Source organism: Camellia sinensis, chromosome 2 (assembly GCF_055761805.1).
Source record: "Camellia sinensis isolate YWXY chromosome 2, ASM5576180v1, whole genome shotgun sequence".
In the NCBI taxonomy this organism is placed as follows: domain Eukaryota; kingdom Viridiplantae; phylum Streptophyta; class Magnoliopsida; order Ericales; family Theaceae; genus Camellia; species Camellia sinensis.
In genome coordinates, this window is record NC_138962.1 from 98269479 (window position 1) to 98332159 (window position 62681).

Genomic DNA, 62681 nt, shown 5'->3' on the forward strand with positions numbered 1-62681 from the left:
AGATTATTAAATTCACATAAAATTTGAAAGGAATTTGTGATAGACTAAAGGGGGGAAAAAATATTGACAAAGTGATAGTACAATTGGATATGAGTCATGAGTCCAAAACATTCAAGTTATTTGATTGATAGTAGATTGTGATGTTTTAAGGTGTTTGGTTGTTTTAAGGTATTTGATATTTGAAGGTGTTTGAATTTCAAAAGATGTTTATGTTGTTTGTGGTTTTGTTGATATTTAATTTAATAAGTTTGAGGGGTTATTTTTGGAATACATAAAAAGTAGAAAACATGGCAATTCTTCACACTTTTATAATAGAAAAATTTTTAAAAAGAGAAGTTTATAATGTTTGGTTTGATTTGTTTTTTCAAACTTTTGTCTTGAATTTTTTGTTTTTCATATTTTTTGTCTTTGACATTTTTTTTAATAACCATTTTACTATCTTTTTAGATTCATTTAATTTACTACTTTTTTTATTTTTTAATTTTACTTTGAGATTTAGGTTCATTGAATCTAAATATACTTAGAAAATAATTTGTTGTGTATTCTTTTTAGAAAAGAATTATTAATATTAAATAATAATAACAAAAAAATATAATAATAAAAAAATCATTACATGTTTGAATTTATAAATTTTTTACTAATATTTTACTTTTTAATTCTATTAAAATTATTAGATATTATATTTTCATATAAAAGTATAATTTAAATATAAAAAATGAAGAAATTCTAATATCTTTAATCACCAAAAATGAGAAAATATGAAAAATCAAAAAGTGAAAAATAGATTTAAAAAATAAAACAAATAAAGTGGTTCTTGTTTAAAATTTTGACGTCATACATGGTTATTAAAGTACCATGTAAATATTATAATTCATAAAATATAATTTAAATAAAAAGAAAATGTATGAAGATAACCTACGAATTTTTAAATGCAACACAAATCTATATTTTAAAAACGTATGCACTTTTCTCTGTATAGATTCAAACGAATACATACAATTTTAAAATTCAACCAAAATTATTCACAATGATTTGTATTGTAAATATTATGTATATCAATATAGAAGCAAAAACAGGAAAATAAGAAGGGAACAATTAGTTTATATAGGATTATTCATAACTTTTAGAAAATTTAGTAGATTTGAAAGGGTAAAATTAAGATTTAGAAAAAGTAGAAAATATGGTACGGGAAAGAAATAAACCTTCTCGTGTAATCCTATTGATCAAGTCTGCGCTCCTTCGTACGTCGTCGTTTTATCACCTGAAAATACAAACGTGAGCTAGCCGACGGGTGTGTGCCGGAAACCTCTCCGATGCCTGAGTCAGTAAGCTTGACAAATAGACAAAAGTTCTGTGTATTCAGAAAACAAAGTTGTGTTACCTCTCCAAAGGTGATGTTTGTGAGCTTTTATAGGTTCCGTGTGGCACAATCCAAGTAGGACTCTTACTCCTCCACGTAGAGTCCTCCTAGGATTCATACTTCTGAAGGATAATGCTTATCATTCAACACCCCCCTCACTGCTTAAACCAAGTGAGATGGTTATACCGTGGCCGGGCTACCATACAACCGAAATAACATTGCCATGCTAGACTGACTGGCATAACCGATCTAACTGTTAGTTCGGCTATTCTTCTCTTTTCCCCTACCTCGGTTCCACATGTCAAAACCGAACTATCCAGTGAAGAACCTACGCCGAACTAACCCAAAACCAAATCCTGAAGAAGGCTTAGTGTACATCCTCACGTCCACCTCGGCTTTGCATGCCATGACCGAACTCAGAAATTTGGCCGTGGCGACAGAGATAACAACAAGGCCTTCTTGGACCGAGCTAATGGACAAAACCATTCTACTCCGCCTTTCTTAGTACGGCCCAAAGCGGCCCATCATCCAATCTCGGCCCACTTTATTCATACAAATTACCCTCTCAATTGCCCCTTAATTCCATCTACGCAGCATGACGGGATTACCTTGTCTTCCAGCCGAGCTAAAAAAAAATAAATTTTAACCTCACTACCGAGCTAAGCCTCTTAGCCTTTCCAGCTGAGCTAGGCTCACACCAGTCTGTACCTGTCCGGTTCAAACGTCTCTTCAATCACGACAACTGAATCGTTTACCCTTCCCATGACACGTGGCACGTCCTTATTAGCCTATTGCAGCTGTCACGCCGTCTTCGTACTTCGCATAATTTGAACAGTTCCCGCCTTTTGTCCCTTCTCTTTCCACAAAACAACCCTTTGTTTCTGAATCACTTACACCATTCACTCTTTCTTCTCTTCTTTTGCCTCCATTGTTCTCCATCCTTTGCAACTGTGAAGCTCGTGCCCGCTGCTATTTTCTACTTCCATTTCCTTCTCTTCGCCTGGTAAGTTTTTCAAACTTGTTTTGCTTTTGTGGTCTTTGCAATTGCTTTCTTTCATTCTTAGCACACTGTTTCTGTTTTTGTAAAACATATCTTCTTGCTCTACCTTGCGTTTTCTGGGAAAAACTTCATAAGAACCCCATGAACTTCATGAAGCTGCCTGTAGAATACCTAGTTTGATCCATAATTACCATATAACCGAACTAAAAAGTAGTTTGTAGTCGATGTCATTCTATCAGACTACTTAACCGAACTAGCACTCCATGTTGGTACCAGTAGTTTCAATAAGTCAAACCACTTCTTGAGAGACCTTAGCCGAGGCATCCAACCGAACTAAGTCTGCACTTAGCACATTGGGAAACCTTAATTTCGACCGATCTAGGTCTTTGGGGCTAAACCAGCATTCTTAGTTTTTAGACCGAAGTCAGAGAGCTGCCCCTAGGCGTTCAACCGGTCTAACATTACCTACTAATCCATCCGAGCTACAAAGCACCTTGTTGAAACCGAGATAGAACCTGTAGCATCCCACCTAGCCGTAGTAGGACTTCTTTTAACTTGCTTTATTTTGTAGCACGGTCCAATGATCTGTGCTTAACACCTTTGTTTTCCACTTTGCAGACTTAGGTTGCCCAGGCACTCCTTTGCGCGCTCAACCGTGCTACTGAGCACAATCCTTTGACCGAACTAATTTATTTTTAACTTATAAATTAAATGGGGAAGTATAGGTTTTTAGTAGAGACACCAGGTGGTCTAGCCGAATTCCGAAGGGACTACAACATCCCTGACGATGTCCACCTTACCTTAGCAAAAAAAGGTGTCACACCATGGGGGAATGAAGGCTTTGTACCCTTTACCCTCCTTTCAATAATAGAAACCGGACTAAGATTTCCAGTTCAATCCTTAATCTGTGAATTCCTAAGGCAAACCAGAATATGCCCAACCCAGCTCTCCACCAATTCTTACCGTATAATAATGGGAATAGCCGAACTAAACTGCCAAGCCGGTCTCAACCTCGGACTAGCCGAACTATTCCACCAATACTCCATAGGCTCGAAAGAAGACGGCTGGGTCTATTACTTAAGAATACGCCGTCGTCGAGAGAAAATAATAAAAGATACACCGGACAAGGACGTGAATGATGACGATTTTTTCTGGGTGTCTGGGAATTTTGAAGATCACCAAACCCAGATCCCTGGCCGAAGTATAAATTGGAATAAAGGAATCCCTGGTATAACTACTTCAGTTTCCTTTAATGCTTTTCTTTTATTTCGGCTTCCAATCTAAACCGAACTAACAGTTTATCTTCTTTGTGCAGATTTAGCTCATCTCCAATCACTTTACAGCTACCCCAACCTAGGTACTTTTCGTGCCGCACTACGGTATCCAGAAAGAAGTTGGGCCAAGTTGCTAAATTTTGAGCCGACATACCGATACAGCGGCTGTCGAAAAGCCAGAGTAACTAATTTTTTGTTGGAGGACGCCCCCAAACCAGACCCAACCTTGCCACAAATTAGACTAATCCCACTAACCCCTGAAGAAGAAATGGCCAAGAGAAGCTGTAACAACCCTCATACTGTTTACCGATTAATGACTGATTAACCGCTAATTACTGTTAACCGAGACTGATTTTGACTGATAATTGAACTACCTAAGGTACTGAACTGACTGACTGAAAACTGGAATCGAATTGACTGAGTATGTGTGTGTTAAATTGTGTTCTATCTGTTTGACTGTTTGACTATCTGTTCCTGTTTGTATGTTTAAACTGCTAATTGAAGGCCTTATCGGCGGCCGAATTAGAAATCGACTGATGTTCCGTGACCCTCACAATTAATGTGATTTTACGGTATATTTACCTGAAAACTGTTTAGGTATGATTAAATTAGATTAAAATAAGCTAATTGAAGAGTTGGACTTAATTACCGTTTTGCCATTGTTAGTGGGCCCTTATTATAACATGTTAGAGCCTTGGTATGCTTGAATCAAACATTTTGCTCAGCTCATTCTTGCTTTTGCCGACTAGAGGGAGAGAGTTAAGGGAGAGAGTTAGATTTCACCTCTTTTGGCTTGGTTTTGCTTGGAAATTGAAGAAATTGTTGAAGTGATTGCATATTTGAGCTCCCTTCTTGAAATACAAGACTAAAGGTAGCTCCATTGTCTTCTTATTCATGTTTTGAGTGGATTCTTGCATGATTCATGCTTCCTTGTAGAACTAAGTCATGTTTTGGTTCATTGTGGTTGAATTGAAGCTTAATTGTTGCATGCATGTTGCCATTCTTGAAGTTTTGAGGTTGTAGTTCATAATACCTCACATGCATGTCCATCTTTTGGTCATACTCCATGAGTTCATCTTGTTTTTGAAGGTTTGAGCTCTTTTGAAACAGCATTGAAGCTTTAAAAATGATTTAAGGTCATGCATGTCATGTTTGAGGATTGTTCTTGGAAAATGGTTGGAAATTGGGTTTGAATTAAACACCCTTGGGCTTTGATTTCCTAAATTGAGTTTTGAAATATGTTATTCTATGTGTTTAAAAGAGTTTTCCAGAAAATTGGCCCAAGAGGATCGAATTTTATGCATTTTAGCTTGGTTTTGAACCTGGAGCTCGAATCTGGAATTTCCAGATTTCAGTCGTCCGCTCGAGCGGGGGTAGTGCCGCTCGAGCGGTAAAATCGAGCTTCCAGCATCTTGCACTGTAGAACAGTCCGCTCGAGCGGAGTATTGGGCGCTCGAGCGGAGGACTGGATGACACGCTCGAGCGGGGAAACCTGCGCTCGAGCGGGACCCTGTTTCACTGAAATTTCCGAAAATGTTTTCTAAGTGTATTTTTGCATCCTCATCCCATCCTAGGCATTCTTAGGCCTAGTTTAAGACATCTTGATGAGGATATCGATGTAGAACACACCAAGGCAAATTAGGGATTAAGTTATGAGATTTCCCAACTATGTAGCTTAGTGTGTTCAATCTGTTAACTGTGTAGGGTTGGCGACTGGAGAGACACGCTCTAGCATACTGTAGCCCGAACTCTGTGAGTAACAATTGTGTAAAGATATGTTCAACTGATTATCTTTTGAATACTGAACTGAACTGTTTACTGAACTGGTATTATTTACTGAATGAATGTATGTCCTTTATTTCTGAACTGTACTGTGGCATCCTTAGTACCTACGGTTTACTGTTACTGTTACTGTTACAGAGATCTCTGTCGGTTTCCTTGTGGAACCACTACTGTTTACTGACTGATGGCCATCATTACTGTTCGGTCTTTTAAGACCTACTGTTACTGTTATGCTAATGGATGTACCACATATGATTGTTTACTGTACTGAGCAACTGAAATTCTGATTGAAATGAACTGTTTTCATTACTGTAAGGACATTCATTCTAAACCCCTTTACGCTTTATGTTATTCACTGGGCTTTAGCTCACTGCTCATATATATATGTAGGTGTACAGGCACCAGATCGGAGCTAGGAGCGTCAGGGTAACTCCAGTTTTGTCAAGCCAGCCTTTGTGCCTCACTGCGAGGTCCCGAGCCTATCTGCTAAGGCTTAGGGGTGTTTTAAGAATTCCCCCTTCTGTACTGTTTCACTGTGTTGTATAGACTGACTGTTCACTGTACTGCTATCTAGGGTAGAGTCCCTAGTTGGAATGAATGTAAATATTGTGCATACTGTTCTGTATTGTTTATGTATAAATGTATGAAAAATCTTTTGGCATACAGACTGTCACAGCTCAATGGACATTATTTATTTACTGTATTGGCTTCCGCCAGGCCCTGTACTCTGTTTTACTGTATTACTGTTAAGCAGGCCTTCGGTAATCTCGGATTACTGGCCGGTTACGGTGCTAAACCCATAGGGCCGGGTTTGGGTCGTGACAGAGTGGTATCAGAGCGATACTTAACCACGAGTTATACCGCACACACGTGTCCAAATGAGCTATAGGGTGTCCTAGAAAAGTGATTAGGGCATCGCATGAGCATGATAAGTGTGTGATTATGTTATGACTGAATACGTGCTAATGTGGTAAACTGTTAAACAAATGACTGCTTATGTTTAAAACTGTTATAACTGCTTATAGTGAAATGGACAATGCAAATGAACCTGAATCCTCGTCTACCGAGGCAAGAATGGAAAGAATGGAAAGAATGATAGAACTGATAACTGCTAGACTTGAACAACAACAGAACCAACCGCCCCCACCTCCTCCTCCTCCGGTACAGCCGGAACCTAATGTTAATGTGAATGATGGGGATATTATTGCTCTGACCCAGAAGTTCAGCAAAATGAAACCGCCATCCTTTCAGGGAGGCCTTGAACCGTTAAAAGCCGAAGCTTGGGTTCTAGAAACAGAGAAACTATTTGAAGTGTTTCCGTGCTCAGAAGCGAATAAAGTACTGTTAGCTACCTTCACCTTGCAAGAAGAGGCTAGAAGGTGGTGGATGTTAATCCGTGATACAAATACTGTTATGACTTGGGCTCAGTTCAAGGAGTCCTTCTTTGAAAAGTACTTCCCTCAGTGTGTTAGGGATAGAAAAGTGACTGAATTTGAACAGCTGAAGCAGGGCACAATGTCCGTTGTAGAGTATGAGACGAAATTTACTGAGCTTGCCCGTTATGCACCGCACATGGTGGATACTGAGTATAAGAAGGCCAAAAAATTTGAAGGTGGCCTTAATGTGGCAATACTTGACCGGATAAATGTTTTGAAATTACCGACTTTTGTGGGTGTTCTCGACCGGGCATTGATGGCCGAGTCGAACATTGCAGCGGTGAAACAATCTAAAACACCAACAACTGAATGGCATGGAAAAAGGCAGGGTTTCAAATTCAAGAAAGGCAAGCACAACCCAGCCAATAAGAAACAGAACACGGGATCAATGACTAGCCCCAGCCAAGGGAGTGGGTTCATTCCACCCTGCTCTGTATGTGGCAACAGGCACAAAGGGGTTTGTCACAAATTATCTGGAGCCTGTTACAGGTGTGGCAAGGTGGGCCACATGGTTAAAGACTGCCCCTCTGCTCCACAAGCCAGTGGTAAGGCTGCACCAAGCGCAGCAGCATCAAACGCTCCACCAAAGCCTAACCCTAAAGCTACCGGGAAAGAGCCTGTGAGGCAAGGCCGAGTGTTCGCACTAGTACCGGGAGATGTGCAGAATACCGAGACCGTTGTGTCAGGTATTCTCTCTATTTGTGCACAAAATGCATATGTACTGATTGATTCGGGGTCTACGCATTCATATGTGTCGCATGCCTTTTCACGAAAATTGAATAGACCCTTAGAACCTATGAACTATCTGCTAGCCGTATCATCACCTGTAGGGGGATCCATGACATGTGCTTATATGTACCCCGCATGTGAAATTATTGTTGGGGATATGCATCTGTTTATTGATTTACTGCCATTGAACATCGATCATTTTGACATAATATTGGGAATGGATTGGTTACAAAAATATCATGCCACTATTGACTGTGTGACCAAGCAAGTTGTTTTCCGTCCACCTGGTCTGCCTGAATTCGTGTTTAATGGGGTTGGAGTAGTACCTCCCCCGTATCTGATTTCATCTGTGAAAGCTGTAAAATTGATTAGAAAGGGCTGTAAGGGATATTTGTGTTCTGTACTGACTGTATCTACTGATGATAATGCTAATGTGAACTGTATTCCTATAGTCAGAGAATTCCCAGATGTTTTTCCAGACAATTTGCCAGGGGATTTGATTGACAGGGAGATTGAATTCACCGGGGACGTGATTCCCGGAACACAGCCAGTTTCTAAAGCTCCCTACCGAATGGCTCCAACTGAACTGAAAGAATTGAAGGCGCAATTGCAAGAACTGTTAGACAAGAAGTTTATTAGACCCAGTACCTCACCATGGGGTGCACCGGTTTTGTTTGTAAAGAAGAAAGACGGCTCACTGAGACTGTGCATTGACTACCGTGAATTGAACAAGGTAACTGTAAAGAATAAATACCCGTTACCGCGTATTGATGACCTGTTTGATCAGTTACAGGGTGCTAAAGTATTTTCCAAGATTGATCTTAGATCCGGATATCATCAACTGAAGGTTAAGCCGGAAGACATTGATAAAACTGCTTTTAGAACGAGGTATGGACATTACGAATTTTTAGTTATGCCTTTTGGAGTCACGAATGCACCAGCTGCATTTATGGACCTCATTAACAGAATCTTTAAACCATACCTTGACAACTTTATTGTTGTATTTATTGATGACATATTGATTTACTCCAAGAGTATAGAAGAACATGAACATCATCTGAGACTTGCCCTACAAACTTTAAGAGAACAGAAACTGTATGCTAAACTGTCTAAATGTGAATTTTGGCTTGACCATGTTATGTTTTTGGGGCATGTTGTTAGCAAAGATGGAATTTCTGTTGATCCGCAGAAAATTGAAGCTGTAGTGAACTGGCCTAGACCGACAAATGTGACTGAAGTCCGAAGCTTTTTGGGATTGGCTGGATATTACAGAAGATTTGTCAAAGATTTCTCCAAAATTGCTCTACCATTGACTCAGTTAACTCAGAAGGGGACATCATTTGACTGGACTGACCAAAGAGAATCCGCTTTCCAGGAGTTGAAAACTCGATTAGTGACTGCACCTGTTCTGACCTTACCTTCAGGTACGGATGGTTATACTGTGTTTAGTGATGCTTCTCATAAGGGTTTGGGATGTGTTTTAATGCAGAATGGGAGAGTTATTGCTTATGCTTCCCGACAACTGAGACCACATGAAAAGAACTACCCGACCCATGATCTGGAACTTGCTGCAGTAGTATTTGCACTGAAAATCTGGCGTCACTACCTATACGGGGTAACATGTGAAGTATATACCGACCACAAGAGCTTGAAATATTTCTTCACACAGAAAGAACTGAACATGAGACAGCGGAGATGGCTAGAACTGATTAAAGACTATGACCTACAGATATTGTACCATCCGGGAAAAGCCAATACCGTTGCCGATGCATTGAGCCGAAAATCGATTGGAAACTTAGCATGTTTGCTTACCGGACAGAAAGAGTTACTTTGTGACCTTGAAAAGTCTAAAATTGAAATTGTTTTGGGAGAACAAGGTGGAACCTTAGCTGCTATTTCTGCCCAACCAGCACTGATTGAAGAGATTAAAGAGAAACAACAACTGGATGACTTCTTGAAAAAGATCATCGAAGAAAGAGAATCCAAACCGAGACCCGGATTCAAATTTGAGAATAATGTACTGAAATTTCAAGAAAGACTGTGTGTACCAAATGACACTGAACTGAAAAGAAGAGTTCTGCAAGAAGGCCACAATTCGAAACTGTCTATCCATCCAGGGAACACGAAAATGTACCAAGATATGAAACAGAATTTCTGGTGGCCGGGAATGAAGAAGGAAATTGCCGAATTTGTGTCCAAATGTCTTCATTGTCAACAGGTCAAAGCTGAACATCAACGACCTGCCGGATTATTGCAACCCTTACCTATACCAGAGTGGAAATGGGAGCATATTACGATGGATTTTATCGTTGGGTTACCTCGCTCCAGAAAAGGTATGGATTCAATTTGGGTTATGGTTGATAGACTAACCAAATCTGCTCACTTCTTACCTGTCAAGACAATCTATAATGCGGACAAATTGGCTGTTATCTATATTGATGAGATTGTAAGACTGCATGGAGTGCCTGTGTCTATTGTTTCTGACAGGGATTCGAAGTTTACATCGAGGTTTTGGCAAAGTCTACAGACTGCATTGGGTACTGAATTAAGGCTGAGTAGTGCCTATCATCCTCAGACAGATGGACAGTCAGAAAGGACCATCCAAACTCTGGAGGATTTACTGAGAATGTGTATCCTTGATTTTCAGGGAGACTGGGAAAGTCATCTGCCATTAGTTGAATTCGCCTACAATAACAGCTACCATTCGAGTATTGGTATGGCGCCTTTCGAGGCATTGTATGGCAGAAAATGTAGATCTCCGATTTGCTGGGCAGAAGTTGGAGATGGGCCGTTGCTTGGGCCCGAGATTGTGTATGAAACAACTGAAAAAGTGAAACTGATACAGCAAAGACTGAAAACTGCACAGAGTAGACAGAAAAGTTATGCAGATGTCAGAAGACGGGACAGAGAGTATGAAGTGGGTGATCACGTGTTTGTGAAAGTGACACCAATGAAAGGCCAGACTCGTTTTGGAGTCAAAGGCAAGTTAGTACCAAGATACGTCGGACCGTATGAGATCATTGAGAAAATCAATCCGGTGGCGTATCAAGTTGCGCTTCCTCCCGAAATGGAGCACATGCATAACGTCTTCCACATCTCTATGTTGAGAGACTACCTTCGGGATCCGTTCCATGTAATAGAGCCTACCCACGTAGTGTTGAGTGATGACTACACTTACGAGGAACGGCCCATACAGATTGTTAACAGACGGATCAAGAAACTGAGAAACAAAGAGATCCCGCTAGTGAAAGTTGACTGGCAGAACCATGGTGGTATGTATGCCACTTGGGAAAGGGAAGATGACATGGCTAAAAGATATCCTGAACTATTCCCACTGAATCCTGTTTTCTTCCAGAATGAAGGTAACTCGAGTTTAGAGGACTAAACTCTTTATAAGGAGGGGAGACTGTAACAACCCTCATACTGTTTACCGATTAATGACTGATTAACCGCTAATTACTGTTAACCGAGACTGATTTTGACTGATAATTGAACTACCTAAGGTACTGAACTGACTGACTGAAAACTGGAATCGAATTGACTGAGTATGTGTGTGTTAAATTGTGTTCTATCTGTTTGACTGTTTGACTATCTGTTCCTGTTTGTATGTTTAAACTGCTAATTGAAGGCCTTATCGGCGGCCGAATTAGAAATCGACTGATGTTCCGTGACCCTCACAATTAATGTGATTTTACGGTATATTTACCTGAAAACTGTTTAGGTATGATTAAATTAGATTAAAATAAGCTAATTGAAGAGTTGGACTTAATTACCGTTTTGCCATTGTTAGTGGGCCCTTATTATAACATGTTAGAGCCTTGGTATGCTTGAATCAAACATTTTGCTTAGCTCATTCTTGCTTTTGCCGACTAGAGGGAGAGAGTTAAGGGAGAGAGTTAGATTTCACCTCTTTTGGCTTGGTTTTGCTTGGAAATTGAAGAAATTGTTGAAGTGATTGCATATTTGAGCTCCCTTCTTGAAATACAAGACTAAAGGTAGCTCCATTGTCTTCTTATTCATGTTTTGAGTGGATTCTTGCATGATTCATGCTTCCTTGTAGAACTAAGTCATGTTTTGGTTCATTGTGGTTGAATTGAAGCTTAATTGTTGCATGCATGTTGCCATTCTTGAAGTTTTGAGGTTGTAGTTCATAATACCTCACATGCATGTCCATCTTTTGGTCATACTCCATGAGTTCATCTTGTTTTTGAAGGTTTGAGCTCTTTTGAAACAGCATTGAAGCTTTAAAAATGATTTAAGGTCATGCATGTCATGTTTGAGGATTGTTCTTGGAAAATGGTTGGAAATTGGGTTTGAATTAAACACCCTTGGGCTTTGATTTCCTAAATTGAGTTTTGAAATATGTTATTCTATGTGTTTAAAAGAGTTTTCCAGAAAATTGGCCCAAGAGGATCGAATTTTATGCATTTTAGCTTGGTTTTGAACCTGGAGCTCGAATCTGGGATTTCCAGATTTCAGTCGTCCGCTCGAGCGGGGGTAGTGCCGCTCGAGCGGTAAAATCGAGCTTCCAGCATCTTGCACTGTAGAACAGTCCGCTCGAGCGGAGTATTGGGCGCTCGAGCGGAGGACTGGATGACACGCTCGAGCGGGGAAACCTGCGCTCGAGCGGGACCCTGTTTCACTGAAATTTCCGAAAATGTTTTCTAAGTGTATTTTTGCATCCTCATCCCATCCTAGGCATTCTTAGGCCTAGTTTAAGACATCTTGATGAGGATATCGATGTAGAACACACCAAGGCAAATTAGGGATTAAGTTATGAGATTTCCCAACTATGTAGCTTAGTGTGTTCAATCTGTTAACTGTGTAGGGTTGGCGACTGGAGAGACACGCTCTAGCATACTGTAGCCCGAACTCTGTGAGTAACAATTGTGTAAAGATATGTTCAACTGATTATCTTTTGAATACTGAACTGAACTGTTTACTGAACTGGTATTATTTACTGAATGAATGTATGTCCTTTATTTCTGAACTGTACTGTGGCATCCTTAGTACCTACGGTTTACTGTTACTGTTACTGTTACAGAGATCTCTGTCGGTTTCCTTGTGGAACCACTACTGTTTACTGACTGATGGCCATCATTACTGTTCGGTCTTTTAAGACCTACTGTTACTGTTATGCTAATGGATGTACCACATATGACTGTTTACTGTACTGAGCAACTGAAATTCTGATTGAAATGAACTGTTTTCATTACTGTAAGGACATTCATTCTAAACCCCTTTACGCTTTATGTTATTCACTGGGCTTTAGCTCACTGCTCATATATATATGTAGGTGTACAGGCACCAGATCGGAGCTAGGAGCGTCAGGGTAACTCCAGTTTTGTCAAGCCAGCCTTTGTGCCTCACTGCGAGGTCCCGAGCCTATCTGCTAAGGCTTAGGGGTGTTTTAAGAATTCCCCCTTCTGTACTGTTTCACTGTGTTGTATAGACTGACTGTTCACTGTACTGCTATCTAGGGTAGAGTCCCTAGTTGGAATGAATGTAAATATTGTGCATACTGTTCTGTATTGTTTATGTATAAATGTATGAAAAATCTTTTGGCATACAGACTGTCACAGCTCAATGGACATTATTTATTTACTGTATTGGCTTCCGCCAGGCCCTGTACTCTGTTTTACTGTATTACTGTTAAGCAGGCCTTCGGTAATCTCGGATTACTGGCCGGTTACGGTGCTAAACCCATAGGGCCGGGTTTGGGTCGTGACAGAAGCAGAGTCAGGGCCTTCCTAACCGAGACAAACAGGGCCGAGGTACCACTACCAACACAAGAAACCGTGGTGGCCCTACCATCTCAACAGCCTTCAACATCTCGGGCGAACAAGCGTGCCCGGACTAGCCAAACCGAGCAGCGCCTTGTGGATGAAGATGAGACCATTCTTCTGCCACCAAGCCCTCCACCGAGCCCTCAGCCGGAGCGATCCGACCGATCTAGCTCTTCCAAGTGGGCACCTAAGCTCACTTTCCAGAACCGAGATATCCAGGACACTGACTCGGTGGTTGCGGAGAAAGATCACGTACTGGCCTTCAATCTGGCCAAGAGTGTGTGTCTTCCAAAGGACATGGAGCACCACTACAATCAACTGAACACCGAACTGAAGTCCATCTGGTCTTCAACGAAATCAATGATTCTGGTAAGTAGCTTTTTTCGATCTTTCTAATTCTTCCAAGTTTCAGCTCGGCTAAAAAGAAACAATTCTTTTGCAGGCCATTCAGAAAAACAATATCACTCACAGGCGAGTGTTGGAGCTAAGGAAAACAACTAGGCAAGCCATGGCTGAAGCCGAAGCCAAGACTACCGAACTAAATCAATCGCAACAGAAGATGGCCGAGCTGGAGGCCGAGATAACTCGTCTAACCGGACTAGTTACCTCGGCTAATACCGAAAAACAAAGGGCGCTAACCGAGATGAAAGACGGATATTTGCAGGAACTGGAGAAACTTGAGGGTGTTAAGGACGCCGAAATAAAAGTTTTGAAGAAGAAAGCTGAAGGGCTTTAAGGAAGACAAAGCTGCATACATCCAGCAGTGTGAAGCTGCGAAGGACTTGTTCTTTAAGTGCGGCTGGAGGGGTGGCGTGGAGCAGCTCGGTTGTGGTCCCGACACCAAGGTCTACAATGCTCCCCAGTATTTTATTCCGGCCTCACTGGCGGAGTATGCAGCCGATCTTCAGAAGCAATTCCTTGAGGCGTCTGACGACGATGACGAGAATGAGCCAACTGACACTTCAGTTGATAATGTTCCAGCTAACCAACCAGTTCGGGCGGAGCCTGTGGTAGAAGATCTGACCATTGAGCAACCAGCTGAAACCGAGCTCCAGGCCGAGACCGAGCTCCCAACTCAGATTGTAATTCCATCTGAAACCGGACTTCGAGTTGATGCCAAGCTGGATGCCGAAATAGATGACCTTTTTAGCTGATTTTGCACTTCTTTCTTTTTGTTGTTTGTTTGATCAGTTTTTTCTGGACTTGTAACCGGACTGAAGTAACATCTTTCTGTACTTGATAATTTTGGAATGCATGCCTTTGTTATCTTCAATACTGTATTGCGGTTGATCTGTATGCTTGCAACTATCATCTCAGTTTAAATCCCTGTGTTTGTGCTTTGCTTTCTAATTGTAACTTGCAATATTTTCAGTTGAGATACCGTATTCCGGTTTAAGCTGGTCAATCTTACTAGCCAACCACTCTTTAGCCGATAAACTTACTTCGGCTGAAGAGTAACAAGAGTTGGTTTAATCCAGCCAACCACTCTTCAGCCACTACCCTTACTTCGGCTGAAGAGTAATAAGAGTTGGTTTAATCCAGCCAACCACTCTTCAGCCACTACCCTTACTTCGGCTGAAGAGTAATAAGAGTTGGTTTAATCCAGCCAACTACTCTTCAGCCACTACCCTTACTTCGGCTGAAGAGTAATAAGAGTTGGTTTAATCCAGTCAACCTCTAAGTTAGTTTTTCCAGCCACCTTAGAATAAAATGTTTGGTTATTCCGACCAAACGTCCTACAGCCTGGATCCTTATACTGGGCTTAGGAGGGGTGTTGGTTTTTCCCAGCCAACCTCTAAGTTAGTTTTTCCAGCCAACTTAGAATAAAATATTTGGTTATTCCGACCAAACGTGCTGCAGCCTAGATCCTTATCCTGGGCTTAGGAGGGGTGTTGGTTTAATCCAGCCAACCTGTAAGTTAGTTTTTCCAGCCAACTTAGAATAAAATGTTTGGTTATTCCGACCAAACGTCCTACAGCCTGGATCCTTATCCTGGGCTTAGGAGGGGTGTTGGTTTTTTCAGCCAACCTCTAAGTTAGTTTTTCCAGCCAACTCAGAATAAAATGTTTGGTTATTCCGACCAAACGTCCTGCAGCCTGGATCCTTATCCTGGGCTTAGGAGGGGTGTTGGTTTTTCCAGCCAACCTCTAGATTGGTTTTTCCAGCCAACCTTGCTTTTGACGTCCCTAACTCACTAATACAATCTCTTACAAAAAATAATTATGCTGAAAAAAATTGACTTTGTTTTATTGAGAGGAAGGAAAATTACACATACTCGTAAAAAAAAAGCTAAAAATAGAATAGTTTGAGGTTGGCAGTGTTCCATAGCCTTGGAATGGCTTTGCCATCCTCATCTTCCAGGTGGTATGCCCCTTTGCCAGCTAATCCAACCACTTTCTAAGGTCCTTCCCAATTGGGCCCTAACTTGCCATCTCCCGGTACCAAGGTGTTTCCCATCCCTTTGCGCAGTACCCAATCGCCGATCTTGAATTGCTTTGGATGCACTGTCTTGTTGTATTTCCTGGATAACTCTTGCTGATATGAGGCAATGTGAACTAGTGCTCTTTCTCTTCTTTCTTCTGCAAGGTCAAGTTCCAATGTTATGGCTTCGCCATTTAAGTCTGGATCAAAATTTTCGCTTCGAATAGTAGGGAGGCCAACTTCTAGTGGGATTACTACTTCCATGTCGTAGGCTAAGGAGAAGGGTGTTTCTCCTGTCGATCGTCGAGGTATGGTGCGGTAAGCCCATAAAACATGAGGGAGTTCCTCCGCCCACTTGCCTTTGGCTTTTTCTAACCGTTTCTTCAGTCCATCCAATATGACCTTGTTTGATGCTTCTGCCTGACCATTTGCTTGGGGATATGCTGGTGTAGAATTATAGAACTCTATCTTATATTCTTCACAAAAGCCTCTAAAAATTTTGCCGTCAAACTGAGTGCCATTGTCAGATATTAGTGCCTTGGGTATGCCGAACCGTGTAATGATAATCTGCCAGACGAACTTCTTCACATCTTTTTCCTTGATTGATGCCAGTGCCTCTGCTTTCACCCACTTTGTGAAGTAGTCTGTTGCTGCGAGAAAGAACTTCCTGTTCCCGGGTGCTGTTGGGAGTGGTCCTATTATGTCCAAGCCCCACATTGCGAAGGGCCATGGGCTATTCAATGGTAGGAGCTCCCTGGCTGGTTGATGTATTTGGTGTGCGAACTTCTGACATTTCTCGCACTTCTTCACATACTTCTCCGAGTCAGCCTGCATGTATGGCCACCAATATCCTTGTGAAATGGCTCTGTAAGCTAACGATCTTCCTCATTGGTGGCTTCCGCACACACCTTCATGTATCTCGAACAAGAATGCTTCCACTTTGCTGGGGTGAACACACTTTAGATAAGGTCCAGAGAATGACTTCTTGTACAATGCCATGGATGGGGAGAGCCAAAATCGCTGCGACTTTGCTCTTATTTTGTTGGTTTCTTTCTTTTCTTCCAGTAAGACGCCATCTTTTAAGAACAGTATGATGGGATCCATCCACGAGGGGCCTAGTTCGGCGCAACATACCTCTTCTGCTTCGGGGTCTTTAATCCTCGATCTTGGTAAGTAGTCGATGAGTAACGGATGAGGGATGGAAGTATCTGCCATTGAAGCGAAGCTTGCTAATTCGTCTGCTCTGCTGTTTTCCTCCCTGCCAATTTGTTTTATCCTTACTACTTCGAATTTCTTGATCTTTATTTTGACCAATTCTTGCTACTTGGCCATCCTGTCATCCTTTACTTCATAGTCGCCAGAAATTTGGTTTACTACTAGCTGTGAGTCGTTGTAAACCATTAGTTCGGTGGCCTTCATGTAGAATGCTGATTTGAGGCCTGCAAGAAGCGCTTCATATTCTGCTTCATTGTTTGATGCTGGGAAGCCAAGGTTGATTGCCTGCTCCACTACTAGGCCGTCTGGAGAGATGAGGACTATGTCGAGCCCTGCTCCATGCCGGTTGGATGCTCCATCCACGAAGAGCTTCCACATCTCTCCAACGAACAACTTCCAGCAAGTGGAGGGATCAGAAGATGCCTTGGGATCTTCCATGTTGCTGGTGTCTTCTTCAAGGTTTATGCTTGTTGTCTTCCCCTTGCTATCTAATTGTTCCAAGTCTTTATTTGTTAGTGAGTCTTGACTTGGTGTAGCATGGTTTGCCTCTTCCGTCCTTGCTTTGCTTTGATCTGCCTTGGCGTCTGGCTGAGTATCCTGTACTAGAGGTTGTGCTATTCTGGCGTCAACTTCTATCCCTAGTTTGGCTGTTTCAGTCAGGTCGACTGGGCAGATGTGATGACTTCCTGGTGTGAATTCTACGACAAAATCTGCCAATGCTTGAGCTTTTATTGCGGTCCTGGGTTGGAATTTGATGTCGTATTGTCCCAACTCAACTACCCACTTCAGAATTCGCCCAGAAAAGTTCGCCTTTTCAAACAAAGCTTTAAATGGAAAGGCTGTGAGGACAACTATGGTATGGGCATGAAAGTAGTATGACAACTTCCTTGAGGCCATCATCAAGGCCAGAGCCAGTTTTTCCAGTGGCAGGTACCTTGTTTCAGCTCCCAGTAATGTCTTGCTGACATAATAGATGGGCAGATGTTGGATTCCTTCCGCACGGACCAACACTGCGCTAATTACGTGCTGAGAGACTGCAAGGTATAGGAAGAGTTCTTCTCCAGGTATTGGGGTGACAAGCAGTGGTGGAGAGAACATATATTCCTTTAAGCTTTCCAGAGCACGGTCGCATTCTTCGTCCCACTCGAACTTGGCTTTTAGTGCATGGAAGAATGGTCGTAGTTTATCCGATGACCGGCTTATGAACCGATTGAGCGCAGCTGCCATGCCGGTGAGATGCTGCACTTCTTTTACTGAGTTTGGTCTCTCCAAATCCTGGATTGCTTTGATCTGAGAGGGGTCTGCTTCTATACCCCGGTTGGTCACAAGGAATCTCAAGAATTTGCTAGATCCTACTCCGAATGCACACTTGGACGCATTGAGGCGCAACTTGTGCTTCTTCAGGATCTCAAACATCTCGCCTAGGTCCTTGAGATGGTCATTCTCATCCTTGCTCTTGACCACCATGTCGTCGATGTAAGCTTCCATTGTTCTGCCTAACAATGGTTCAAACATCTTGGTGACCATCCGTTGGAATGTTGCCCCTGCGTTCTTTAGGCCAAAGGGCATGACCTTGTAACAGTATAGTCCTCTTGGAGTTGTAAAGGATGTGACCTCCTGGTCTGGTTTATGCATGGCGATTTAGGGGTAGCCTCTGTATGCATCCAGAAAGCTAAGTTGGTTATGCCCCGCCGTTAGGTCTACCAGTTGGTCTATCCGTGGTAGAGGAAAGCTGTCTTTTGGGCATGCCTTATTGACTGTTTTGTAGTCGACGCAGACACGCCACTTGCCATTCTTCTTTGGCACCACGACTGTGTTGGAGATCCATCTTGGGTAGTGCACCTCTCTGATTGCTCCTGCCTCTAACAGGTTTCCTACTTCCTCTGCCACTATTTCGGCATGGTGGAGTGCCGATCTACGGGTGCGTTGAATGATTGGTCTGGCAGATGGGTGAACATTGAGTTGGTGACAGATGAAGTTAGGATCAATGCCTAGCATGTCGTATGGTGTCCAGGCAAACACTTCGATATTAGAGGTCGAAAATTCCAAGACCTCTAATCTTTCAGTGTTGGACAACGATAAGCCGAGCAAAAAGAACTTATCCGGGTTCTTTTCATCTATCCTTACCTCTACCAAGTCTTCCACCGCTTTCTGATTAGCTGCTTTGCCTACATCTGCGAACAGTTCATTGTTCTCAGGTTCTTCCACGGAATGAACGTATCCTTTGGCAGTGTGGCTGCCATTCACTGTGACAAAGCATTGCTTGGACATAATCTGATCTCCATAGACCTCTTCAATTACACCGGTGTCGTTGGGGAACCACATTACTTGGTGGTAGGATGACGCTACCGATCGCATGGCATGCAGCCATGTTCTGCCCAAGATGATGTTATAAGTGGAGGGGACCTTCAATACCCAGAACTCCACTTGTTTCGTCACGCTTCCTGCTCTGACTGAAAGAATTATTTTGCCGACAGGCCATTCTGGCATGGAGTTGAATCCAATTAGGGGAGATACAGCAGGCGCCAAGTCTTTGTCTTGTAGCTTCAATTGTTTAAATGTTTCGTAGTACATGATTTCACATGAACTACCCTGGTCAATCAGAATCCGCTTGACGTCAAAATCTTTGACTCGGAGAGTGACGACCAGGGCATCGTTGTGAGGGCAATATATCCGTTCCAAGTCTTTATCCGAAAAAGACATGACGTTTGTGGCCTCTGTCTTTCCCTTCTTGATGGCAGGTTGGGCACTTAGTACCTCTCTTAAATGCTCAGCCTTTTTAATTAATCCTCTGAGCTCGCATACACGCTCAGGTTCGAAAACTCCATGTATCACATTGATAACGCCTTGAGGTGGGGCGTCGATTGGCATTCCGTTGGGGCTGTTATGGTCCTGGGGGGCTGGGTGGGCCCCTCCTTCAATGTATTTATCCAAGTAACCTGCTGCCACCAACTTTTCTAGGTGTTGTCTCAATGGCGTGCAATTCTCAGTGCGGTGCCTCTTTTCTTTATGGAAGGTGCATCGCGATCTTTCGTCGTAGTCCTTCTGCGCTTCCCCTAGTTTGGCTGGCCATCTGATGAAAGGCTTATCTCTTATTTCACTTAGAATTCGGTAGATCGGTTTCTTGAATACCGTGGTTATGGCCATGCGGACCCTCAACCATCTTTTATCCCGGTCCTCTCCGTTGTCTCGTCTGCCATGTCCGTTCTTGTTCGGACGATCTACCGCGTTGACCTTTGCTGAGGTCTTCTTTTCTGATACTATGGTCGCGCCAGATTTTGCTTTGGCACGTGTGCCATCCTCCTCAACTCTGATGTGCTGATGCACTCTTTCCATCAGGGCTTCCATGGTGAGGGGTGGTGTCATGGTGATTGAGTCCCTTAGTCTGTTCCCAACCGGAAGGCCTCTCTTGTATTGTGCAATGGTGAGATTGGTGGGACAGTCCCCAATCTGGTTGAAGGTCTCCCAACAGCGACTGTTGTAGGATCTTAAGGTTTCCTTATCGCCCATGTCGATGGAGAGTAGCTGATCGATCTCTACCGGGGTTTTGGTGTTCGTTCGGAACCTTGTGACGAATGCTTCCGCCAACTGCGCCCAGGAGGCTATGGTGCCTTCTGGAAGTTTCTCGAACCAAGTCAAGCCTAGGTCGCCGAGGCTAGATGGGAAGAGGATGCACATGTCACGACCCAAACCCAGCCCTATGGGTTTAGCACCGTAACCGGCCAGTAATCCGAGATTACCGAAGGCCTGCTTAACAGTAGTACAGTAAAACAGAGTTCAGGGCCCGGCGGAAGCCAATACAGTAAATAAATAATGTCCATTGAGCCATGACAGTCTGTATGCCAAAAGATTTTTCATGCATTCACATACACAAACAGTACAGTCTATACAAAAATTTACAGTCACACAGTACAGGGACCTAATCCCTTGATAACAGTACGGTTAGTAGTTGACAGTCTATACAGTACTTCAAACAGTATGGGGACAGACGGGGAAAAACAAAACACCCCAAAGCCATAGCATGGCAACTCGGAACCTCGCAGTGAGGCACAAAGGCTGGCTTGACAAAACTGGAGTCTAACCCACGCTCCTAGCTCCGATCTGGTGGCTGAGCACCTACATATATATATAAACAGTGAGCTAAAACCCAGTGAATAACATAATGCGTAAAGAGGTTAAGAATGAAATGTCCTTACAGTAATGAAAGCAGTTCATTAAATAATACTTCAGTCTTTCAGTCAGAACAGTTATTCAGTCATATGTGGTACATCCATTAGCATAGCAGTAAACAGTAGGTCTTAAAGACCGAACAGTAATGATGGCCATCAATCAGTAAACAGTAGTGGTCCCACGAGGGAACCGACAGAGATCTCTGTAACAGTAGCAGTAACAGTATACAACAGTTGCTAAGGATGCCACAATACATTTCAGAATATAGGACATACATTCAAACAATTAACAATAATTACTTCAGAAAACAGTTTCGTTAAACAGTCAGAAAACATTCTCAGTTGAACATATCTTTACACAATTGTTACTCACAGAGTTTGGGCTACAGTATGCTAGAGCGTGTCTCCCCAGTCGCCAACCCTACACAGTTCACAGGTTGAACACACACTAAGCTACACAGTTGGGAAATATCATAATTAAATCCCTAATTTGCCTTGGTGTGTTCTACATCTATATCCTCAACAAGATGTCTTAAACTAGGTCTAAGAATGCCTAGAATGGAATGAGGATGCAAAGATGCACTCAAAAAGCAGTTTCAGGATATTCAGGAAGACAAAGTCCCGCTCAAGCGCAGATTTCCCCGCTCGAGCGGAAATGCAACAAAGGTATCAAATATCCCGCTCGAGCGTACTGTAAAAGTACTAGATGGGTGAAATCTCCGCTCGACGAACGCTCGACGCCCGCTCGAGCTTGAGACACATGACTCCGCTCGAGCGCCCAATCCTCCGCTCGAGCGGACTGTAAAACAGTGCAGAGACACTGAATGCTCGGATTCCACGCTCGAGCGGCACTTCCCCCGCTCAAGCGGAAGTGCAAAATATGGAAATTCCAGATTGCACCTCCAAACCAAAAACCAAGTTCAAAAGCATCAAAACCGATCCTCTTGGGCTGAATTTCCAGAAAACACTTGTAAACATATAGAATGACATGGTTCAAAGCTTAATTTTAAGAAATCAAAGCCCAAGGGTGTTTAATTGAAACTCAATTTCAAACCATTTTCATGAACATGGAGAACAAGCAACGTGCAAGAATTCAAATCATTTCAAAGCCTCAATTTGATGCTCTAAGGAGCCAATTGTTTCCAAAACATAATGAAATCATGGACTTAAACATACTTATGAACATGCATGTAACCTTTTGCCATGAAAACAACTCAAACTTCTACATTACAAACATGCATGCATGAATTATGCTCTATATCAACATGTATGAACTAAAACAAAACTTAACTCTACAATTGAAGCATGAATCATGCAAGAATCAATTCTATGACAACAACAAGAAGATGGATGTCCTACCTTAGTCTTGTGTTCAAGGTCTAGGAGCTCAAAGTAGCAATCTACACTTCAATTACCAAGCAATTCACAAGCAAAATTGAGATGAAATCAACTCCTCAAGTCTCTCTCTCTCTAAGGTCGGTTGTAGGCTCAAAATGCGGCTGAAGAAGTGTTTTGATTCAAGTATGCAAAGGCTATAATATGTTATAATAAGAGGCCCACTAACAATGGCAATATGGTGAATAAATCAACTCATGCACTCTAACTCGTTTTAATCTAATTTAATCATACCTAATCAGTTTTCAGATAATTATACCATAAAATCCTATAAATTCTAATGAACACAGAACATTAATCAAGTCCAGGTCCGGCCGCCGATAAGGCCTTCAATTAGCAGTTTAAACACTAAAACATGAACAAATAGTCAAACAGTCAAACAGATGGATTATGCATTTAAACAGATACAGTCAGTCAATTAATTCCAGATTCCAGTCAGTCAGTTCAGTATTTTAACCAGTCCAATTATCAGTTATAATCAGCTCAGTTTAACGGTAATCAATGTTTATCGGTAATCAGTGGTGAGGGTTATTATAGCACATCAAGGCCTCGTTTCGCCTGTATATAGCCATGACCTGGCGAAAGTGGCTCAAGTGTGAGTAGGGGTCCGTCTTCCCTTCATATGTAGTAAATTTGGGCTGAAGGAAGCCTGATGGTAGGGGCGCGTTTTCAATCGACGGAACGAAAGGTGAGGTCTGCAGCCTCGCTAGTGCCTTGTCCGTTGGTTCGTAGGCCAGGCGCGGTATTGGCATTCCAACCTCGACGCTTCCATGCGTCCGAGGAGCCAACCGTTGTAAGGCAGAAACTCTGTGTGGATCGCGTGCCCTGGCATCCTCTTTGCATCATGTCTTTTCCTCGAGCACGGTTCGTAAGTCGGACGATCTGGGCAACTCCGTCTGTCTGGATCTTGTTTGGTGTGTATGTGAGGGCCAATAGGTGCTTCCTTCAGTGTACGATCTCTCAGATCTCGTCCTCTCAGACCTGGAGTGACGAGTTCTGGAGGTTCTAGACTGAGTATCGCCTGTCATGAGGCTTCTACTCTCTGCTAGTGAGGGTGTGGAATGCCTTCCACGGTCTTCTGAGCGACGAGGGAGCGTCTTGTTTTTGCGCCCCTCTCCTGTCGCCACTCCCTTTCCCTTCATCTGGCGTTTCAAGGCCTCCATGTCCGCCGCCATCTTCCTTATTAATTCGTCTTGCTCTTTCACGCGGTCCTCCAGAACTTGAGGATCAATCCTCCGCCTTTGCTTGTCAGGACTTTGTGAACGAGAGTGACGGGGGCTGTTAGTCCGCCTCCCCCTAGTATCCCTCCTGGGGTTATGTCGTTGGGGCTCCAAGTCCGCCATGGGAGGGATAGAAGGTAATCCTTCACGCTTGGCACCCCCATCTGGTGTTTGCCCGTCGATGGCGGACTGCGGTAAATCTTCATTGTGCACCATTGTTCCTAAAGAGGTAAAGCTTGATCAAGAGGTTTTGTCCTGTCTGTCTTTCCCACAGACGGCGCCAATTGTACGGGAAAAAAATAAACTTTCTCGTGTAATCCTGTTGATCAAGTCTGCGCTCCTTCGTACATCGTCGCTTTATCACCTGAAAATACAAACGTAAGCTAGCCGGCGGGTGTGTGCCGGAAACCTCTCCGATGCCTGAGTCAGTAAGCTTGACAAATAGACAAAAGCTCTGTGTATTCAGAAAACAAAGTTATGTTACCTCTCCAAAGGTGATGTTTGTGAGCTTTTATAGGTTCCGTGTGACACAATCCAAGTAGGACTCTTACTCCTCCACGTAGAGTCCTCCTAGGATTCATACTTCTGAAGGATAATGCTTATCCTTCAACACCCCCCTCACTGCTTAAACCAAGTGAGATGGTTATACCGTGGCCGGGCTACCATACAACCGAAACATTGCCATGCTAGACTGACTGGCGTAACCGATCTCACTGTTAGTTCGGCTATTCTTCTCTTTTCCCCTACCTCGATTCCACATGCCAAAACCGAACTATCTAGTGAAGAACCTACGCCGAACTAACCCAAAACCAAATCCTGAAGAGGGCTCAGTGTACATCCTCACGTCCACCTCGGCTTTGCATGCCATGACCGAACTCAGAAATTTGGCCGTGGCGACAGAGATAACAACAAGGCCTTCTTGGACCGAGCTAATGGACAAAACCATTCTACTCCGCCTTTCTTACTACGGCCCAAAGCGGCCCATCATCCAATCTCAGCCCACTTTATTCATACAAATTACCCTCTCAGTTATTAAAGTACCATGTAAATATTATAATTCATAAAATATAATTTAAATAAAAAGAAAATGTATGAAGATAACCTACGAATTTTTAAATGCAACACAAATCTATATTTTAAAAACGTATGCACTTTTCTCTGTCTAGATTCAAACCAATACATACAATTTTAAAATTCAACCAAAATTATTCACAATGATTTGTCTTGTAAATATTATGTATATCAATATAGAAGCAAAAACAGGAAAATAAGAAGGGAACAATTAGTTTATATAGGATTCTTCATAACTTTTAAAAAATTTAGTAGATTTGAAAGGGTAAAATTAAGATTTAGAAAAAGTAGAAAATATGGTAGGCTCTTCATACTTTTATAATAGTAGTAGATTAATAATTAAATTTATAAATTTTTTCTATAAATTTGTATTTTTTTTTAAATTTTTTTTTTTTGGGGGGGGGTTATCACTAGGATGTAATAATTCCATTAAAATTTGTACAAATGTGAAAAGAGTCTAAACTGAGGAGAATTCTATGGGATGTGTACTATATGTGCATTTGACTATGATTTTTGAGGTAGTTGGTTATGACTTATTGTAGTGTTATGATTTATGACTTATTGTGATATTAGTTATGATATTATTTTAATTATGATCAGAGAACTCTTTGATTATACCTTAAGCGGTGTTTGGTTGTAATTTTTTTTTTCAAAGTTATGACTCTTATAAAATTAAATTATTGCATATGATGCATGGTAAGGGTGGCCATCAGCCCAATGGCCTACCCAACCCAGCCGATATTTCTAGAGATTGGGAAAAAAATATTTAGCTCATGGGTCGGGTTGGACAAAATTTTGAGTCTATTTAATTTTCGAATTGAGCTTCAGATAAAGACTTTAATCCCACTCCAACCCAGCCTATTCTTTTAGAAAATATTAATTTCATTTTTATATTATTTAGTTACAAAATAAATTTAAAAAATAATAAAAGGTAAAAAAATACACATATATATTTCTTTCTATAACTTAAACTAAAGCACTTCTTCAAAGATTATATTTATTTTATAATTAATATTTTAAATTTAAATAATTGTAAAAAGGATTTAATTAATTTAATAGCCCTTTACGATAAAAAAATAAGTAAACTAATAATTCATATCTATTGAATTAAGTGGACAAGTTTAAGATTTAAAGATTTTTTTATGTTGTATTTGGTTAAGTTTTTTTTTTTTCATTTTTTTTTTTCAAATTTATTTCCAAATCTCCTAACTAAACAAAGTGTTAAAGTCAAATTTAAAATAATTAAATTAAACCTGATATTAGATTAAATTTAAAATAATACATATACTTTTATCATATATTAGTGACTTGGTTTGAACCGACCCAAATCGCATTACCCCTAAACTAATAGATTTTTGGACCAATGCAAAAATAGTTTAATAGTTCGGATTGGTGTTTTGAGAAGTTGGTAAAAAATTAATTTTTTAACTTTTTTAATTTATTTTATCTTTTTATAAATAAAAAACTTAATGTAATCTAAAATAAGTAAAACGTTAAAAATTAACTTTTTATTTACTTTTCAAAACAACCCAGAGTTTGAAATGAGGGAATCTTTTCTATAGTGATTAAAAAAATGAATAAATAAATAAAATATAGGGTTGAAATTATAATTGACCCTTGTTATTTTAAAGAAAAATGATGCAGATCACTAATTAGTTATTGTACTACAGATGTGTACATGTGTTTTATGTCTTAATTTTATTTATTTATTTATTTTTACTTATCACATCATTAATGATAATATTAATGGTAAAAATTTAATAATATGTAGCATTGTTGTTTAATAAATGAAAAATGCTTGGGAGCACTAATTAGTGCTCCCACTAATTAGGTGGCAGTGAGTCCCGCCATTAATGATGTGATGTTTTGGCCTTGGAGTTGTATTTTTTTTTTTTTTTACTTTTTTAATGCATTAATACTATTAATGATGATATTTTTAGTGGGATTAATCATTGTTGTTAATAAATTTGTCCGTACCGATCAAATGATACTGATCCGTCCGGTTTTTCTTTCAGACAGGAACTTACGTACACCAAATAAACCGACCGACCGGCCATTTTTTTTATTTTGTCATTTGCCCAAAAAAAAAAAAGAAAAACGACAACATTCGCAGCAATACTCGTGTCTCGCGATAAATTTAATCCAAAAAAAACTTGTGCCAACATCAATCAACCAATCTCTCTCTGTGGTGGTGTGATCGGCGAAATACAGTGCTAGTTCTGTGTCTAATGTGGTCATCGGCGGCGTCGAAGAGCGTGGTGGTGCCGGTGCCTGTTCTGGTGCTCTCGGCTGCTGCTGCTGCGGCCGCGACCTTCTTCTTCGTCCTCTTGTCCTCTCTCTCTTCTTCTCCTCCTCCTTCTTCTTGTTCTTGCCCCTCTCCGGAGGCCTTAGCCACCGCCGGAGCCGCCGCATCTGGAGGAGAGAGGATCTCGCCGACGGCGGAGGATATAAGATGGGTGAAGGATCAGATCGAGGCCAACGGACTTCATATGCACGACAATGTCCTCCGTAAGGGCATTAACCCTCGTTCTCGCGCTCAACAGCTCCAAGATCTCATTCAGTCAGTAACCTCTCTCTCTCTCTCTCTCTCTCTCTCTTTCAATCTGTCTATGTATGTGTTGGATTTTTGGAAATCTATATTTCTCATGCTCTTCATTGAAAAAGAAATGGTGAATTTAGGTTTTGGATTTTTAGGGATATGTTATATTATGTCCTATAGATTTTAGGTTTCGGATTCTGATTTGGTCTACATTCTAATTTTGACGTTTTGGACTTCTATTTGTGTTTCTTAATCAAACACTGAATCTAATCGCATTAACTTTTCCAGTTTTTTTTTGAAAATTTTACATACATACTTGTGAATATATGTGAATGTGTGCCCTGTTCTGGTTCAAGATTGACAAGTTATGGACTTATAAAACATCTCCAAACCATCATCAATATTTTCACCTAATTCTAATTTGATGGGAAATAAATGGCTAAAAGTGTGCTCTTCAACCATTTTATCAAATCCTGATAAAAATAAAATAAAATAAAACCATTTATCAAATCTGTATCAAATCAAGGAAGAGGCAATTTTTTCACAAAATCGAAGATAAAACGATTCCTTTCCCCGAATTCATCAAATTCCCAACAATCATATTTTACTCAAATTTGATGAGATTTTAGAAAGAGTAAGGATTGGATATGGTTTTCTTTGATAAAAAATGGGTAAAATAAGTTTTTAGGATAAGTTTGTAAATTCGCAAAAGATTTGATGGAGAAAAGAGAGTAAGAATTGGAGTGTTTCATATCAGATCAAAGCTTTTAACCAAATTTTCAACTCAAATTTGATGGAAAAAGAAATGTAAAGATTGGAGATGCTCTAATCACATCAACTATGTTTCTTTTATTTGGAAATCAGTAATGTGATTAAGCTTTTCCAAAAACTTTCAGATTCAAGGGCATATCACACTATGAAGGAGATGAATCAAACAACCACACAGCTCTACCTTGTCCTGGTGAGCTCCTCGTAGAAGAGCATCACAGCAACTATGGGGAACCCTGGGCTGGAGGGCGAGATGTGTTTGAATTCCTTGCAGAGTCTGTTCACCTTGCCCCAGATGCTCGTGTTCTTGAAATTGGATGTGGGACACTTCGTGTAGGCCAGCATTTCATACGGTACCTGAATCCAGGAAACTTCCATTGTCTTGAAAGAGATGAGCTTTCTTTAATGTCTGCGCTTAGGTATGAACTTCCATCCCAAGGATTATTGCAAAAGCGCCCTCTGATTGTGAAAGGTGAAGATATGGATTTCAGTAAGTTTGGTTCTGGAATGTATGATTTGATCTACGCTAGTGCTGTTTTCCTTCACATGCCTGATAACCTTGTTTGGGTTGGATTGGAGAGATTAGCAAAGAAACTAAAACCTCATGAAGGTCGAATCTTTGTGTCGCACAACATAAAATTCTGTTCACGCTTGGGTGGAGATGAGTGTACAAAGAGATTAAACAGACTAGGGATTGAATATATTGGGAAGCACACGCATGATAGTTTACTCTTCAATCACTATGAGATTTGGTTTGAGTTTAGGCGATCTAAGGTTTAGGATCTACAAAAAATATCTTTTGTGGAATATACAGATGGAAGCGATGAAAGAGCAAACTGGGATGTTGTTTCTATCTTGCCTCTTATTCTTTGAGCGGCATTTTTTAAAGGTTAGGCTTTCAAATTATGGTGATAGTTGTTAGTGGAAGAGAAAGGCTGACCTGTTGACCATTGTACGGATATTTATCCTGATAATTTTTGCGTGTTTGAGACTGGTATGTGCTTTGCATTATTGAAAAAGGACTTCTGACTTGGATTTTAAGTGGTCGCACTGATTATAAAGGAAATAGAGATGTGTTGTGACTGTCACACTGTGTATTTGTATTCTAAATTGTAAGTGTCAATGGCATCATGACATTTGTTGTTGCAAAACTTTGTTGTGTAGAGATTGTTAGATGGACTTCCGATGTAGACCAGAAGATCTGAACATTCTGGGTTTTGAACTTGATAGGTTCGAGCATGTTATTCACCCAATAAAAAAAAGTTTGAGCGTGGATTTATATGTTAAATTTGTTGTATCTTTAACTCTGTTCTTACTGATGGATGGCTCTGTTTGGTTTGGCAAGGTGATCTATTCGTTCATTTTTTTTTTTTTTTTTTTTCTGCTCGTTTCATTTTTTAAGTATAGCTACTACAAGAGACCCTGTAGACTCTCATGGATTATTTTATGTTATTTTTAATTTTTAATTATTTTATTTATTTATTATTTTCATGTTGAAAATAGCTGATGCTTTTGCTAGAAAGCAATGAAATGAAGGTGTATGAGTGAATGAATGGCATGATGACTGAGCAATATATTATTACTTGGAAAATGATTTAGAGCCCTAAAATCCCTCCCCCTAATCCCCCTAATTTCCTTTTTTGGAAACTGTTTTCTTTTTCTTTTCTTTTTTTCTTTTTTTTTTTTTTTTTTTTTACTTAAAATGGATTTTCGGGGGATTCGGGGGGTCCCCCCTTTCGGGGGATGAATCACTTCCCTTATTACTTTTACCCTTTAGCCTATAAAAACAGGGATGAACTTGGACATGTTATGTGGTTATTTAGGTAACTGATCTACTGAAACTTCTTGTGTTGCCTGGAGATAATTTGGTTGGTTTGTACCTCAGGTTTATTTGTCATGTTGAACTAGAATGCAAAAGTAGACTCAATTTTTATTTTTTTAACAAAGATAGCGGTAGTATGTTAGTATAGTTAGATTATAATTGGAAGGATTTGTTGCTATTTTATAAACTCAGATCCGGACCTTTCTTACCATATTCTAAGGTGTAACTATTAGGCTAGTGGGCCAAATCTCAACACCTCCAGACAAGTAGACTCAATTTACTTGTGTTATCTCCGAGTACTTTTTAGTTCCTGTTCTTGAACACACATTCCATTTAGTAAAGGTAGTAATAATAATAAATAAAAAGGGCGGGGGGGACTCAATTTACTTGTGTTATCTCCGAGTACTTTTTAGTTCCTGTTCTTGAACACACATTCTATTTAGTAAAGGTAGTAATAATAATAAATAAAAAGGGGGGGAATAATTCTCACTAGTTCACATAGTGAACTGAACCGTGCTATTTGGTTTATGGGATTCAACATGCATTTTGTTTTAATAATTCGAATCGTTAATGTGTAGAATTTATCGAGTATTTTTGTATCTATAAAAAATTATGTTGATCAGATATTAATAGTTACTTGATCGGATCAGATTTCTGCTAATAATTTATTTTGAAAATCATATTTACCGTTGACAAAAATATGATTTGATTAAGTGGTTATGATATCCAATTAAGGCAATTTTTTGCACGAATACTAGATGAAGTATACGCATTGAACGGTTCGGATCATTGAAACAGGACCTGTGGTGGGCTTCCACAGGTCCAATAGTGTGTTTGGTTTCAATTTTCTGAATTCAGTTTCCTAGAAATTAAGTTTTTTGTTTTTCATATTTTATTTTCTAGTGAATATTTTTAAAATTTTAAGTAATTTTTTTACTTTTTTAGATGCATCTTATTTAGATGTATCTAAAAATTAAAATATTTGTAAAAAAAATATTTTAAAAAATAATAAATACACAAGAATACAAAAAATGTACTGAATTTTCGTTTTTTTTGTATTTTTGTATTTTTGATATTTAATGAATTTTTTTAAAAAAATTTCACAAATATTATACTTTTAAGTGTATTTACGTTGGGTGTATCTAAAAATTAAAAAAAAATTACTTAAAATATTACAAAAAAATTAGTAAAAACAAAAAAAATACGAAAAATAAAAAATTTAATTTTTTAAAAAGTAAATCATGAGTTATGAAACCAAACAAGCTGGAATTGCAGGAAACACAAGCACTTCGATTGGGGATTTGTCACAACAGAACTTCATTTTGGGAGGGGGGAGAGGATGGGGCGGGTTAGAAGTGGGCATGGCTTGATTTGTGAGTAAAGATCTACAATTTTATGAAATTTGAAACCAAATTGAACTATGAAAAACTTGGGAAAGCAATCCAAACAGAACCATGAAAATGTAAAACAATTCGGTTTGGAACTATATTTTTTATAAATGTTGTCGTCATTCATAATATGATCACAACTTGATCAAATATCAAGTAATTGTTAGAATTATGGTTTTTTATAGGCTTAATTTGGGTTAACTTTGAGCCCAAATTTGAGTGGGGTCCACATGTCTTTTGAGGTAGGTCCAAAGAGGTAACGTGTTCCTTACCGCATAGCAAGTCACACAGTGAAGACAGTTCGTCAAAACCATTTATGAGTGAATAAGAAGTTGACGTCGTTTTCGGATTCGTGAAATTGACAATTAAAGAATTAAATGTGGGTTTCTTTGAAATGGTTGTCCCATATTGAAACTTGAAAAGAGCTTTTGTGAGTATGTAAATTCTGAGTGGACAAACTTGGGTTGGACCCCAAGGGGGCATTCCAAGTTTGTAGAAGGGAGGAGTTATAGACAAAGTGAGCCTTGGCTCAAATCACCACACGCACGTCGCTGGCCATCCGGCTGAGTTGACTTCGGGTGTGAGGTGTAGATTGTAGGTTGGGTCCTAACCTTAATTTTTTGGACAAAATTTATTTGAATTTTTTCAAATTCTTATAGGAAAATTATTTGGATTTCTTAACAAAATTAATTTAAATTTTGGGCTAATTTTTTTTGTCCAAACAGAGCCCTTCTCTATTCCAATTTCCAGCAGTCTAGTAGGTTCAAACAGGTTACAATTGCACCAAACAGATTCGATTTTCCAGACAGATTCAAAACTGGGTTCAAACAGTTTTGCATCTGTTCAGTTTAAATTCCATATTTGTTCAGGTTGTTTGCACCTGTTCAATTCAAAAACCTACCTGTTCGGATCTGTCCAACAACCACCAGTTTGCCTATAAATTCATATTCATTTCCAACAGATTTTCACGTCCTGAAACATCCAGAAAAATTTGTTCCCTTCTCGTTTTTGCTCTGTTTGCATTATTCTTCATTTTAGTTATTTAGAGAAAATTCAGAGAGTATAGAACATAGGTTCTAGTTCGCCGTATAGATTGTTTGGAGTGCTACTACAATCTGTGTAAATCATTGTATCTTGGGAGATAGACGTCATTTATCCGTAAGCACCGAAGTGGGGCGAATCTGTCTTAAAAACAAAGTGTCACACACTTGACTTAATCATTTTTGTATGTATTCACATCGGTAAATAAATTCTGTAAGTAATTTATTTTTATTTACTTGATTTAGTTTCAAGTTATTTATTTTACACAGAAGATTATTCTAACAATAATATGTTATCATTTAATAAATAAATTATTTAAATGATTGTTAGAATGAAATCTATCATTATACAAGAATACACTTGCAAGAACAGACGGTCAACAATTTATAACAACTTATAATTATGTACTCAAGTGAGAATTATAGTGTGTTATACAAACTAAAAAATTAAACTCACGTTCTACATCTAATAATGTGGCAATTAAATAAAATATTTAAGGCAACTTTTTCTGTTATATCTTTTTTAATTATCAACTAATTATCTTTCTTACACATTATTGGATCTATAAAATAGGTCTAAAAATGAGCCTGTATATTATTTTTCTTTTAGAAATTATGTTAGTGGAGGGGTTGGATTATCTCCAGTTGGCTAGTTCAACTAGACGGTCCAATCCGACCCATTGTGGGCCTATTATTAGGTCTCAATAATCCAAATTATTTAATATGTAAGAATCGTCGAGTATTTTATCTCTGTAAAAAATTACATTGATCGGATATTAGTAGCCACTTGATCAAATTACATTTGTATGAACAATTTATTTTTCAAGTCATAATTACCGTTGATACAAATTTGATCTAATCAAGTAACTATCGATATCCGATCAATGTAATTTTTTACAAAGATAAAGTACTCGACGAGCTCTACATTTTGACGGTTCAGATCATCAATGTGGGTTTCTGTAGACGTGGGCTCTGTGGTTAATCCACAGAATCCCAACAATATGCTCCAGTCCAATTTCAGATAGGACAGAAACCACCACCGGTAGTGGATATATATGTTTTCATATAGAATTCAAGCAGATATTATTGCCTTTGCCTACCAAAATGGTTTTAATAGATATATGAGGTAAAGGCTCATTTTTTTAAAAATAAATTTGGAATTGTGTTCTTGGTTCCTCATTCTAAGAGTGTAAATTAATCATACAATCTGGACAAACGAGAGGGGCAAGTCAAATTTGAGTTGGACATGTGAGCAGACCCACTACCACCTAGGCTTCCTAAAACAAGTTTTATTAACGAGTGTGTTAAGAACATTGACTAAAATAGTTTAAAATAATTATCTAATTTTTGTAACATTTTTTTTTTTTGTTTGTAGAATGTTGTAGTGTCTCAGGTCTTAGACCCGACTTGTTAAGTGGTAACTGTTACCTTGTACTTACAATTTTTTATTTTTTTTGGACTATTGAATAGTTGTGGGTTGCATTTAACCTTATAGTTATTATAATTGAGACCTCCTCATTGTTTGGAGTCTTGATTGATGAGTTAACATGCTCGTTGGGTAAGATTAGACCAAGAATGCCCAATTCGAATTTTTTTATTTTGAGTAGTGTTCACTCTTTTGCTTTTTTCTTTCTCCACATTTTGAATCTTGATGTGAGGTTAGAACCATTGGAAAGCTTATTTCTGGGGCTTCAATTTAGACACAAAATTGACCATATTCCATTTCCAAACATGGGAGATACACCTGTTTCAAGTCATCCAGCAAAAGCTGTCTGGTCAAATCCGCACGTGCGGATTTCGCGAGAAAGCCTTTTTTTCCCCAAGTTGATCCGCTTGAGCGGATTTTGCCCGTCCAGATATTGATTTATGTTCCCTTTTCACTCAAATAAGACCATTCTCTCTCTTTTTGACCATTTCTCATCACTCTCTCTCTCTGTAACTTCTCTTCTCTCCCTTCTCTCTAAACTCTCACCAAATTTCACATTTTCTTCGATTTATAAAGATCAAGCGAGATTTTAATACAAAAATGGCTAGCGTCTCAAGAGCTACGTTTTGACCGGTGGAGATCAAATTCCGGCAAAGTTGATTTTTAGAGTTTTCTCATCTTCTCTCTTTGAGGTAGGAGTTTTTTTGCTCCTTGTCAATACCTCGTTATAGATAGACATATGGTAGTTTTTATTGCATTAAAAACTTGATTTGTTGGGTATTTTTGAAAAACATGTGATGAGAGTTAGGATTTTGTGATCTAGAGTTAAATCTTGTGTTTTGTTGTCAATAGATGAGATTGTATAGTTGAGGAAAAATGTTTAAAAGGATTAGAGTAAAAAGCCCTAATTAATTATTTATGGGTTATGAGAAAGAGGGAAAATTTGATTATTCAATTTTATTTGAACAATATGGGGTATTGTGTATTACATTGTGAAAATGGGTATGTAAGAAAATAAAGAAAGTCATCATGAAGTTTAATTTGTGTTAATTGTTATCTATGATTTTATAATTGTTAAGTTGTAATAATTGTTGAAAAATTGAAATTTCGGAGAAATAAGAAGGGTGTTGGTAAATGTTGTGTGTATGAAAGATTTTTGGATTGGTTAATCTCGTTTATGAGTGTGATGATGAAAAGTCCCAAATCCTTTGGTTATTTATTTGTTTGAGAGATGGGATTAATTTGTGTTACATATGTGTTGGATTTTGAAAATAAATTACTAGTTGACTTTTGATAATTAATGAGAAAGGTGAGACGATTTATTGTGTGTATTGGGAGTTTGAAGAGAAGGGAAGATAAATTTTGGAAATCAATAAAACATTTAATTGGATTCGTGACGAATTACTATTGGCAATTTTTTTCTTTAAAACAAGTGAAGTTGGAGATTTTTTTCTTTAAAACAAGTGAATAATTGTATTCGTGACGAATTACTATTTGTTTAACCAAATTTGAATATTTTGAATTGAATCATAAAGATGGGATGGTAGTGATGAAAGATACTTTAATTATAAGTTTTGAAAACAACGTGAATTGAAAGTTGAATTAATTGGAGTTGAAGGATGAAAGTTATGTAACGTATAAATGTTGATAAAATCTAAATCAAGAGGATAAAATTGAATTCATGGACTTGTTACCTGTTGTTTATGAGACTGTGTCCTTGGCCATCGGTAAAGGATGGTATTAACGTTGTTAAATAATTTGTGAAACTTGGAATAATGAGCCAATTGTTGAGTTGAATGAAAATGCGCATTGATATGGGTTCCTCTTTCCTCCGGATTTGCGCCTGATAAAGTTTGGCGCTTTGATATGGGTTCCTTTCCCCTTCAGTTCGTATCCAGTAAAGTGTGAACAGGTTCCTCTCTCCTCTAGCTTGAGGTCCGATAAAGTTTGGCTCTTTGAAATGGGTTCCTCACCCCTCCGGTTCGCGCTCGGTAGAGTGGGTTGTGATGGTTATGGCTTGACAAAGCCAGGGTCCGTTATGTGTTAATTACGCGTTGTGTATTTTCATACTTGTGTTATGATAAAAAGGGATGCATTATTGGCTTTTCATGCTTGTGATCAGTAAAATATCGTAATGCGTGTTGGCACGTCTATTGTTGCTTAAATACATATATATATATATATATATGTATTTGTGAAAATTCATTTTACACTTGTGTTTAAGGCCATAATACATAGTAATTGCCTTTGTAGCCCTAATGAGTTGGAATGTAGGATGAGTATATTGTTTAGATCGATCTTAGGAGATCATGGTAATGTGATGAATGGTGGAGATTTCTTTTAAATGTAAATGAAAAGTTTTGAAAGGTAAGAACTAGCCTTTGTTTCTTGTTATGTTAAAGAGGATCTTTTGAAAAATTGTATTTATATAAGTATATTTTGAAGTATGAAATGTCACATATCCTATATATATATATATATATGTATATATGTGGAGCATTCATAATTATAGATATCTATATGTTGCTATTAATTAGGATTATTGGGATTCTTACTGGACTTTTGTGTTCATCCCACGTTGCTAATTATTTTTCAGGTATGGAGTGAAGAGTTGTTCGAGACTTGAATTCTATTAATTGTAGGCCATGGGGCCTTTCAAATGCAGGCAAAATGCCAATGTGTTGTAAAAAGGGTTATTCCCTTTTATATATTTCGTTTTTTTGCAATTGATAACATAACGCCTATGGACGTGTATTGTATTTCATTACATATACACAAGAGAGAACATTGTAATTTATATCTTCTTAAATATCTTTGATATTTGTTATTATTGAAATGGACTGACTTAAAGAAAAAAGGTAATATTATCCGAGTAATAAAAGTTGAGGCATTACAATGTACAACTAATTTAAACTTAAAAACAAGGGCCAAAAGCAACAATGTTTAGGAAATCAGACAGGATTGACCGGTTCATCTAGACCTCTAAAACTGTTTAATGCCCAAAACTGGCCATATTTGTGAGAACTGAAAAACCCTCTAGTTGAACATGTAATGGGTCATCATAACCGGCCAAATTTAAAGAATTGAAGATTCAATGCATGAGAAACAAGCACTCTAACTACTAAGCGATCAACACAATTGTTGACAATGTAATAAGTATATATATTATATATTCAATATTATCTTAATTAATTTTACTAAAAATCAATGTATAAAAACGTAAAATAAATTCTAATAAATTTTTTTTTTTGTAATTGTTTATTATTTATTATTTTGGAATTTTAATATTTATATTTTCTATATTTATAAATTTTAATATATTTATGACATCATGGTTCAATTATAATTCACCCACAATTGAACCAAAGACTTGTCCGCTCGGTCACTTTTTCGGTTTTCTCACTAGTCTGATTTTCAAAACATTGAAAAGCAGTCGTCAACAAAATTCTTAAGATTATGATAATAGTTTAATTAAGGGTTTGTTTGAAAATAACGTTTTTAGTATTTTTTAGCTAAAATATAAGGTGTAAAAAATAAAAAATAATAATAATATTTGAGAATGAATTTTTGAATTTTCGAATCTTTAACTTTTTTATATGACTTTTTGATATCTTTTGACTTTTTAATTAATTTAGCAACCTCTCAAACAAGGCCTAAACAATAAAGTTCACTTACCTAAATCAAACAATTTCACTTACCATTAAAATAAAATAAAAAAAGATTTTTGAAATTTTGACTGTGCTGGACTATATGTCTATGAGGATTGCCTTAATAGTGGTATGGTATTACCATTTTTTGGGGAAAACATTTACTAGTTAATACTTAAAAATACTTTACAGTATGTTGACCAGCTCACATATGGTAATTTTGCACCAAAAGGCATTTTTATAATTACTTGTGTTTTTTAATGGATAAAAATGACTTCTTTAGTCTATAAAAAGAGCAAGAAAGCCATTGTCTAATTATCTACAAACATGGGAAAACTTTTCGCCTTGTGCCTTTTGCTCTCCCTCCTACTCTTCATCTCTGGTATTTATTTTCGATTTATTTCTTAGAAAAATTATCAATAAATTATATTTTGCCTCTAAAATTATTATTTAGTTTTATTAAGTTTCAATATAGATAAGTCTTATTTTTCATAAAATATTTTTAAAAGATTCATTACTGCATAATGGTGTATGTTATGTCAATTCAACCCCTCACTTAATATGAACAACAATTTCATAAATTTTTTAATCCAAGTAAAATTATATTTTTAATTGTAAAAATCATGATATTGTAAAAAAGAAAATTTATTAGAAAATCCTCTTTTAAGTAGTTATATACCAATTAGTCCATAAGATATTCTTATATTCTAATAAGTCCTATTATTTTGGATATTTGATCCACCAAATCCTAATCCTCATATTTAAGATATTTTATGGACAGTTTTACTCTTACAAATATTTTTTTGAACTCTTAGTAACTTGGTGATGTGAACATTCACATTTGATAAATTTGGCAATGTAAATGAGAATGTTGACAATGTGAATGTTTACATCATAGAATGTTCACACTGTTAACAAGAACATTAATACGCGTTTCACCCTACTATTATTAGGGATATTTTGGTAACTATATCCCATAAGACTTATCGAAACATAAGAAAGTAATTTTGATTAAGTGGAACACAATTAGATGAAGAGGAATTTATGAATAAATGCCCTTTAAAAAAATCATAAAGCACAATAAAAAATTACTAATAAGTTCTATTTTATTTTCAAAATTACTATTGAATTATATCAAGTTTCAATATGAATTAATAAGTCATATTTTCTTTTTTATTTTATAAATTGTTATAAAAAAGTTAAATTATTCAAAATAGTATGTTTTATTTTATTTTTATTTTTCTCAATAAAATATGAACCAAAAAAAATTCATAAATAATTTTAATTTATTTAAAATATTATAACAAAATATTTTTAATTCTTGAAATTAAATAAATTTTCATGAACAAAAGTATAAGTATAAGATTCATCAACTAACTCATGCAATGAAAAATATATGAATTTGTCATAGTATTATTTTTCATAATTTTTTAGAATTTTAATTGAATTTAACCTTTTAGATTGTTTACACTACTACAAAAATTCATAATTTGAAATAACAAAAAATGATACATTTTATACTAAAATTGTTTTGATTCAATTGTTATTTATGACTTTTTAAACATAATAATAATAATTCTTACAATTAAATTTTTTAATTTTAATTATGTTAAAATTGTTGTTCATATTAAATGAGATGGGTAAAATTGAGATAAAATACACCATTATAAAACAATGAATCTTTTGGAATATTTTATAACAAATAAAACTTGGTTGTCCATATTGAAATTTGATAGGACTTGATAATAATTTTAAGAGTAAAATACAATTTATTAGTAACTTTTCCTTATCTCTTTCATTTATTCTTTTTATATGCTTCATATATAATCTTGCGCCCTCCATAGATAATTTCAATAGTACACAAGATCACTTTTAATACAAAAATAAAACAACAATGCTATAAATTCAAAAAAATCATTCAAAAAATATCTAAAATTTTAAATGCATGGTCAAGATTTGCTGCATAAATAGTGCCACAACAATTTCAAATATACATCATTGATCTATCACTCTGAGTGAATTTTTAAAAACATTTTTTGGTACCATAACCAAAGAAGAAAAACATAAAACTTTACTAGCACAACTCAAGCACTCATGTCATAATAACACAAGCACACACCAACTTTACTAGCACACACATCACACTAGGGGTTATTTGGGATGATCTAAATAAATGTATTTTTTGATTTTTTACGAAAAAACGTAAAATATGGATTTGGTTTGAAGTGATGTAGTAAAGAGATGATGTGATTTAAATGAGATAATGTGACTTAAATAGAATAATGATTTTTTGACTTTTTTGTATTATGCCAAACTAGGCCTAATAGCTTAAGACTCCAGGTTAAATATTCACTTGCACAATTTATTTGTCTTCACTTTCACACATCACTCTATATATATATATATATATATCTATTTCTCACAGTTGTGAATCTATACAGATGAAAAGATGGTGGTCAAGGTAAAAGCAAAAAAATGTGATGCGGGTTGGCAATGTAAGGGTGAAGACCGTTGCAGGAAAGATTGCGAAACTCGTTACAATGGAATAGGGCGGTGCGATGATATCACTGCACCCCTAGTTCCGAAGCAATGTTATTGTGTTTACAATTGTTGATCTTTCATGTCCATATTAATGGAATGTCAAATTATTGGAATCGATAATAACTTAATTTGGTAAAAAGTATTGCAGCATTTCATGAACTTATGAGATGCAGGCATGGTGATATAAGTCGATTTTTTCAATTTTTCTAGTTTTTTGATGAGAACACTTTTTGGCAATATTATTCATATAACTAACATGGTTAATAAACTGAAAGAGTGTCAGAGTCAGTCATTTTATTTTAACTAGAAAGCAAGATAGATTAGAACTTATAGAATGATTATTTAGTAACCAATTAGGCCTAGCTTGGTTGGCCACCATGTTTTCTTTAGGACCTAGTCCCTAGGGTGATCATGGGTTCAATTCTCCTTAAAGGAGTTAAATTAAAAGAGTGCAAGTATTTAGGTGCTTTGCCAAGAGTGAGAAGGTTTTTTCTCATAGGTGCTAATCTAACAACTAACATTTACCGATCAAAAAAAAATATTTATTTAGTAGTGTGATGATCAAATACAGGGTGGTGAAAACAAAATCAGTTCCAATACAAGGGTGATGAAAAAAAAATCAGTTCCTACTGAAGGAAAGACAGAAGAAGAGGCATCTTACTACAAAACAAATCAACCTTGAAAGAGCAAGAGTCACAACATGAATCCACTAATGGAAAAAAAAATATATATATATATATATATCAAAGGTAATTTGTGAGAGAAACTAAAGACACAGGGCATAATTGAGACTAACGTATTTTCCTTTGCACAAAACCTAAATATATAGTAACCTATTTTTAGCATTGTATGCACTTACACAACTCTTTTCTAAGTTACAATTATTATTATTATTATTATACAATCGATAGAAGGGGGTAGAGAAAAGGGAAGTGGCATTGCATAATAGTAAAACTTGAATGCAAGTAGCATGCCCTTAACCACCTGAAAACCCTTTGTCTTTTTTGACTTACAATTTACAAGTTCAAAAAAAGAGGGAATATATATATATATATATATTAATCTACTATTCAGTTGTTGAAAGGGACAAGAACGTTGTATATGATGTCAACCCTTTAATTTTTGCATTGTATTAATTTGATTCCTATAATTCCAATTACATCAGCCTTATTTGGTTTAACTCTCAAAACACAATTTTTGAAAAAAAAATTTCTAAAATTTTATTTGGTTGGAAATTTTTTGAAATTTTTTTCCAAAATCACTCTCTTCTACACATCAATCAATCACTTTTATTTTCTCCTCTCTCATTCTCAATCACTTTTTCTCTCACACATATTTACTCAATTATAACAAAATATCAAATCATTCCATACTCCAAAACTATTTCCAAAATATATAACCAAACAAACCAAAAAATTTCTAAACTTTCCCCAAAATTTTTTAAAAAAATTTATCTCCCAAAACCAAACCAAACCAAATACACCCATCAATTTTGTGCTTTAATTTTTCAATTCGTGTCATTTTGGTCTAAATTGATGCAAATACTCCAAAATGACAAAAAAACAAAAAAAAATATGGGTTAGGTAAGAATAAGGAGCTTTAATATATTTTTGTGTTATTTTGGGAATGCAGGAGTATTTGAGCGGAGTGCAAACAGCTGCACCCAATTTTTATTGGGAAAGTAATTGAAAAGGTAACACTTTCATATTTGAACATCCCAAATCTAGTATAAAAGCATGACAGACCAAGGTTCACAAGTATGTGAATAAAAGTTAGGGACCAAAACGGAAGTGAAAGTTACCTGAAGCACAAAAGAGGCAGCAATTTAAACAGCCAAACAACTTTTTACATTTTCTCACATTTCTTCCCTCCTTTCTTCTTCTTCTTTTTTTTTTTTTTTTTTTTTTTCTCATTCATATCTGGTAATTTTGCATCCTCTAATGGAAAAACAAGGGTATGTTTTTTCAAGTGCTCAATTCTCACATGTGCATATAAGTACTCTTTGTTGAGTCTTCCCATAACAAACCTCCATATCATCGTGCAAAGTCACGAGCATCCTCAAAAACTTCCTGCAATATAAGGAAACAAATCCATAAGTTGATAAAAGATTGAAAGTAAGATACACGAAATGCAATTGTAGTGGAGATGAGTTTTATTTTTACCCGAGAGGGAATTCATCAAAAAGATGAGCTAGCAAATCATATCCAATTCTCACAGCCTAATATGTTAAAGAGAATTGCATTTCAAATAATTGTCAAACAGATTAAGATATAAAATTACTCGGTAAATGCTATCATTTAAAAACAGGATATATATGTCTTCAAAACTTTGGTGATTGACAAAAATAACACAACCAAATTTCACTTTCGATTGAGAGCTGACATATACTAAATATTAAATCTGCATAGTAGCATTAATATTTAGGTTTGTAAATGTATCTGAACTGTAAAATAACTGATGTATTATTATTGATTGTATTGTTTTACAAGATTGTTATGTATTGATTTTGTACAAGAATTCCTATTATATAGGAGATGATTCTGGAGTAGGTGAGGAGTGAGTGGTGGAGGTAGGTTTGGTGGAGTGTAGTAGGTGATAGGAGTGAGTGGTGGAGGTAGGTTTGGTGGAGTGTAGTAGGTGATAGGAGTGAGTGGTGGAGGTAGGTTTGGTGGAGTGTGTAGTAGTAATTTACATTTACATTAACAGCCCCCCTCAAACTCAAGGAGGATAGGTACTAGCCAACTTGAGTTTGGAGAGAGTAACAAAACAGAAAAATAAACTGATAAATAAAACAGGATAGGAGACACGGTATGGTCGTGTCAGACCGATGTAGCAGACAGTTTATGGGGTCATGTCGGACCGTTGTAGCAGACAGTTTACGGGGTCATGTCGGACCGTTGTAGCAGACACTGTGTGGTCGTGTCAGACCGATGTAGCAGGACAGTTTACGGGGTCATGTCGGACCGATGTAGAAGACAGTTTACGGGGTCATGTCGGACCGATGTAGCAGGACAGTTTACGGGGTCATGTCGGACCGGTGTAGAAGACAGTTTACGGGGTCATGTCGGACCGTTGTAGCAGACAGTTTACGGGGTCATGTCGGACCGTTGTAGAAGACAGTTTACGGGGTCATGTCGGACCGTTGTAGCAGACAGTTTACGGGGTCATGTCGGACCGTTGTAGAAGACAGTTTATGGGGTCATGTCGGACCGTTGTAGCAGACACTGTGTGGTCGTGTCAGACCGATGTAGAAGACAGTTTATGGGGTCATGTCGGACCGATGTAGAAGACAGTTTATGAGGTCATGTCGGACCGATGTAGCAGAGGTTGTGGTGGTGCACCAAGGGGGCGACTTAGGGAGTGCGCCATGGGGTGACTTGAACATGATACTGTGTATAACCCCCCCTCAAACTCAAATAGGTGTGAAGATAGAAACCTATTTGAGGTTGAAAAGGAATTGATAAAGCTGACCGGTGTAGAAGACACTGTATGAGTGTGTATATAGGCTGCCCAAAAAATATACATGGATGTAGATATCGAGCCCTCAAAAGTCGTGCCCTCAAAAGGTGTGTCCGCACCCTCAAAAGGCGTGCCATCAAAAGGCGTGCCCAAATGCATCAAAAGGCGTGCCATGAAAAGGTGTGCCAGTGTGTCGGGCGGCAAGAGGCGCGCGATGCGCGTGGCTGCCTCGGCTATTTAACCAAGACTGAACCTGAGGCTGAGGCAGAGGCTGAGACAAAAAAAACCTGCGAATTTCTCTGAAAAACTCTTCGTTGTACTGAGAGAGAGAGTCTGTAACACTGTTGTGCTGAGAGAGAGTCTGTAACACTCTGTGGCGAGAGAAAATGGCGTCGTCGTCCCGTGGTCTGCTGACTCTCTTTCCCGACCTCAACGAGTCCACAGGAGAGAGAACTGGGGCGGTGGCCAGTGAACCTCAACCAAACACTGCCGGTTTTGCGCCGTTGAACTTTCCGATGCGGTCGGTGGAGCAAAAAATGGCTGTGCAGTCGGATGTGGAGGCCAATCAGTATACTTTGAAAGCATGTGTGGAGTCCATGACGGCGGTTACAAATCTGTCGCACCGGCTGCAGAGTAGGACAAATGAGGTGCAGCAGTTAAACTCCCAGCTGGCTCTGCTCCAACGCATGTATAAGGATGCGCGAGCAGAGATAAGCGTGCTAAGGGCAGAAAACAAGGAGCTGAAACGGAAGGCCACCGTGATGTTCCGATTTGGGGGGCCGCCATATGCCGTAGTGGAGGAGTATGGGGGAGTGAACGTGCTCGGCGGCGTGGAAAACACGGAGGCAGCACCGTCAAGGGCCGCCCAGGACGGAGGCAAAAAGAAAAGACCGGCGGCAGAGTAGAGAAGAAAAATCCCACCTGTGAATGTGGTTGTTTGTTTGTATTTTTTTTGTTTTTTTTTTTTTTTTTTTTTTTGTTTGTTTGTTTGTTTTTTTTTTTTTTTTTTTGTGTAAAATTGTGATCGGGGTTGATCCCTATATGAATAAAATGAGGTGATTGGACAAATCCGAATGGCTTGAAGGTACAAGACTGATCAGAAAAAAAAAAAATAGAGGGAAGGAATAGAAGGTTTTTTTTTTTTTTTTTTTGTTTGTTGTTGTTGTTGTTTTTTTTTTTTTTTTTTTTTTTTTTGTGAAAGATATATATATATATATAAGATAAAGAATTTGTGGTGGTGGAAAAGGTGATGTTTTAATAAAGAAACCATGGTGGGTTTGCTTTGAGTAATAGATTAAAATATACATATATATATTAAAAAAAATAAAATAAAATAAAAAAAAGGAAGTTGAGTGGGCTGGGTGGGTGAAAAGGAAATGCCATCTTGTTGGTGAGAGTGCCAGATGGGTGTGATTTTCCCATTTGATCAAATCCAAGGCCATAACCGGCAATGGAAGGGTTTGCAGAGCAAGCCGAGAGTGTGGAAAAAGATATGTCTGAGGTGGTGTATGCATGTGCGGTGTGCATGGTGGAGTAGTGTGCATATCAGTGTGGGTATTGGTTATTTTATTGTAGTGTTATTTTATTGTATTTGTTTATTTGTGAAAGCTGCCGAGAGAGGGAGAGAAGGTCAGAGGACGACCACCATTTGGGGTTTTTTTTTTTTTTTTTTTTTTTTTTTTTTTTGTTTTGTTTTGTTTGGTTGTGAAAGGGAAAGATTTTGGGGCATGTGAAAGTGAAAGAAAAATAAAAAGAAAAGAAAGAAAGAATAAGAAGATGGTAGTGCGTAGGGAGTGGTGTTGTGTAAAGGGAAAAAGCTGGGGGCATGTGGGGCATGTGGGTGGATTATTAGAGAGAGAGAAAGAGATGTAGAGAGAGAAGCACAAGGGAGAGCCAGGTTGAGGAGAAGGTTAAAGACTTTAAGACTCCTCTGTGAAACTGGGTTGGCTGGGATCGATGGGTTAAAAAGAAGCTATTTAGAGAAGCAGTGCCCACACGGCCAACCCACGGGAGTAGTATGGTAGGTTTAGAGATAGTGCCAACCCACGGGAGTATGTGAGGGTTGATCAGCTGAAACCTGGAACCAATGGTCACACTCTCATCGTGAAGGTAGTCACTGCTAACACCGTCTTGCAGAAGAAAGGCCGCAACTCTCAGCTCCTCAGCCGCGGCTCCGTCGGCCAAACTCGTATCTCTGAGTGCCTCGTTAGTTGTGAGCACCGTTTTGAGGACGGAGCAGCAAGTTCCCTCCGGCTTCTTGACGGTGCTGCCGTTGGTGACGTAGGAGAGGCAGTCGGTCATCTTGAGGACCAGGGTGGTGCAGTCGACGGCCGGCGCCGGAGCGGCGGCGTGAGAGTGGGAGTGAGCGGAGTGTGCAACGGAGAAGACGCCGATGTAGAGGATGGAGAAGAGGAGAGTGGAAGCAGAGCTCTGCAGTATCTCGGTTTGGATGGAGAGAAGAGCTCCGTCGGATTCAATGGCTGGAATGACTGGATATGAATTGCTCAAGAAGGAGTCATCGACTTTGAGAGAAATACCCGTGGTGATCATGTCATCTGAGAATGTGGTGATCATGTCATCTGAGAATATCCTAGCTCGTATCGATCGATGTTTGTTGGTATGGATCATTTCCTGTGAGCCTCTTGCTGGAGTTGATGGAGGTTTCAATTGGTTGAGATCCGGCGGGCGGTCAAGGCAAGGTTGCCGCCCGCCGGAAGGCGAAGAACACCAAGAGCTTAACCTATAGCTCTGATACCATGTAAAATAACTGATGTATTATTATTGATTGTATTGTTTTACAAGATTGTTATGTATTGATTTTGTACAAGAATTCCTATTATATAGGAGATGATTCTGGAGTAGGTGAGGAGTGAGTGGTGGAGGTAGGTTTGGTGGAGTGTAGTAGGTGATAGGAGTGAGTGGTGGAGGTAGGTTTGGTGGAGTGTAGTAGGTGATAGGAGTGAGTGGTGGAGGTAGGTTTGGTGGAGTGTGTAGTAGTAATTTACATTTACATTAACATGAACATTGAGAAAAATGTAAACCCGATTAGTAACATTTGCTGGTACAGAGGGTATTCTGTCTGCAACACGAGGCTATGCATTCCATTGAAGAAAAGAAATTGAGCGTTCTGCTCAAGCAAATAAATTATCTGCATATGCAAGGGTTCAAATTTCAATGAAGCATATTATATTCAACTAGAAACAAATAAAGAAAGACACAAGTAAAGGACCAAACTTTGTGATTTCAATAACTATTCTCTAAAGTCTTAGCTACTTTATCAGGTAAAAGATAAAATGATTTCTTTAAGTGTTCAATTCCCTTCTTGCAAATTACACACATAAAATGATTTCTTCAAGTGTACATTGCGAATGCATAGTGAGATGAGTTTGATTTTTACCCCAGAACTCATCATAAAGATGAGCTGGTATCATCCCAACCTTTCATATCCGATTCCCACAACTTAATCTGTTAAAGAAAGTTGCATTTCAAGTCATTGTCAAACAGATTAAGATAAAATTCACTTGGAAAATGGTATCATTTAGGATAAATGTATTCAAGAACTTGATGATTCACAAAAACAGTATAACCAAATTCACTTTTGATTGAGAGTTGACATGTATTGAATCTAAATAGTAGTAGAAATATTTGGGTTTTTAAATGTATCTTTTAACATTGAGAAAAATATAAACCTGATTAGTAACATTTTAGCATTTTCTCTTACGGAGGGTATTCTCTCTGCAACATGAGAATCTGCATTTTCTGCCGAAGAAAAGAAATTATCTGCAAATACAATGGTTGAAATTTCAATGGAGCAAGTTATATTCTTATAGAAGAAACAAACAAGAAAATCTGAAAGTATATTTGGTGGAACATACAATATATACGAGCAACAATATTCACATATTACATTTAAGTGGTAAAGATAGTCCTACATAACCATCCAAATCATCCATATTCCGACAGGTCAATATTTCGCTCTTAATTATAACTCGATAAACACTGTTTATTATCAACACCTCCCGCCTCCCCTCCATTTCCCCAAACACACACACAAAAACATACATAACAAAAAAAATAAATAACAAAAAACCACCCACAAAAGAAAAACAAAAGAGAATTATTTATCAAAAGAAGAAAACAAAACAAAAGTTGTCGATAGAATATTTGGATGAACATGATGGGATGGCTTTTTAAAAATAGTAGCATTGGTACCTTTTAATTGAGGGTCCTAGGAGAAGACTGGAGAATCAGATAGGCCTAACCTTCAGCATTATTTTTATAAAGTGGCTACTCTCAATTTTGAACCTTCGTTCTCACACTCAGCACCCTGAACATTTACCTCTGCACCAAGCAATGCCCCAACGTTGGCTTTCAAAGCACCCAAGGCTGCAGGCAAGAGATTCCTATGCATTCACAATGTACACTTGTTTCCTATGACAGAACATCCAGAAGTCAAGAGAATTTGCTTAATAACAAATAAAATGAAATTAGTAACCAAGCAAAAGCTTTTTTAAATAAAAACACCAGTAAAGGATCAAACTTTATGATTCCTTTTACTATTAGTGTAAATTAAGCTACTCTATCAGGTAAAAGATGAAATGGTTTTTTCGAGGGTCCTGCTAATGATAGCCCTCAGGGTTGTCAATAAGAAGCACATAAGGCCAAAATATTTATAATCTCAATACATTTTTCATATATCTCAAAACATTTTTACATATTTTTATATACTTCTTACACATTTTAAACATTTTTTAACACTAACAACAGCCCAAGGTTTTTTTTTTTGCATTTTTCTTTCTTAAAAGGTCCCAAGAGATAGCATGGAGTTGCAGACAAATAGGCATTAATGCTTGCCTATTTGGCCATAATGGCATTTTTTAAAGCATCATACAAGCTTCCTTTGTAGTTACAGCTACAAAAAGATTTGGAAGCTGATATTCTACCTTGTATTTTTAGCATGAAAATTGATCACTTCATCAATGAATGGCAAATATAAGAATAAAATTTTAATGAATATGAACAATGAGCAATCCAAGCTGGTAAACGGCAAATGATAATGACTTCATTTTTTTTTTTTTGATAAATAAGACAATTTTATTAAAACAACATCAAGACAATGTCAAAGAATACAAGAACCAAAACAACCAACCAAGCACTTAGCCATGAAGAGTGCCTACAAAATCTAGAAAAGAGTTCAGATCCAAAGCAACTCGCCCCGAGACCCAACTATACAAAATTCCCAAAAATCAGCTCTTCAAATAATATAATGACTTCAAATTTTTATTTTTATTTTTTTAAAAATATCCAATAATCTAGTAAAATAAATATATTTAAAGGAAAAGTCTCTCATCCCAAACATTTTTTTTTTTTTTCCATTTCATGTTTTGGGGTTTGCCAAAAGAGTTTTGAATTTTATCAAAGATTAGAGAACCACCTTTTACTGTTAAATGAATTTCCCCTTTTGATTTCTTCTTGTTCTTTGTACACTGCCCACTTCATGACGAGTTTAAACAGATCAACATGTAAATTTGAAGAAATAAAAAAAAATCTACGAGACTATATGGTATAAAAATTTCAAAATAGTTTCATCTCTTTTTTCAATATATGCATTGGATTTGAAATCTAAATAATACTCCAAGTAGGGTAGGTGGCTTCTTAAACCTAAATCCCTCCAACTGCAACAGATTGCCCACATGGATTTTTGACCAGATTAGGCGGCTTCCTAACTGTCAAATGTAGTCTAGCATACAAGGACAAAGGTTCAAAACACACCATGATACAAAGTTGTCCTTGCAAGGCATGTAAGTTTAAATGATCAAAAGTCTTGCTTAAGAAGAGTTTGCAGTGGGGAGGTTTTTCCAATTGTGGTTTGCAGAAATGACTTCTCAATTTTCTTGATATATATATATATATATATATATATGTTAAAATCCACCTACGCTCCACCTACTTCACCCACTTAAACCTACTCCACTAAACCTAACCCACTACACCACTACCACCTCCACTTCACCTACTCCTTACCTACTACACACTCACCCTCTTCTATATATAGGAATCATGAATCATTGTAATAGATATGAATATATATCAATCAATAATACATCTATTTCTTACATGGTATCAGAGCAGGTTTAGAACCTAATATTTTTTCGCTTCACCGGCGGGCGGCAACCTCACCTTAGCCGTCCACCGGACCTTCACCTAGTCTGCAAAAATTCTCTCTTGTTTTTGACGAAGGCTCTTTCTCTTCTCTCTGTCTGCTTTTTTGTTTGTTCAATTTTGGGGGCTAACTATTAGCAAAAAGAAAGAAGAAATGGGAGAGACGAAGCCAAAAGCCAGTGGTGTTTGGCCCACCGTGAAGCCTTTCGTCAATAGCGGAGCCTCTGGAATGCTCGCTACCTGTGTCATCCAACCTATCGACATGATCAAGGTCAGAATTCAATTAGGTCAGGGATCAGCCACTGATGTGACAAAGAACATGTTCAAGAATGAGGGTATTGGTGCCTTTTACAAGGGGCTGACTGCTGGGCTGCTTAGACAAGCTACATATACAACTGCCCGACTTGGATCATTTAGGATTCTGACAAATAAAGCAATTGAGGCCAATGATGGGAAGCCCCTACCTTTATATCAGAAGGCTTTGTGTGGCTTAACTGCTGGAGCAATTGGAGCATCAGTTGGTAGTCCAGCAGATTTAGCACTCATTCGTATGCAGGCAGATGCTACCTTACCTCTCGCACAGCGCCGGAACTACACGAATGCATTCCATGCCCTTTATCGTATTGTTGCAGCTGAAGGAGTTTTGGCACTCTGGAAAGGTGCAGGCCCTACTGTAGTGAGAGCAATGGCACTGAATATGGGAATGCTTGCCTCATATGACCAGAGTGTGGAGTTCTTCAAGGATTCTGTGGGTTTTGGTGAGGCTGCTACAATATTAGGGGCGAGTAGTGTTTCAGGATTCTTTGCTGCAGCCTGCAGTTTACCATTTGATTATGTGAAAATCCAGATACAGAAGATGCAACCTGATGCTGAAGGCAAATTCCCATACACTGGTTTTTTAATATAAACAAGAGACCCACACACTCACACATGCACCTCTGGTTTTTTAATCTTTCAACCTTTTCCTTTTTTTTTTTTTTTTATTCTTCAACTCACGTGGCATGTCTCTTCATGTTTTTTATTTTCTTTTATCATCATCACATTACACTCATCATTTCTCCCACATTTCTTTTAATATTTCCCATCATTTCTTTTCAACTTTTCTTCTGCCAACCTGTTCCCCATTGATTTTATAATTTCATTTATTTTATCACATATCTATTTAAAAAAACAAAAAAAACAAAAAAAACAAATCATAAACCAAAACACACCGCACATCGTTTTATTCATGACAGGGAATTAACCCCCATCACATTTCTACAAAAAAAAAAAAATATAAAAAAATAAAATAAAAAACAACAACAACAGCAGCAGCTTTGTTTTCTTTTCTGCAGCGGCCACACATCGACCTCACTTCTTCTCTACTCTGCCGCCGGTCTTTTCTTTTTGCCTCCGTCCTGGGCGGCCCTTGACGGTGCTGCCTCCGTGTTTCCCACTCCACTGGGCATGATCACTCCTCACTGCTCCTCCACTACAGAATATGGCGGACCTCCAAAACGGAACATCACGGTGGCCTTCCGCTTCAGCTCCTTATTTTCCGCCTTTAGCACACTTATCTCTGCTCGCGCATCCTTATACATGCGTTGGAGCAGAGCCAGCTGGGAGTTTAACTGCTGCACCTCATTTGCCCTACTCTGCAGCCGGTTCGACAAGTTTGTAACCGCAGTCATGGTTTCCACACATGACTTCAATGTATACTGATTGGCTTCCACATCCAACTGCACTGCCATTCTTTGCTCCACAGACCGCATCGGAAAGTTCAACGGAGCAAACTCCGGGGCGCTTGGTTGAGGTTCCAGTGCCACCGCACCAGTTCTCTCTCTTGTTGACTCGTTGAGGTCGGGAAAGAGGGTGAGCAGACCGTGGGACGACGAAGCCATTTTCTGGGCAACAGCGTGTTACAGAATATTACCGAGTTTCTCTCTCCGACAACGAAGAGTTTGTTTTTCAGAGTTTTTTCTCAGTTTCTTGTCTCAGCCTCTGCCTCGGCCTCCGCCTCCGTCTTGGTTAAATAGCCGGGGCAGCCACGCGTATCGCGCGCCACTTGACGCCAGACGACAAACGGGCGTGCCAGCCAAGGCACTCACGTGCCTCGCCATCATATCTGGCACACCTTTTTATGGATTGGGCACGTCTTTTGATGGCACGCCTTTTTATGGATTGGGCACGCCTTTTGATGGCACGCCTTTTTATGGATTGGGCACACCTTTTGAGGGTGCGACTTTTTAAGGGTCCGACAAGACTCTGTAAACTGTCCCGACATTGATTCCGGTTAGCTCCTTCATGGGTCCGACAAGACTCTGTAAACTGTCCCGACATTGATTCCGGTTAGTTTCTACAAGGGTCCGACAAGACTCTGTAAATTGTCCCGACATTGATTCCGGTTAGTTTCTACAAGGGTCCAACAAGACTCTGTAAACTGTCACAACAACTGTCACAACATTGTCTGCTACAACGGTCCGACATGACCCCATAAACTGTCTTCTACATCGGTCTGACACCGCCATTCAGTGTCCTCTACACCGTTATGACAACACCATACAGTGTCCTCTACATGGTTATGACACCCCCATACAGTGTCCTCTACAACGTTCTGACACCACCATCCAGTGTCTTCACCAATGGTCTGACACGACCATACAGTGTCTCTTATCCTCTTTTATTTTTATGTATTTTCTTGTTTTGTTACTCTCTCCAAACTCAAGTTGGTTAGTTCCTATCCCCCTTAAGTTTGCGGGGGGCTGTTAAAATCCACCTACGCTCCACCTACTTCACCCACTTAAACCTACTCCACTAAACCTAACCCACTACACCACTACCACCTCACCTACTCCACTAAACCTAACCCACTACACCACTACCACCTCCACTTCACCTACTCCTTACCTACTACACACTCACCCTCTTCTATATATAGGAATCATGAATCATTGTAATAGATATGAATATATATCAATCAATAATACATCTATTTCTTACAATATATCTTATTCATTGATCACTTATGAGAGTTTTCATATGATTAGATAAAAGCAAATCAATAAAACAGACAGTGAAATACATCCTAAAGTTTGTTTCCACAACAACAAATGCTGGAGAACAATAAGGTAATAACAACAATAGTTAGTAGATTTCTAATATTTTTTTACCTGCATAACACTGATAAAATATAGAAAAGTACATTTTTACAAAGCTGGAAAAAAAATCACATTGTATTCAAAGTCACAACTGAGTCAGGAAGTTGTCCTCTCCAGGGCAAAAAATAAAAAGTGAAAAAAAAAAATCAGCATTTGAACAGAGAACTAATACAAATTATTGAACCAATTAATTTGTAGTCATTAGACACATTATGCAGCCAATCCACTATATGTCAACATTTCAAATGTTGATGTAACAAATTGTTATTCCAAAATATATTCCATGTTGTCATAACTATGCTGTCTCTGGCAGACTGGCATTGTTTTATGTTGATGAAACTGCAAAAAAACTTATGTCTTAATGATAATGATGAGATGGAGATCACACAGCATATAATGACCCATAAAATAAAACTGCAAAAATTAGAAACGATTGAGATGTGCGCTTTTATGATTGGTTGAAAAGTGCACATTTCAATCATTTACAACAAACTAGAACTTTCTTGTGATAAGGCCCAAAAGAATTAGAAAGTAAACCCTCGGTTCTGATAAAAATCTTAGACGATATTAGTATTCAGAAATAAACAAATAAAAATGGAACTTGATTGGATAAGAGAGGTGCTTACATTAATGAACTTCCCCTCTTTTACCGACTAAACTCCCTAACCAAGTCCTTTGATTGTAATGGATTAGATTCTAAATTAAATGGAGTTAAATGGTTTCCTACCTTCCCATAAAAAATAGGTGGCAGCTCTTTTATGCAAATTGATCTATTTTGGCAACTTGTGGGCCAACGATACTGTGGGATAAACGATTTGTTGTCATTATGGATCTTGATGGTTCATACTCAATTTTGAGATAGTCTAATCCGACATGTGGGTGCGTCGAAATATGTGGTATCCACAGGAGGTCAGTGTAATTATACAACAAATACAAGATTATTAATTGTATTTTCTTCAAGCCTCAAGGAGATGAGTAAATTTACCCTTATGTACATATATTGAAAAAAAAAAATGCTTAAAATATAAAATATATAAATCAAAATCATGTGTACCTAAAATATACTCTTGGCCTTTGTCTTTGCCTTGTTTACATTTGCCTTGCATCTATTGGTAAATAAGGTAAAAGTAAAAGGCACTAGTAGACACAAGATGACATGTGCTCAAAATGGCATGAAATTTGTTCAAGACACTAAAAACTTCATGACGATCAAGACCCATCAGTCTTGAATGGCCTACAATGGATTTTGGGCGAATTCCAAAATTTAGGCCTTTAGTTTCGCGATTTTTCAGTTTTAGAAGTAATTGATTCGTCTATAACTTGGTCTATATGAATATGATTTTGCCTTGATTTTTTCTAGTATATTTCCTTTTTTGGTAATTTTTATTTTATTTTATTTGATTTCGGTTTGGTTAGCAAGTAATTAGCCTAGGATTTAGTTTACCTTTTTTTCTTTAGGTATTCTCTAGCATAAATTGACATGTATGCCTTAGGGCAAATGAGTTTTATTTTGAAGAATTAGTATTATCACAAGAGAGACTATCTTTTTCTTTTTTTTTGTCTAATCCGTGGTTGTTCAAGTGTTCGAGTGTTCATTCCATTACCTTCCTTGCATCACCATTCTTTTCTTTATCTCTTTTTCACTCATTTATCCTACTCATGTCAACAGGCATAACTGCCTACACCATAACTGCCTTTGTAATACCCCCAACTTTTCAAAATGTAATTATTTTGGCATTTAAATTTGGTTATTGAAATTTTTTATTAATGAAATATAAATCGGACATAGTTTTGAGAATTTGCAAAACATGCTAGGAAATTTCATAGTTTTTGTAAGTTTCAAATAATGATGGCAATTTTGTTATTTTTCAAATTTAATAATAATAAATGAATATTTATATTTTAAATTACAATTTGAGACTATTTACTATAGCTTTTGCTCTTGAATTGCCTTGCTGGTCAATTTTACAATTACTATGACACCAGTTACACTTCTACAAAGAAATTTTGGTCTACCACAGAAGGAGGATATCTTTTTATCCACAAAAGAAAACAAGCCTTTATAGAGGGTGGCAAGTAAGTAAGGAGCAAAAGCCATGGCTTGGCCATCTTGAGGGCATAAGGCCAATGGAAGGTATTCCTTGGTAATTTTGAAGCCAGGAACACAAAAAATGAATTAGCAGAGCCAAATTGAGTAAAAGGCAGCTCTTTCTTGGTCATCGACAGGGGTGTTTCTTTTGCCTTTGTATTTTTTAATAAACTCAGTGTAACTCATGTCAGTGTTAAGGGTGAAAGTTACTGGTGGGGGTTCTAGTAAAGCACTGATTTCTAATCCTAGAATGGGGAGTCCAATTAAATAGGCTATGTCTAGGATGGTTGGAGATATCATGCCAAACTATAGGAGCATTGAGTTGCAAGATTGTGACCAGAAACAGGCAGCAACAACAATTAACCACTTATTCCTATCAAATTTGAGGGTCGACAAATGAATTACCTCACTAATACCTCGATGTTTCCATACATCTGAGTCATAAGCTTCAATTCGTTTGGCCCAGCTTTGCCAGGAAGAATCTAGTTGTCTCCATGATCCAAGAGGGTTTTTGTTGTCGTCCCAGTTTACCCGATTGAATTTTGGTTGGTTGAGAAGTAGAGTTTGGCCATTAGCAAGTGGGTAGTATGGAGTTAGTTCATCTAGGAAATAGGTTGTAAAGGTAGGTCCTAGGGTTGCTTTGGCTATGGTGGTGGTACTTGGAATCAAAGTTAAGTCCAGCATTAGGGAGCTGGTAATTTCCCTACTGGCTTTGGGGAATCTAAGATGTTCATCATTGGTTTCATCTTCTTTCGTGGATTTTAAGAGCCATTGTTTAGAGTTTTAAGTTGTTTGGTGTTTTGATATGGGAGTTTCGAAAGAAAGAGAGAAGATTGAAGTGAGGTGAAGTTGGAAGGTTTAAGCTTTTATAGCTTATTGTGGGCCCAGTGTTTGGATTTGTTCGAATTAAGTATATTATTTATCTTGCCCAGAAATGGATTTGTTTAAGTTAAAAATCATTATTATTTATTTAACTTAAATAAGGGGTATTGTTTACATCCATTTTTGTGAAATTTCTGTCGATAGGTGTATCAATCAGATGATGACACATGGAAGAGTCAAAGTGAAAGTCCATCAGTCAAAGGGACAGGTGGCATAAAAAGGTTGAGCACGTGCATAGAATGATTCAAGTGATAGAGCAGTTGTCAGGCTAAGTTATGAACTTAGTGGGTTGTTTTCAAAAAGGAATATGTACGAGATGGAAGGCGTTACCTGTCGATGTGGTGCTCAAAGTGTTAAGGGACATGTGGCAACATGGAGGAGAGATGGTTTGACAGGAAGATTTGAAGGCTTGGTAGAGTTCGAAGACTTAGAAGTGTGGAGGCAGTTACCATGGCAGTTGGCAATTGCAGTTACAGATTCGAATAAGTCATGCAATCATGGGCCAAGAAAAGAGGAAGAAGATATAAGAGCCAAGGATTTGGTAGAAAGGAGATCATCAACAACACAACAACTTAGATTATATCTAAGAGTAGTTCTTTCAATTTAGGAGTTGTTTTCTCTATAACTTGTAACCTTTATGAACTTTGGTGGTTTCATTATGGAATTACCTATTGTTTATTTTGTTTACTTTTTCTATTGTAATTTTGTTCCAAAGAAGTCCTCATTCTTTTGAGGCATTTAAATCAAAAGCACAATTGTTTGGTTTCTTTGTTTGATTGTTTGTTTAAATTGTTGTTCAATTTCTGTCGATTGGGAGTGAGCATAATGTTTACTAACATATTCTTGGAAAAAGGACTTCCAACTTGGATCTTTAGGTGGTGATACTAATTACAAACGCAATGGAGATGTGTTGTTCTGATTGTCACACTATGTAATTGTATTATCAAGTGTCAATGGCACCATGAAACATATTTTTCACAATTTTCCTGTGTAGAGGTTGTTAGATGGACTTGCGACATAGACCAGAAGATTTAAAAATGCTGGTTTTAAATTTAGATTGGATTTAAGTGTTATTTTCTTTGTGATGTTTTCTCTGTTCTTGAACACTAATTCCTTTTAGTAAAGGTAATGAAGGCTAGAAGAGTAGTTTTACTTTCTTTCTTTTTGTGTGTTATTTGAAATGATTGTAATATTCTCAAATTGGAAAAAAAAATTTACACACTACTAAAAACAACATAGGGGGGGTGTAGTCTACCCATTCAAATATTTTATATATAAAACCACAAAATACTCTTCACGCACCATCATCACATATAAACATATAAACATCCAAAATAAATTGGTTTTGAAGATTTAGGCCTCGTTTGGGAACAAGCTAATTTAGTAACTTTTTGGATATTTGGCTAAAATATGAGCTAAAAAAAACTAGTATGTTTGGGATGACTTTTTGGCTTTTTACGAAAAGATGTGCAAAAAGTAGAGAGAAAGGAGAATATTTGACTTTTTGGTTTGGGTTGTTGGCTTTTTGGCTAATTTAGTAACTTTTTGGCTTTTTGGCTAAAAGGGAAAGTTCCCAAACGAGGCCTTAGGGTGTGTTTGGTTTGTTTTTTAGAGAGTGATTTTCAAAAAAATATTTGGAGAGAGAATTTAGGAATTTTTTTAGTTTGTTTAGTTGTATATTTTGAAAGTAGTTTTGGAGTTTGAGAGTTTGGGATGATTTGCTAGTTTGTTGTAATTGAGTAGATGTGTGTGAGAGAAAAAAAAGTGATTGAAAAGGAGAGATGAGAGAGAGAATGATTGATTATGTGTAAGAGAGAGAGTGATTTTGAAATTTTTTTGAGAAAAACCACAAACCAAACAAAATTTTGAAATTTTTTTTTAAAAACAACTCTCCCAAAATCAGACCAAACAAGCCCTTAGTGTTTAAGAATATTGAAATCAATTGGTTTTAAGGTTTAAGTATATTAAAATCAATTGGTTTGGAAGATTTAGTGTTCAAGAATATTGAAATCAATTGGTTTTAGGGTTTAAGAACATGGAAATCAATTGGTTTTGAAGATTTAGGGTTTAAAAATATTGAAATCAATTAGTTTTGAAGATTTACACACCATGGATGACACTGAGATTGTTGATTTCGAACAATGCAACAATAAAAATGTCAATTTAATACTTAGGTTTTTGATTTTTTGTTTATCTCATTTGTATAATCGTCATGAATGTGACTTTGTTCGTCACGTGTTCGGATAATCAGAGTTGAACTTTTATAATGTTTGATTATTTTTATTCGAACAAAACAGTTTTGCTCAAATTATTAAAGTTGACCAAATTACAAATGTTCTTACATAAAAAATTGAACATTTTAATTCCTTAAGAATTTCATTTCTTAAATTTAATTTATTTTTGGTATAATTTCTTTTCTTTTTTAAAGTAGATTTATTCAATATTTACAATAATAATAATAATAATAACATATAAAATTTAATATATGTTCAACATAATAAGTTTAAACGAATTGAAATTGTTCAGCATATCAAGTATGAACGTATTTATTTTATTCAACATAAATATTTTGAACATATTCAATTTGTTCAATTTTATTTTTTTTCTACGATGATATTGTATCTCCACCCAATTAGATAATCTTGAATTGCCATACCTATGGATGGTAAGTCGGTCCAACAAATTGTGAGGCCTTATCATGTTAAGTATATCACTCTCAATCTTGTCATTCTGTGGATTATGAGAGCCATTCTATTCTAGTGATAACTCTTTTAACTTCTCTTCTTAGATATTAAATTTGCATCCTTTACATCCTTAGCAGAACTTGCATTCTCCAATTTTGATATGTGTGTTACCCTACAAATGTGTGATAATTTTACCAACTCTCTTATTCTATACCCAGTACATTTACCCACGATGAAATTTGACAGCATTTGTAGCTTTATTAATTTACCTATCTGTAGCAGCATCTTTTCTAATGATAGAATATTCACACTAGTCATATCAAAACGGCGTAGGTTCACCAGGTTTCCCATGTCTATAGGTAACTTTTCAAGTTTTTCACAAAATTTCAAGAACAAGACTTGTAAATTGTAAAGAGTTGCCACCGACTTAGGCAGCTTTCTAATTTGAGAATGGGATACATTGCGGTAACGTAGATGCCTTAGATCTTCAATGGAATTTGCTAGTTCATCTATCCCAGAACTACACAAACGCAACTCACGTAAGCACTTTAACATTGGCAACAAATCATGAAGCAAGTACCTTATTATGTAGTTCCTCCTACACGGTGATAACTCTAAGAAGGTTTGTAAGCATCTGGCATCATCGAAAATTTTGAACTTTTTGATTCCGTCATATTTGCTAGCAACACAAGATGAATGTCGAGCTTTATTTGAAATTTTCTTCTGCTTGTCATCCTTTAAATTATTCTTCAACCAAAAATAGATGTCCTCTGCAATTGCACGAGCCAAATCATTGATGAGGTCATGCATTATGAATTGCAATTCATTATGACTTAACGATTGAAAAAACTCTAAATTTCCCTAATTCAACACTACCGTTGTCCTCAAACCATAGATTATCCAAGTCCTTACCCAAATCAACGGCTCTTTCTGCCTCTATACAACCACCATCGACGATCAGAGTCTCGACGTCGATTTGAGGTAGAGAGTCCTTCGTAAGGGTATAAAAGTCCTCATGGGACGTAGTCTCATCACTCGAACTCTCTGACGAAGACACCATGACGATCATGGTGGGGGAGGGGCTCCGATCATTGCGATTCGGCGAAGAAGATCGACGATTTAGTAGAGAAAGGAGAATTAGGGCATGGTCGAAGAAAAGGGCCATTTTGCCTAAATAAGTCAAATTATCAATTCAATTCCCAAACTAAGCATAGTTTTGAAAGAATTCTCAAAATAGGTTAAAACGTGATTCACAATCACGCTTTCAACGTCTATGTGCCTGTCCCGCGTGAATGAAAATTGAGAAGTCTTAAAAACGTGATTACAAAATGCGCTTTTAATTAATAAAGCGCGGTTACAAAAGACGCTTTTAATTAAAAAAATTTTCCTGAAATTACTGTTCTGAACCACGCTTTTAACTTAATTTTTTTTTCTTCTGAAAGCGCGGTTATGAACCACGCTTTTAATCAAAAAAAAATTTCTTCTGAAATCGTAGTTATGAACCACGCTTTTAGCTTAAATTTTTTTCTTCTGAAAACGTGGTTATGAGCTACGCTTTTTGGCAAAAAAAATTTTCTTCTGAAAGCGTGTTTGTGAATCACGTTTTTTACATAAATACACCAATTATTTAGTTTCAGTTTAACTGAACTCTGAAGAAGAAATTTTTTTTTTTTGTTTCTGCTGTCATTGTTTTGGTGATAATGTATTTTAGAATAATTTTTTGGGTTAAAATTGTTTTACTAAAACCGTTCTCATGTTAATTTTTTTTTCTTTTCTTTTATCTTTATTTTGGGTTAGAAGGTGTAATTTAAATTTTTTTTTTGGCTTTACTAAAGTAAATTTATTTTATTTTTTCTTGTGTTTGTTTTGGGTTAGAAGGTGATAATGTAATTCATAAATTTTTTGAGCTTTAGTAAAGCCGTTTTGATGTAAATTTTTTTTATATTTTATTTTCTCTTTGTTTTGGGTTAGAAGGTGTTATTCAGTAATTTGTTTGGGCTTTAATAAAGCCGTTTTCATTTAAATATATATATTTTTTCTTTTGTCTTTGTTTTGGGTTAAAAGGTGATAATGTAATTCAGAAATTTTTTTTCGCTTTACTAAAGCTGTTTTCATGTAAAGTTTTTTTATTTTTTATTTTTTTTCTCTTGTCTTTGTTTTGGGTTAAAAGGTGTTATGCAGAAATTTGTTTTGGCTTTACTAAAGCCGTTTTCATTTAAATAATTTTTTTTTTCTGTTGTCTTTGTTTTGGGTTAGAAGGTGATAATGTAATTCAGAAAACCTTGAGGAAAAACACATAAGTCTCCCACAAAAATACATAGGTAGTACAGACATAAGTCTCCGACAACAATACATTCTGGACACCATGAACTGAACACACAATACATACATAAACATAACAGTTAGATAGACAAATATTAGCCAGACAATCTGACAAACTCATTACGGAAACACTTAGTCTAACACAGACATTACATATTAATGCATAACCTAATATTGCCAAAGTGTAGACATTAACACCTAATTCGCGCTTAAATCGGTAGGTGGCTCAGAGTCTGAATAATCCGACAGCTCAGCGTCAGAGACAAGCTCAGGATCCTCCATGATACCCTTGATAGCCGCAACATTTGGTTTTGTTCTGTTCTTCTGGGCATCCTTCTTAACTATGTATAGCTGCATATCGCGGGCTAACCTACGACGCATTTGAGAAATTTCACGTTGTAGTCTTTCACATAGTCAATCAACATTATCAGGATCTTCTTTTTGGATTTCAACAGAACGTGTTTTTGGCACCTTCAGTCGATTTTCCCGACATAATCTTTCCATTTGCACTCGCTCTATAAACAGTGCGGGCCACTTTAGAAGCCTAGCGTCTGCTAAACCATATCCTGTTTGATTATCTGATGGATCCATACATGAACCTCCTTGAACTGGATAATACTTGGGCATCAAAAAATGTCGCTTCCCAAACCTATCACGATAACCACAAGCATAATCTAAAATAGGTATTCCCACTCCCTCCCATGAATCGTCTTTAGCATCGCCACGTCCCCTTCCCCCTCCTCGTCGTGAACTGCCACCCCTTTGCAAGTTCCTACCACCTCTACGATTCCCACTCCCTCCCATGAACCATGTAGCCATGCTAATTTTTTAAAACAAATGAATGATAATTTCGTAGGGCGAAATGGGTTGTAAGGTTGTGTCTTCACCTTTAGTCGTTTATATAGTTGGTTATGAACAGCTTTAGAAAGATGTCCTTGCATGACAATCCCACATATATGAACAAGGTATGAGTTGTCACTTGAATGAAAAAGCAAAGAAAAGCAAATACTGTGTACCAAAGTCACGTGACTTGACAATCCATCTGCATATACCGACAAAGTAAGGGCATGCTCACTATAAGGTAAATAAGTTAATTCACTGTTGGCATGTGACTTTCTGAATTGAGAATCACTGTAATAAAAAAATCGAGCAAAAAATCGATAAAACCAAAGCCTGTGCACCAAGTCACATAGCTTGACAATCCATCTGCATATACCGAGACAATAAGGGCATGCTCACTGTAAGGTAAATCAATGAATTTACTGTTGCCATGTGACTTTATGAATTGAGAATCCCACATATATCAATAAGAGATGAGTTGTCACTGTAATAAAAAAATCGAGCAAAAAATCGAGAAAACCAAAGCCTGTGCACCAAGTCGCATGACTTGACAATCCATCTGCATATACCGAGAAAATAAGGGCATGCTCACTGTAAGGTAAATCAGTGAATTCATTGTTGCCATGTGACTTTATGAATTGAGAATCTCACATATATCAAATTGGTGTTGAGTTGTCACTATAATAAAAAAATCGAGCAAAAAATCGAGAAAACCCAAGCCTATGCACCAAGTCACATGACTTGACAATCCATCTGCATATACCGAGAAAATAAGGGCATGCTCACTGTAAGGTAAATCAGTGAATTCACTGTTGCCATGTGACTTTCTGAATTGAGAATCCCACATATATTAATAAGAAATGAGTTGTCACTATGTGCTATAAAATCGAGGAAAAAATCAAGGAAACCAAAGCATGTGACAATCCATCTGCATATACGGACAAAATAATGGCATGCTCGCTGTAAGGTAAATCAGTGAATTCACTGTTGCCATGTGACTTTCTGAATTGAGACTGTAATAAAAAATGAAGCTTATATAGGCAATGTTGTGTTTCACTTAGCTATGCATCATTCGTT

At 37.6% G+C, this 62681-nt stretch overlaps 1 protein-coding gene, 1 long non-coding RNA gene and 1 pseudogene across 8 annotated transcripts; 2 read left to right on the top strand and 1 right to left on the bottom strand.

Moving 5' to 3' along the window:
• Positions 1 to 26875: 26875 nt before the first annotated feature.
• Positions 26876 to 29453, top strand: LOC114322658 (uncharacterized). The gene is made up of 2 exons (XM_028270011.2): positions 26876 to 27418; positions 28294 to 29453. Exons 1-2 carry the CDS (start codon positions 27087 to 27089, stop codon positions 28943 to 28945), a joined length of 984 nt encoding a protein of 327 aa, XP_028125812.2. The 5' UTR covers positions 26876 to 27086; the 3' UTR covers positions 28946 to 29453.
• A 12258-nt stretch (positions 29454 to 41711) lies between these two features.
• Positions 41712 to 59592, bottom strand: LOC114322659 (uncharacterized). Of its 6 annotated transcripts, none has more exons than XR_014361389.1 (7): positions 59355 to 59592; positions 59023 to 59212; positions 47751 to 47919; positions 46886 to 47268; positions 46530 to 46636; positions 42192 to 42247; positions 41712 to 42098 (listed from the first exon to the last, which is right to left on the bottom strand). It is a non-coding gene; the product is annotated as an uncharacterized LOC114322659 (long non-coding RNA). The 6 variants fall into 6 exon arrangements; XR_014361391.1 differs by lacking the exon at positions 59355 to 59592 and having other exon boundaries at positions 46886 to 46953; positions 47178 to 47268; positions 59023 to 59348; XR_014361393.1 differs by lacking the exon at positions 59355 to 59592 and having other exon boundaries at positions 47178 to 47268; positions 59023 to 59348.
• On the top strand, positions 49436 to 50904 carry LOC145820215 (mitochondrial dicarboxylate/tricarboxylate transporter DTC pseudogene; annotated as a pseudogene). Its single transcript, XR_014361387.1, has one exon. The product of XR_014361387.1 is annotated as a mitochondrial dicarboxylate/tricarboxylate transporter DTC pseudogene (transcript).
• Positions 59593 to 62681: the final 3089 nt, after the last annotated feature.

Bases quoted from the DNA above. Each gene is read 5' to 3' on its own strand.
- LOC114322658 (XM_028270011.2), top strand. From the start codon at position 27,087: ATGTGGTCATCGGCGGCGTCGAAGAGCGTGGTGGTGCCGGTGCCTGTT. The intron at 27,419-28,293 runs GTCAGTAACCTC...AAAAACTTTCAG, and splicing joins CAGCTCCAAGATCTCATTCA to ATTCAAGGGCATATCACACT.